At 40.3% G+C, this 71607-nt stretch overlaps 6 protein-coding genes and 1 non-coding gene across 7 annotated transcripts; 2 read left to right on the top strand and 5 right to left on the bottom strand.

Annotated features, from left to right (window-relative positions):
* Nucleotides 1-138: 138 nt before the first annotated feature.
* On the bottom strand, nt 139-2326 carry LOC144714839 (uncharacterized). Its single transcript, XM_078589630.1, has 4 exons — nt 1458-2326; nt 1218-1286; nt 831-981; nt 139-762 (listed from the first exon to the last, which is right to left on the bottom strand). The coding sequence occupies exons 1-4, from the start codon at nt 2324-2326 to the stop codon at nt 139-141; spliced, it is 1713 nt and encodes a 570-aa protein (XP_078445756.1).
* Nucleotides 2327-21483: 19157 nt separating this feature from the next.
* LOC144714929 (chlorophyll a-b binding protein 40, chloroplastic-like) lies at nt 21484-22486 on the top strand. The gene has a single exon (XM_078589741.1). It carries the CDS (start codon nt 21564-21566, stop codon nt 22362-22364), a length of 801 nt encoding a protein of 266 aa, XP_078445867.1. The 5' UTR covers nt 21484-21563; the 3' UTR covers nt 22365-22486.
* A 17347-nt stretch (nt 22487-39833) lies between these two features.
* LOC144715385 (small nucleolar RNA R71) lies at nt 39834-39942 on the bottom strand. The gene has a single exon (XR_013584613.1). It is a non-coding gene; the product is annotated as a small nucleolar RNA R71 (small nucleolar RNA).
* A 7896-nt stretch (nt 39943-47838) lies between these two features.
* LOC144714838 (aureusidin synthase-like) lies at nt 47839-48420 on the bottom strand. Its single transcript, XM_078589628.1, has one exon. The coding sequence runs from the start codon at nt 48418-48420 to the stop codon at nt 47839-47841; it is 582 nt and encodes a 193-aa protein (XP_078445754.1).
* A 1358-nt stretch (nt 48421-49778) lies between these two features.
* LOC144714887 (chlorophyll a-b binding protein 40, chloroplastic-like) lies at nt 49779-50813 on the bottom strand. Its single transcript, XM_078589692.1, has one exon. It carries the CDS (start codon nt 50732-50734, stop codon nt 49934-49936), a length of 801 nt encoding a protein of 266 aa, XP_078445818.1. The 5' UTR covers nt 50735-50813; the 3' UTR covers nt 49779-49933.
* Nucleotides 50814-60570: 9757 nt separating this feature from the next.
* LOC144714837 (B3 domain-containing transcription factor ABI3-like) lies at nt 60571-62681 on the top strand. Its single transcript, XM_078589627.1, has 6 exons — nt 60571-60630; nt 61537-61629; nt 61750-61850; nt 61916-61962; nt 62043-62119; nt 62571-62681. Exons 1-6 carry the CDS (start codon nt 60571-60573, stop codon nt 62679-62681), a joined length of 489 nt encoding a protein of 162 aa, XP_078445753.1.
* Nucleotides 62682-63992: 1311 nt separating this feature from the next.
* LOC144714836 (uncharacterized) lies at nt 63993-66198 on the bottom strand. Its single transcript, XM_078589626.1, has 4 exons — nt 65990-66198; nt 65744-65914; nt 65155-65434; nt 63993-64917 (listed from the first exon to the last, which is right to left on the bottom strand). The coding sequence occupies exons 1-4, from the start codon at nt 66196-66198 to the stop codon at nt 64429-64431; spliced, it is 1149 nt and encodes a 382-aa protein (XP_078445752.1). The 3' UTR covers nt 63993-64428.
* Between the last annotated feature and the right edge of the window lie 5409 nt (nt 66199-71607).

Here is a 71607-nt window from a genome sequence, read left to right as displayed (position 1 = left end):
TGGTGGTGAAGTAGCGAATGGTCTCAAAGAAGGTGACGTCGGCCGATACAAGATATCTGCGCTGATCAGGAAGGTATACACGATAACCTTTCTGAGTACGAGAGTAGCCAACGAAGACGCCTTTGAGGGAGCGAGGAGCTAGTTTGGACAGATTTGGGGATGGTCATGGACGAAGGCCACGCACCCAAACATCCGAGGAGGCAGTGTAAAAAGCTCACGATCGAGGTGTAGGCGATGGAGAGGGACTTCACCACCTAGAGGAGAGGAAGGTAAGCGGTTAAGAAGATAGGCAGAGGTGAGGAGGGCATCCGCCCAGAGATAGTGTGGGACGCCCATCTCGATGAGGAGGGTGCGGGTCATATCCAGAAGATGACGGTGTTTCCGCTCGGCGACACCGTTCTGCTGGGAGGTGTAGGGGCAAGTGGTCTGGTGGATAATGCCGCGAGAGGAGCAAAGGTCCTGGAGGGCGGACTGAACAAACTCCAAGGCATTATCTGTGCGAAGAATTTTGGGGGTAGAGGAGTATTGAGTGGAGATCTCTTGGAGGAACTGACGAACGGAGGACAGAACGTCAGTGCGGTCATGGAGAAGGTACACCCATGATAGACGAGAAAAATCATCGACGAAGACGATGTAGTAGCGAAAGTGGGAAGGGGAGGAGACACGAGACGGTCCCCAAACATCACAATGTACGAGATCAAATGGTTTCGTACACGGAATAGAGTCACGGCGGGAATAAGAAGAACGAAAATGCTTGCCTAACTGGCAAGACTCACACTCAAAAGGAGATAATGTTAGCCACAGAAGGGCCTGTCGAAGTTTGGTACTACCAGGATGGCCCAAACGACGATGCCATTGTAGAGAAGTGTCCAACTGGGAGAGAAGGCAACAAAAACCAGTCGGAGGGAGATCAGGGACAAGCTCGTAGATACCCCGGCCGGTCTCACGTCCCAAACCAATCCTCTTTCCCGTCCGCAAGTCCTGAAAGGTACAGTGGTAAGGGAAAAAAGATACGGAGCAAAATAGGGATTTTGTGATAGCAGAGATAGAGAGGAGGTTAACGAGAAAATTGGGTACGTATAGAACATCTGAAAGGGGAAGGGAGGGGGTCGGTAGGGAACGGCCTTTGCCCCGAACGGGACAAACACGACCATCCGCAATGGTGACCGTCTCAGGGTGAGGAAGGCTGGCAATTTGAGAGAGGAGAGAGGAGGTACCTGACATGTGTGCAGAGGCTCCCGGGTCGATAATCCAGGGACCCGAAGAAGATGCAAGTAGAGCGGTACCTGAAGTGGAGGTCGACGCAAGGTGAGAAGTATGAGAGCCCGAGGTGCTCGAGGTATCCGTCGGAGCGTGGGTGGCAAGCATGCGGGCTAATTCCTCCCGGGAGATAGTGAGGAGGTTCGAGGTCGAGGCGGAGTCCGTCATGCTGGAGTGGGCAACCTGGTCTGGCTTACCAAACTTTTGCCAGCATTTGTCGGAGCGATGGCCAAACTTCTGGCAATGAACGCAGGGGGGGTAGAGTTTGCCATCGCGCGCGTCGCCCTTTTCGACCGCGACCATCGTTATCAGAGACGCGCCTGCGAGGGCGAGTCTCCGAGGAAAGGGCGGTGGAGTCGGTCAAGAGAGGGGTGGGGACGGGCCCCAGAGAGCTAACCCTCAGAGCGGTGGAGAAGGCCTCACCCAACGTCGGAAGAGTGATCGAACTCAGAATAGGGCCCCGAATCTGAGCGCCGAGGGTGGGGTCGATGCCCACCAAAAATAGTCCAACTGCTGTCTCCTCGCGATAGCGACGCTTTACGGTGAGATCTGGCGTGTAGGGCTGATAGATCTCAAGTTGGTTGAGGAGAGAGCGCAGTGTGGCATAGAACTCCTGAAGGGAGCGGGTACCCTGGCGGGCGCGAAACATCCCTTCAACGATCTCCACTGTCCGACCAATGTTGGAACGATACCCGTACATACGGGCCCATTCGTCCCAAATGGCCTTGGACGGAGAGAGGAGCTGCATCGGCTCGGCAATAGTTGGAATAGCCATCTTCAGAAGCCAGGAGGTGACCGCCTGATCCTGAGTGATCCAGGTGGCAAAGCGGGGATCCTCTAGAGAGGGCGGGTCGTCGGTGAGAAAGGAGAGCCGACCATGGATCTCAAGGAACCGACGGAACCCGGCGGACCACGTGACGTAGTTCGTGCCATCAAGCAGGGTCGTCGGGCCCAGGAGCCCTGTGATAAAAGTATGAGACGGGATCGGAAGATCCAGAGATGTACCCGGATACGAAGTCAGTGGCGGAAGCGATGAGGAAGCCGACGATCCCTCGCGACGCTCCATAACAGCACGTAAGTGAGGAGGAGAGCGTCGACGGGACAATAGCCCGGTCCCGAATGCAGAGCAGCGGCCGGATGCACGGCGGCGGCCGGATAGGGTCGGGAGGCCGGATTAGGTCGGCCGGAAGTAGGTCGGGCGGCCGGCTGGATGCGGCGGCCGGCGGCTGGACGCAGGGCAGCCGGCGGACAGGAGGGCGACCGGCGGCGGGCCGGACGGCGGCCGGTGGCTGGCCGGCTGGACGGAGGGCGGCCGGCGGTCAGGACGGCGGCCGGTGGCCGGCGGCTGGACAGAGGGCGACCGGCTGGACAGAGGGCAGCCGGCTGCTGGAGGGCGGCCGGCTGGACAGAGGGTGGCCGGCTGCTGGAGGGCGGCCGGCTGGACGGAGGGCGGCCGGCGGCTAGAGGGCTGGCCGGCGGCTGGAGGGCGGCCGGCAGCTTGGCCGGATGCAGGGCGGCCGGCGGCTGGATGTAGGGCGGCCGGTGGATAGATGACGCAAGGCGGCCGGATGCAAGGCGGCGGTCGGCGGGATGTAGAGTGACGCGAGCAGAGGGCGTCGGCGATGATCTCCGGCAAGCAGCGGGCCGGAGAGGAGGGGGGGGTGGTGGTGCTCCACCACCTAGGTCAAGAACCCTGGTGGCTCTGATACCATGTGGAAAGGGAGAATGGTATAATCTCAAGAGTATGAAAGAAGGAGTGGGGGGGTTCCTCCTTATGTAGAGGAGGAGAGAACCCTACAAGAGAGAGAGAGAGTATTACAGTAATACCCCTGAAGGGGGGTATATTCACTCACAAACTACAATTGCTCTCTTGGGCACCTTCCTTTATATAGGGTAGGGGGCATGCCCAATTGGGCCAAAAGGGGTAGGAACCATCTCGTGACGAGCGGCCTTCCCTTAACAAAAAGTTAAAGAAAAAAAACATATTGGATGAGGCTCAAACACGAAAGGGCCCACCCAAAATTCAAAAAGAAATTACAATCATGAAAATACAAAAAAAAAGAAATAAACAATCCGATGACCCATCATTAGGCCGTGTACTTGAATGTCATGTCGCGGACGTCAACTCGGGCTGCTCGAGGTGGCTGAGGGCATCCTTTGATGTCGTTGATGAGATGGTTCCCCATCACATTAACTCTCTTATAAATCCCTACATTCATGGGAATAGAAAATCTCTTGATTTGTCTTAGCAGGCGTCAAATCCTTGGACTTGAGAAACCATAAACACCTTATAGATGGACGGTTATGTTTTGGCTTGGAGTTACAAGTAACATTCCATTGGATACCAATCATTATTAACTGGTATACATAAATAAATCTAGGAAAGATAATGTGGTTAAGATGAAATTGTGTATGTAGTGTAACAGAAACATGACTTAAGGAAGAAGATATAGTTAAATCCCTCACAAAATACTGGAAATTTCTCAAAATGTTTTCTCCTATGATGTCAGCCATGTATCATTGCTAACTAAAATGAATGATTGGAGAAATGATGATGGTAAAGGTTCTATGACATAGTAAATTTGTGAATAAATGTTATCAAGCGGAGGGGGCTCATATTTAGATTTCCACAAAAGCCAAACTGATAAACTCAAAATTAGGGTAAAAATTATGTCGTTGAGAATTTGAGTTTAGCCAATAAAATTAATAACTGATAGTCATAAATAATTTAATTAGCTAGTGATGAGTACGGGTCATCTCCACAAGGAATGGCTATTAGGGAACATACAGTCTCTATTGGGTGAAGCGAAGTTGAGGGAATTATGTATACGGTAATGAATGCGTGATGAGAGTAGATAATAAGATAATAAATGTCTTATTAGGGTTTATTGATATGGGATTAGGTTTGATGAGAAAGGAGAGCGAGACGGGAATGTAACAACGGCTTGGTAAGTGGCGTAAATGCGAGTGGATACGGTGATAAAGATGGCGAGAATGAGGTAGACCGATGGGAGCAAAGGGGAGACGTAGTGATGTATGTTGGTTGAAATAGGAAGGAGAGAGATGTGTGAAGAGCTCATCACGGTGTAGAGAGCACATGAAATGAAGGTTCACGTGAGGCTGGGTTGGGGACGATGAGTGAGGGTGATAGATGGTGAAGATGGGTAAACTAACTAAGTGTGTTGGAAATGATTGTTAGGCAAAAGGCTAACCTTAGATTCCTATATTCCGCCGGGATCACGACGTCTTCCTGATGCAGATCAACCTCCCTACTTCTCTGTTGAACCTCCCCAAGCACTTGAGACACCAAGGAACACTTGATGGACCTTCAAAACTTCACTTTCTTTCAATTAGCCTCACTAGGACGGAGTAAGCTTAAACATATTTTTTACAAAGATTGGAATCTCAATTTATTGATTCAATCATGTGGATTAATAGAGGACAAAAAGACAAAGCTGCTCTTAAATTTCAGTTCGGTCCGAGTTCTGGATCGTTGGATATCAAGTTTGGAAGTTTGATGATTTCTAGCCGTCGATTTAATTCAAATATTTCTCTCTCCTTTCTCTCCACTTGGAATAGTCAACAATGACGGCTGGCGATGTGGCACCATCACAGAGCAACATGTGTACACCTGTAGTGTGACACATACATGTCACATTTCTATTGGGAAGGGGAAATCACTCACTTGGTATTCGCTGATGTGGTGCCACATCAACTATGACAAAAGCTATTAAATAATATATTAAAATAGTAAACTATCATTATTCCTTTTGTCTTTTTCCTAGGCAACACGTGGCACGATGAGAGCCGTCAATCACAAATGACGAGGATGAATCTCAGCTGATAATCACATTTAATACCCATAAGAGACAAAAACCTGACTGAATGACGTGAATTGATAGTAAGGCTAATAAGATCAATTAATTGCGTAATAGTATATAAGAAAGGATATACTGATATAAGGATTATATATTGGTAAAAATAGAAATAGGTACTTAGAATGAGATAGAAATTAAAATGACATATAATAGTAAAGAAGAATAATCAAACTTATGGAGAACTGGGTAAAGATAGAGGTAAGATTTTGATAATCATAAATATCATGCTATTTTTAGTAGAGATTTCCTGCATTTGATGTGATTATTTTCATTAAAATAATCCTTAATTCATATCTTTAATTCTTATTATGATTTATTAAGCCTTTAAACTGAGTTTCATATTTTTATTAATTTTAAAGTATTTTAGCATATTTTGTAAAATTTATTTTATGAATAACATAATTTGAAAAAGTCAGAAAATATTCATTTTCATTTATTAAAACATTTTCAGGGTTTAGAAGATTATTTTAAAGTGATATTCTGATTTTTTCTGTGTTTTTGGTATTTATGTGGAATTATCTATCCTTAAATTCATGAAGAAATAATTTTGTATTTTTTAAAATATAAATTTAGCTTTATTTAAATATTTTAAACAATCATTTTGGGTTTCTCTACTCTTAAAAGCGCATGCCATGCTTTCCATCTGCCAGGAAAATTCAGGAGAGAGAAAATTGGAGAATAGAGAAAAACAAATGGTGAGATTGCTCTAAATTGAAATGCAGATATATGATCATCCATAACTATTTCAGACTGAAATTATGAGGGTAGTTCCATCTTTCCCACCTCTATACATATTTCATCTTTGATCTATAAATATAACTCCTCATCCCTCATAGAAAAGCCCCCTTTGATTTTGTTCCAAATTTCGATTAACTGAGTTATTTTCTTAGTCAAAGTCTCTTTTGGGTGCATTCTTGTACTCCAAGAGCAGAGAGTTGAAGGAGTGATGTTAAGATCAAGATATATGAAAAAAAAACCAGCACTTAGCCCATTGGACATGTGACGACAAGGTTAGTGTGATCTTCGAGTTTTTTCAGCTCACATCTTTGTCCTTTTTCCTAGGTTATCATCACGGATATCATTGATTTCTGTTACCACACACCACCTCCAACTCCTACACTCGACGACATATATCTGACATCATCTACTTTGAAACCACCATAGACCCACTTTCATCCCTTCCACTCCACTCACATCCTTCACTGTCAACTGTAACATGATGCTCCAAATGTGTCGGCCTAGGTATTTTAATAACAATTAATTAGTATTATAAATTTAACTTTATGTAAAATTTTCTATAAGTTCAAACGATTTAGGTAAAATAAAATCAATGATTTATGACCTTTCTAAATTTTTTTTGAATAACTCCTGACTAGTTTGATTTCATTAAATTGAATGTAATTATTAATTAAATTGAAATCCAAAAAACATTTATTAAAGATAGAAGTCAATCATTAAATACTTGCTCCCTAAGGATTCTTCCCTTTCTCTTTATGCGAGTAAGGAAAATCATGAATATTCTGGCATACACGAGAATCCTTAAAGGTCATTTTTAACCCTAATTTGTGGTTCATCAGATTTCTATAAGATAACATATCTTTTACATTATTATTATGCATACATAATTTCTTATGGATATCAGAGGTAGTCAATAAGTCATGTGATGAAGTTTATTTATGGTATGAAAAGATATATTAATATTTGTAGTGGAAGAGATAAAGAGACTACTATAGGATGTTGATGTATCCAAACTTATGCTTGAAATTCAATATTTTTTAAGGGTTTATGAACCTTATATTATGGAATTAATATACATATTTCATGATAAATTACATTTCATGCAATTGTTCACTCATAATGTAAAACTTCCTATTTTTAATAAACTTTTACATGACTAAAAATTATTATGTGACTCATTGATAGAGTATAAAAAATAAGAATAAAATATATAATTAATAAAAATATAAAAAAATAAACATTAAAAAAGATAATAGTAATAAAAAAGACTTCCTAAGGAGCGCATCCTAGGTCGCAGCCGGCCGCAGCCCCGCAAAGCGGCCCAAACGTGAACATCAAGGCCAGCGCTCAAGGTAAGTCTCTCTCTCTCTCTCTAAGTTATGTACTGTTGAAGTATTCTAAACCTTTCCATATGTGATTAACAAGTTGGAATTGTTTAGAAAATCACAGGCCGGCCCAGAACGAACAAAAGAATTATGAAGGCTCATGGGCCGCTGTAGTAGCGCTTAAGAGAGAAAGCCATCAACGGGCTTGGATTTAACCGAGCCCAAAGCCTGAGTTCGAAAGGGGCTCTCTTTAACCAAACGATATAATCCTGACCATTGATCTTCTCTAAGAAGATCTAACGCTCAGAATAAATCTGTGATTCTTTTAATATCTCTTTATTTTTGGTGATGACGTAGCAACGGCCGGTGACATGGACGAATCAAACATGAAGATGTGGAGGGTTCAAGCTGACATGCATGTTTAGGCTTACCTTGAGGAAGACTTCGACTAGGAATGGGGTGTGAAGCGGAGGGCGACTAGGAATGGGGTGTGAAGCGGAGGGCGACTAGGAATGGCTAATAATTCCTGAACCTCATTCTCTTTTCCTTCTCTCTTGATTCTCTCTGTCAACGGGTGTGACAGACCCGTGACCTGAAGAGAGAATGATGAGGGAGTGGTTGAAGAGAAGAGAAATCAAGAAATGTTTACGTGAAGGACGACGCGGCCGGAATGGGGTCTGGAGCCATCGGCGACCTTGAGCTGCTGCAGAAATGTGGTAAGTAATTCAATTTTTTAGTTAGAAGTTTACTTGATTTAGTAGAATATTACTCAAGGATTGAGGAATCATCCTCAATCCATTCCTCGAACTCAAAATAATTCAATTTTGAGCAAAAGCAAAAAAATCAAAAATTCATTATAAGGCATTTTGACAAACATGTGATGTACTTGACTTTGAAACGATTTTAAACACACTTTTCTTACTTTTCTTAAACCAATTAAAAATATTTAAAAAATATGAATAAACCATTGGATTATATACTTCCTATTCTACATGTTCCCTAGATAAAATACCTTAAAAATCATTCTCGTTCCTTATAAAAATACATGTAATTCCATTTTCTTCTTCTAGGCATTTTATTAAACACTTTTTTTTTAAAGGTTGGACTCTCAATTTTATGCTATAAATAGACTCCTAAAAATTGTATAAAAATTATCTAAAATTGTTAATCTACTCATAATACCTGCAAATAAAATTTCAGCTTCAAATAAAATCTCGGGGGGAGAATTCTGTTTATAAAAACATAAATAAACTTAATAATATTCATCATTCATAAATTACCTATTATTATTATCATCGTAATATCCCTTCTCTCTAGTCCCCAACTTATTAGTTAATTTCGACTCTAAGAGCCAATGCCTGTGGAGATGACCTTGCTCCCAACTATACATTTCTGAGTAAGATAACTAATTCATAATTTTATTTGACTGAAGTGAAAAGACTAACAACGACAATATTAACATTCCATTTTCACTTTGTCAGATGTCATTTTTATTATTCTTTATATTTCTTGATAGGTAGGTTTCATGTGGGATAGGAGATTTGGGTATAATAAATGAAGGAAGATTAATATGTAGTGCAATAGTGAATATGTACATTCATTTAAGAGAAATGATATAGAGGAATGTGAATAAGAATGAGACAGATTAGAAGAACTGATTAATTAATTATATAAATATTAATAGGGTGAATATAGACATAGGATAGGAGGTTAAAATGTATAAAGGTAAGGGATATCTTATTTTTATTTAGGAGGATCTAAGAAATGAGATAGAGAGAGAAATAGAAGGTAGTAGAGACTAATGAGAAATTAAGAGATAATTATAGGCATTAATATATGGTTAAGAAAGTAAATTATTTTAGTATACTTCAATTAATATGGATTTATACATTTAATAAATATTTTTTGGTATTTTGTAACATAAATTAAAAGGAAATAAGACAAAATTGGAGAAAATTTGATGGCCATGATAGGTGTTTATCAAAATGGCTCAAAGAGGCTGATCTATTAAAGATGATTCAAAATCTGATTTCAGAGCCAATTATCACTACTTCTATATTGTGTGTGATGTTTATAAGATATATATCGACAAGATTGAGTTCAGAAATCAAGTGTGAGTCCCCTGATTCAGACGAGCATGGTAGGGCGTCGATTGTCACTCTTAGCTCCATTGTGAACCCATGTTTCTTTCGTGTTGGTGCAGATCAAGGACATTCTGGAGCTCTTCTGTGGGATTCCTAGGCTCACGGATCTGTTGGAGAAATTTCATGCCTGTTCTTGAGCTCTTCCCACCGTCGGAAGGGTCTCCTGCCACTAATATCTCTCTCAGTTAGAAGATGATGAAATTGGGAGAAAGGACCATTTTGAAATGTCGAGGAAAAGCAGTTGGATTGCTTCTGGAGGTTGCCCTCGACCAAATCCTCCGATCAGAGGAGGATGATGCCAGGGTGGAGTTTGACAGCTCTGCCCCTAGATGCTAGATCTTCCTTTAGAGGGATCAATGGCTGAGATTAAATCATAGTAGTTGGGTGTCCCCCATGCCCCATCAGCCTCCATTCCTGCATTCTTCCCTTTCAATTAGTGCTCTCAATTTGGTGGCCCGAATAGTCCTCATCAACATCATAGCTTTTGATTCATCTCGTAAACTACTGAAAGAAATTTTAAAAATATAATAAATTTTTTGAAGGGTATTTGATTCTATCTTTGAAATTTCTACGAAAAGATTGAACAACTGGGATCATAAATTAGCAATTAAATAATCCCACTATGACATGGGATTTGGTGGGTTTTTTGGAATCCCTGGTATCCTTGCCTCTCAATTTCTAAGAGTTGCTGCCCACTAGGCAGTGTCCCCAGTTTCTTAACCTTGTTTGTTTGGCTCGCAATCAAATAAGTCAAAGTTAATGCCATATTGGCAAAATAAAATAATATAGTTTCTACATAAATTCCATTCATTATTGTCTATTGAATAAAATAAACCTCTTCCCTCCCCACCCCACTGGGCATGTGGACTATGCATTACTTTGTTTGTAGGCCTACTATGGGCTTTTTTGGCCCGTGCTGCTTCTTCTGCATGCCACAATGCCTTGTGTGCTAGCGCCTGCTACCCATTGCCTGGCCTGAACATTGCAGGGGGCGCAGGCCTATAGCTGGTTGAGTGCCAACTGCACTTAGGAGCTTGCTTGGCCAGCTGACTCCACTCCTATTATAACAATTACTTTTCTTCATGCTTCTACTCATTTCATTATAAACATTGTGAGAAATAAATAACTCAGAACATGATCAGGTGCATAATCACAATGTTAAAAAAATTATTTGAAGGAGAAAGTCATTATGCTTGTAAATTATCTGAAAGTCATATTAAAAGTGCAAATTTAACACATTGACCTAATGGATGCATAGAATGTCCATTAATGTTAAATATTTTTCTTTATTTCGTGATTCCTCTGATTCATAAAACTATATTGAGACACCATTCCTTCACAACACAATAGGGCATGATCACAATATTAAAACATATTTTAGAGGCAAAAAATTTATTAATAAGGCCAGTAAATTACCTGAAATTCTTACGAAATAATGAAATTTTATCAAAATGGACCAATTTGTGGAGATGTTGTACACTTCGTGAAGCTCCAAGATAATACCTGATGAGCCCGATCATAATACCTGCTCATACATTGCCAACTCTAGGGGACACAAATGAACGGTTAGAGCGTGAGGTCTCCATTGCGACATGCAGCGATATCACTACATTATCTTTTTCTTTTGTGTCATGGGAATGGGCAAGTGGGGTCCGTGTGTAATTGGGATATTTACACTCACTCTATGCCTATAAACTCTTCTAAACACTCAAACTTACATACATTGAACCTCCCCGGGTGACGTCTAGGGCATGTGTGGGTTGGTCTACGAGCACAACCCTTAGATTGGTTGTACCCAGCACTATGTTTATGCCAATGAAAATAATAATAAAAAACATAATGGAAAAATTAATGTGTGAAATGTATATTCATTTTAAAATGATAATTACATTTATATAATAATGCCAACATACCATGAAAAGATGTATGATTGAATCTATCAATATGGATTTATCATGTGGATAGGGTATGGCCCCCACCCAACATAAGATATAATACGTTATTCAAACCGTGCTCATCCATTCCAACCCTTAAGTGGAGATTCATCTTCTTGGTAAACCATAGTGGCTCAACACTAATTATATCACTACATTATGATTCTTTCACAATAAAACTGTATATATCACCTAACCTTAAAGCTGATCTCCGATACATCTTGAAGTAGCTTACAAGTGATAGACACTCACAGAAACAATAGGCACCAAAAATATGTAATAGATTTTTATGTGAAGTCTCCTAACAATTTAACTATAAATCATGTATTTGAATATTTTATATTGTCCCACAACATTGTCATATAAGGTATCCCTATCTCAGGGTCCTATAACTTCAAATTACTTCAATAATAACTAGATTTGACTGAAATTTGACCCTTAATTTTATACATTCAAAAATAATATATGATTTAAGTGAATATGTTTATTCTATATCAAAAAATAATCTCTTTGTTATAATGTGAGGCCTTCCATTGAGGAGATAATGAGCACTATCAATAAATAAAACACTAATTATTAGATAAGACTCATGAATTCTATATTTTATGTCTCATGAAGTGCTTGTACATGTATTTTTATCAAAATTCATGACCATGTTTAGTGATATAACAAAAATTTTGAATAATGTCTTTGTACTACTATGGATTTCTGGGACCTCATATTTATAAAGAAGACAATTTGGAAATCTGAATATATTATTGTTGAATTTTGGGCTTTTACTTTTATATAGATATTGCTTTTTAAAAATCATAATACATTCATTTTTAATGATTCATTTATTCTATTTATTTGAAATGAATTTTCAACTATAATTACGTGAGGCCATGTATTACCATCTGGCTTATTTGTGTGGTACCAATCATTGAGTTCTGCAAATTATTTGAGCAATTAAAGATTGTGAAAAAGATCCATAATGTCTTTGCAAATTTGTACTTGCATAATGTACATGTGTTGATCTAATATTTTGTTTATTTTAATGAGTGTGGGCACCTAACATGAAGAAAAGAATCTACCATTGAAATCACAGTTAATGTGATTTGTAATAAAAACATATGAGGACAAAATAAAAATAGGTGATTAAATTTCCCGTTAATCATTTCGTCTCTTACAAAATGGTTTGAGACATTGTGCCTAATTTTTATCATGCATAGGCTAATATGTGCAAAAAGACATTAGCAGTTTTATCTATCAGTGATGTATATTGTCTCAGGATTACCCAGGAGTAAGAGGATTAGACCTAGGTCCTTGTGGATACCCTCATTCATGTGGAAGAAACTTTTGATGTCATGGATAAACCAACATGCATGAAGGTTACATACAATCAACCGTTGTATGGTATCTTTCAACTGATTTTAAAGCTTTAATCTTATTCATGAGCTAGTTCTCAACTTCAGTTCTATATTTCAAATGTCTAGTGATTCCGGTTTCTCATAGATGAGATAATTTTTTGTATTGACTATGATCACATATGTGGTTAAGTAATGTTTCATTTTCTATGTTGTTATACGAAGCTGACCCAAAATCGTTATAACATAAATTGAGCATATTATGATTGCAATTTTTTTCTCTTCAAGTTTGTTTCTTCTCCCTGGATTATATTGTCACATGAATCATTAGTATCAAAAATTTCATCATGATAAACCATAAGTTTGGGTATATATATATTTATATTTTTTAGGATTTTTATTCATAGAAATTTAATCATTTGAAGACATTGAGGTTTGACTGGCATGCTCATTGGGAAGAGAAGTTGAGGAGAAAGTGGGTAGAGCTAGGTCCTGATATGCACCCTCTTATTGCTTTTTTGAAACTCAAATGAAAATTTCTCCTTTTTTTGCAAAACCCAAACTCCCCTAAAGTTATTCAGCCCATAGTTAATTCTCCCTTTTTTTGGCAAAAGCACAGAGCCATTATGACCAACCAAAAGGTTGTGCCCGTAGACCGATCCAGTCATGACCTGGACACCACCCAAGAGGGTTTTAAATATTATGTGAAGTGTTTTTAAGCATTTATAAGTGTGGAACGAGCATACATGTCAGAATTACATACAAATCCTACTTGCCCACACCCATGATGCAAAAGAAAAAAGATACAAGAGTGATACTGATGCAGCTCATAGAGAAGGTTTGGGGTGCCTATATCATGCTTGTCCCTCGGAGATGATGATTCATGGAGTATAAGTGGTCCTCACACCATCAAAAATCATTTTTTGGGTGTGTGGAGGGTACAATAGTTAGGCGAGAGGTCACACACTCTCGCTTCTAGTGCTCTATGCAATCTGCCACTCGTGAGGGCCAACATTGGACAGGATGCGACGCGTGCGGAGAGTGGGCAAGCTGAGGCTCTCAACGCGATGGCTGCCGCGAGCACCCTGAGGAATGTCCTGCCAAGTGATTTAAAGGGATGGGTTGTGAGAGCATACCACATAGTTGGCAAGAGCATCCGCTGTCTTGTTCCCCTTGTGCAATTTATGATGAATGATGGTCAAGCATGGGAGACACTACATGATGTCTTGTCATACTCTCTAGAGATGCCACTATTAGCATGAACATGGAAAAAGCATGTTGACCCACAACTATGAGTCTGATTCTAAGATGATATTATGCAGGTTTCATTGCGTTGTAGAGCAGTAATCCATCACGTATTACCATAGCTTTGGTTGTTTTATTGGCATGTTCTCCATAGAAAGATTAGAAAGTAAAAATGATACTCCCTATGTTGTCTCACAAGATACCACCTCCAACTATTAGGCATTGGTTCCTTTGGCCCCACCATCCACATTCAGCTTTAGAAAGCCTAATGGCTGTGGGGGCCAATGGACAATATGTAGTCGAGTGGTGATGGGGGTCAAAGCTACCAGGATTCTCTAGGTGCGAAGTATATCACACGTAGGTGTGGAACTTCGGGCCATGCGCAGTATAAGGTTGTGTGTTCTCCATAACCATTGCTTGACGCGTAGCATGACATCTAGTGGTCTCATTGTAGACCATGCAAAATGATAAAGAACTTCCCCGTTTCTATAGCTCCCATAGCAAGTATGCTATGGTGATGTGTAGATAAGTGCTTGGTTTAGAACGTGTTGATGAGATAAGTACTTGGTTTATTCGGTGTTGTAATATAGCTGTGTAAGAGTGACACCAATAATGAGTATAATGGTGCCAGCAATCTATAGCACTCTCACTATGGAAGAAAAGGTGTTCCATAGTCTCAACCTGAGGAGAGATTGGGCAACAATAACAACACGAATTGAGTGAGTGACCAAACGGGTCACACGATCATCATTTGGGAGGCCAAGGTGAATGAATCTCCAAAGGAAGAATGAGTCATGAGTAATAATTGCCAGATGCTAGACTCCAGATGTGTGGACCCCAAGTTTGTGCGAGGAACCTCTCTCAAAAGTGACCCCAAGAGGATCGACATTAGAAATTCCCATCAAGCATGAGTATCCAAATAGGGCAATCTAGGGAGGTCCCTTTTGTAGTAGCCGTAGCCAATAGTAAGCAATTTGATGGAAGAACATGTTGCTCCCATAGGATTCGCACATTCCCCATTAGCATGCCATGGTCAACCATAGGCGATGGTGGACAAAGTTAGGGTGATGAGCTAAGGTTATGTCTCCGATCCAAGTATCATACCAAGCACTAATTGTATGTTGGCTGATGTGCCAACGTGTCACATTGGATATCTCTAGCCAATGACACTGCCAAGTACGCCACCTTTTGTGCCCCTAGATATCAGACTCCCTACGAGCCCAGTCGCTGCACTTGATCGATATGAAGCAACCCAACGCGGAGGTCATGGTACGCTTATGCCACACAAGCTTCTTCGAATGCATGTCTAGGACGCTTTGAGTATACTGGATCCCTAGATAGTATCGGGTGCATTGGTTGACATACTTTGTGCCAAGAGATCCAATGGTGTCTATGGCCTCCCTTGAGGTGACCTGCCATAGGAAATGCATGCAAAGGCTCTCCACATAGTAAAAAATGGTGACTGATAATGAGTATACCATTAGGGTATGCAACGAGATGCTCATGAGGATGTAACACGTAAGTTGGATGCGCCCTAATGGGATAGAAAGCAAAGTTTTCATCCATCTAGTTTTTTTTCTTAGCTTGGCCAACAAGGCATGAAAATAATAATTTTGCGCGGGGCCGAGAAAGATGGCACATCCAAGATAGTTGAACGGGAGACATCCTCATGAGTACTATGTGGAATGATAGAAAATATGTGAGTGTTTTATAATGGTGCAAAGGCCTACTATAAAGCTACTCTTTGCAGCATTGAAGAGCTGGCCAGAGGCTCACTCAACGCAGTAAGTACACTCATAAGTCCTTTAATGGATTTTTTAGAGCCATTGAGGAAAATGATAGCAACATCTACGAATAAAGAATGTGAGATGATCAGTCAACACCTTTTCAAAAACTAGGGTCGTATGAATCCTTTAGTGATCGCTTATGTGAGTGATCAGCTAAAGACCTCCTCCATCAATATGAAAAGGGTGGGTGAGATATGGTCACTTTGCCTAAAACCTCATGTGGCAGTAAAGAAACAAGTGGAGTTTTCATCCATCAAGAGAGAGAAATGATTATATATAATACAAGCATCAACTTGATCAATGAATGCATTAGTGAAATCAAAGCGTCGTAACATTATGAGAAGTCCACTCGCCTCTATCAAAGGCCTTCTCCATATCGAGTTAGATGATGATGTTTGAACCCAAAATATGAGTGTTCACTGATTGTGTTAACTCGTGAACTAGCATGATATTTTCATGGATCTATCAACCCTTGACAAAACCACATTGCTCAGGAGAGATGAACCTATCAAGGAGGGTCCCTAGTCTGTTTGTAATGCTTTTGGATGTAACCGTGTAGCATACATTACAAAGACTAATAGGTCGAAAGTCTAAAAAAGAAACTGAATTATCCACTTTTGGGATAAGCGCAAGAAAAGTGGATTTCCAACTTCTAACGAAGACTTTATGTATAAAGATCTCCTTGATAGCTTGCACTAAATCTTTGCCTATTATATCTCACCAAGCGATGTAGAGTTCAGCTGAAAACCCATCTAGCCTCAGGGCATTGTTCCTACTAAAGGAGAAGACCACCTCCTTGATTTCTGCGCACGTAGGAAGGGCCATAAGTATGGCATTTTCCTGGTGGGTCACCAAGTGTAGTATGGAGGATAGTGCGATCAAATCACTCGGATGTGAGGTAAGAAGGAAACTAAAGTATGTGACACCAGCTGTTGCTAACTTTTCTAGATCCTAGTGATATGCTCCTAATAGGAAAAAATTATAGTAATTTTCCTTTTTAATTCCAGTAATACTCCTGCTATGAGACAAAAAATTATTGAGTAGCATTAAAAAACCTTGAAATATATGAAGTCAAGCATGGTGAGTTAGAAACCTCCATATAGTGCCAACAATGATATTCATCAGAAATCTTGGAACATCGATGAAATTCCATTTATAGCTTGATATTTTTATTACTTGGATGAATAACATCATATGGAATACATATAGCCATTAGTACATTTCATATGAAAGCCTTAATTTAGTATGTAAGCATCTCAGCACTTTTAGTAGGTTATCAAACTCCAAAGTTCATTATTATCCCTTACAAAATTTTAAATTACCTCTTGTGTGAGTGTCTCATCTTTTTCCTTGAGGTATGAACATGATATATCAAAGAGTAAGTCTAGGTCCTCATATTACATTATGTACATGAATATCCTTATAATGCATAAACACAATTCAAGTTCTCATAAAGGAATGAACACAATCAATCATCTCATGAATTCAAAACCTAATTTAAATTTGAAAAAGGTTTCATAATATCTGAATATATATTTTCATTATCAATTATAGCTTAAAATTGAATCAGTCTTGGTTACACCATCCTTTCTAAATCTAGTACTCAGTTACTAGAATGGCGTATATGAAAATTCTCAAAAACTTTTGGCCCTAGAAGGTCAAGTTTCAATTTCAGAGAGAACAAAGGAAGCACATACGTGGATAAAGGCAGAAGAAGAAAGGGGTAATAGAGCGAACGATCACATCCAACTGCCATTTTAGCTATTTTTTATTTTTATCCTCATATTTTTTAAAAAGACATTGATGTTTTTCCATAATTTATTCTGGATATGTCTAATTTAATCATTATGTGTGTGGGGATTTAAAATATAAAAAAACATACATGAGACTTTTTGAACTTGAAGTATAATGAGTAAAGAAGACAGATATATGCAAGGTAAGAGTGGAAATCCATAATCATGTTCCTTTGGATATAACTCTATTTTAATCCATTTGATGGGTCCTTCATGAGAGGAATCCGTAGATGTCATTAGTACTCTTGATTTGGATATATGAATGGCATAGATAGGATCATGATTACCTAGTTGCATTTAGCAGCATACACTCTTTGATCTTACATTGAACCTCACATAAACTAAGATTCCTAACAATCATGCTCTAAACCTCGCTTATGTCCATTTGGTGTTCACACAAATATGTTTTCTGCCATGAAAGGGCATGTGATATGCCACACATAAATAATCAAAATATACTCCAGCTTTTGATGGAAATAAACTCGAGGTAGGGCTTTAATGGATGAGATGTATGTATGTTTCAAATATCAGGCAGAGGGAAAAATCATTTAATAGAAGATGTGTCGTATATGCATCCATTATGGAATGCTATAATTGCATTTTTATTCACCCTTAACCCAAACCACTGCGACCATACACATAAGAACTTTTCATATTTGTTAATCTACTCCAGTTTAGGGATTTTTATGAAAATTTCATGGAGATAATAAAAAGGAGAGGGCACCCATTTTTGAAATTGATGGATGCCAAACCTTAGTGACCTCCCCTCTCTCTTCAGTTTTTCTCAACACCATGGCTTCTATTGAGACCCGATGGTAAAGAGATCCTCTAAGAATTCAAGAGATGCTGCTTGACAGTGTAGTGCAAATATCTAATATCTGAAGATCATGTGGATATGTCTAGAGACCCGAAATTTGAACGACTTAAAAGTACTTGTCTGAGAAACCCACTAATAGTAGAATATATCAGGTGCAAGGTGATATGATCATATCATAATTTAGTTTTAAAATATTTTGATTCGTCTCATTTCTACTCCACGAACCGATTCCCATTCAGTGTTATATAAACATGGTAGGACTAGATCTTGAAAATATGCATTCTTATGACCTTGACTAAATATAATGTGAACAAAAATCTTGCTTTTTATATGCACTTATGAATATATTTATGTTTATGTTGACCTGTTTTTTGTCTTCAAGCTATTTCTCCAGGTTTAGCAAGTTATAGATTCCTGGTGAATAAATTCTATTTTAATTTAGAAATTGGAATTAAGTATTGGTTTGAAAAAAATGTAATGGGAATAAAATGGAGCATTCTAGTGGACATGTATAAAGACATATTATACGGTCGTCACTGGTTTCTTTGAGCTTTTTATCTGAAAGGTTGAAATGGAATGTGGAAACAAAGGTGAATGCGCCTTATGCATGATGAAGAGAATAGACATGGATGTAAAACTAAAGGCAGCCTAGGATTGGACAAATAAGCCACAAATGCACACAATCAATTCAAACTGTTATTTAGGGAGAAATAATGATGGTGTGACAGCTTACCTTTGTCAAGGGCAGGCATATTATTTTACAATTAGCGTAGTCAAACAATGTTCAAAATTTAAAGTCCCTCGAAAGATAATGTGAACATGCCAGCTTATTCCCCTAACCCAAGTTATTTTCTAAGATGACTACTCACTAGAAGATTTATATTAACCATCGAATATCAAAGCACATACTGGAATTATAGGGTATCAACTATGAGTTACCCTTAATGTATTGATGATGGATTTCATATATTCAATGGATTAACCCAATGGTTATTTCTCACCAATTATCTAACTTCTAAATGCAACAAGCATGACTTTTGAGCATCTACACTGTGTTGTATCAATCCATTTCTATGATCTCTTGTGTGTCCTAAACAGTGTTATATAATGTTATATCATTAGTTGAGGCATGGGGTTGCGATTTAATATTATTTGAAATTACATGACATTTTAATCAGCATAATGTCTTTGTCATTGCTTGTTTTTTGACTAGTAGTGACCTAAAACGGGCATGAGAGTTAGGCCCTTAATTTATCATTATAATTTCTTATAATATTCTATTTCTACTTTACCCTTTTTTGCTCTTGTTCATTTAAATCATTTTTTGACCGCTCCTATTTTCTGTTCTGATGTATAAAAAGTAAGGTTTCAGTATTTTTAAAATTAATTAATAAACTTATATCAAGCTGTTCTTGACTTCCTATATCTTAAATATGTAAGATTATTCCTCACATCTCTTGTTTTTTTAATCTGATGAAATAGTCAACAGTTTTTCCTGCTGACACTACTTCATGCAAGATCAATAGTAACCGTCCATTTCCTCTAGCTCAAAGCCTATGGCAGATAGAAAATGATGAACCCATGCAAGGAGATCGCCAGTCATGGTAATGAGAAGGCGAGGGAATGGAAGTCATAATCTCTCTCATTTCAGCTTGACTCTCCACATCCAGCATTTTAATTAATAGTTTATTGACAGACATTTCTCGAGGCTTGCTGCGCGATTCAAATCTTGAGCGCAAAATTGGTCAGGACGGAATTTTGACGGCGAAAATGATTTTGAGAGCAAACAAAAAAATTCACTCTTTTGTATATCACCAATCCATAAACGATGTCCCTCATGCCGTGACTGGCGAGCAGTCCGGACGCATACCCGCTTTCAAAAACCAATAGATCATCGAATGGTCAATTGCATCCATAACGTTAAAAGTGTCTTCAACGTGAGTTTGGGTCTCCGTGTTGAGGAAGGAGTCGAAGACAGAGTCTCAAACTCGGCGACTTCCAGTTAGGACCTAAGAAAGATTAGTTAGTAATAATCATAACTATCGTATACTCGTTAGAGGCTTAGATGTTTAGGATCAAATATAAGTTCAAACGTAGATCAGGATTAAACTTAGATGGTTAGGATTAAATCATAGATAGGGTTATAACGGCTAGGATCGCGATGGGTCCACGGCACCGATCAACGCCTGTGATCGGTGCACCCATCTAGTTATAACGGTCACGATTTAATCTGGCTAACCATTGTAAAAGGGGCACACCGCACCGATCAAACGGTTATGATCGGTGCACCCCGACTTGTTATAACGGCTCAGATTACATCGTAGTTTAAATGAAATATATCCGTTGTAATCTGTTACAACGGATATATCTTAACAACGGATACTTTCTATTATTATCCTATTATACGTATTATAAAAACCAACTAAATGTAATCACCTAAGTGTGGGGAATAATAACGATATTTCCTCTTCTCGTGTCTTCTTCTTCTTTCTTCTCACTTCTTCCACTTCTTCTCTCCTCTTGCATACTCAAATTCTCAACACTCCGCAAGGACCTGGGTCTTATCCTCATACTCCTGGGCAATCCTGGGACAATATACATCGTTGTTAGTTAAAATCCCGGATGTCTTTTCGCAGATCTTAGCCTTATGCACGATAAAAATAAGTTAAAGAACCCAGTTCATCCGCCATTTATTTTGACAACTATCTAAAGAGTCAAAAACTATGAGAAAGATAATCCATTTCGTAACAGGCAATTATAGCAATAGTACCTATCCTAAAATGACGATAGGTACTCCTACGTAAGAACGCATCGTGCCCAAGAGTAGTGACAGATATTATATTTTACAATAGTATCAGAACATTTGATTTCTTACAGCATTACTCCGAAGCTAACGCTAGATGATTAATATACTTTTGGGATGCTTAGACTCAGATAAACAAAGTCAACATGATGGAGTTTAGGCAAAAAATTCGCAGGCCGTGTCCGACGGTAAAATACACCCGTGGGCCATTGATATTTTAGAAATCCAAACGACAAAGTTTCCGGTGTAGGGAGAGGATCTGATCTTGTGGCTAAGCGGAGTGCTATCAAAACGATACTGAGCATGCTAACCCAATCGGGTGCCCGCACAGGATTCGGAAGGGCAGAAATCCAGATCGCCCCGGGGCCCAAGCCTACTCCCGGCGATATTATAACGGAGACTCGTCGCCTGTAATCTTCTCAAGTCCAATTTCAGCAGTCCAGTCTCCTGCCAACGTCTAAGAAGAACTCGACTTCCTCCCCCCCCGAAGACGATGGCAGCCTCCATGGCCCTCTCCTCCCCCTCCATGGCCGGTAAGGCGGTGAAGGTCTCCCCCGCCGGCTCCGAGGTCCTCGGCGAGGGCCGGATCTCCATGAGGAAGACGGCAGCCAAGCCCAAGCCCGTCTCCTCCGGCAGCCCCTGGTACGGCCCCGACAGGGTCAAGTACCTCGGCCCCTTCTCCGGCGAGGCCCCCTCGTACCTCACCGGCGAGTTCCCCGGCGACTACGGCTGGGACACGGCCGGGCTCTCGGCCGACCCCGAGACCTTCGCCAAGAACCGCGAGCTGGAGGTGATCCACGCCCGCTGGGCCATGCTCGGCGCGCTGGGCTGCGTCTTCCCCGAGCTGCTCGCCCGCAACGGCGTCAAGTTCGGCGAGGCGGTCTGGTTCAAGGCCGGGTCGCAGATCTTCAGCGAGGGCGGGCTGGACTACCTCGGCAACCCCAGCCTGGTGCACGCGCAGAGCATCCTCGCCATCTGGGCCACGCAGGTCGTCCTCATGGGCGCCGTCGAGGGCTATCGCGTCGCCGGCGGGCCGCTCGGCGAGGTGGTCGACCCGCTGTACCCCGGAGGCAGCTTCGATCCGCTGAACCTGGCCGAGGACCCAGAGGCCTTCGCGGAGCTGAAGGTGAAGGAGATCAAGAACGGCCGCCTGGCCATGTTCTCCATGTTTGGCTTCTTCGTGCAGGCCATCGTCACCGGCAAGGGTCCCCTGGAGAACCTGGCTGACCACCTTGCCGACCCCGTCAACAACAACGCCTGGGCCTACGCAACCAACTTTGCACCGGGGAACTAAGTTTTCCGGCCATCTGGACACATGGCGTTCCCTAGTGTTCTAAGATTTCTTTTCGGACCATTTGCGTTCCGATACTGTAAATTATGAACTCGAAGATTTAAGTTCATATGTTCCCCGTGCAATTCTCTTTGTCAATGTTGGGAGGGCGAAGGTCCGGGACTTGAGGTGGAAAATTAAAGACGTATTGAAAAATAATTATTATTGTTACTAAATCATGCGGGTCCAAATTATTTTCAGCATGAGCAAAACTTTTGCCCATTTTTGAGCTTACTTATCGTTTGCCCATTTTTTGAGCTTAACTCAAAGAAAGGTGTTCAAGGAACAAATCTGACACCTTTCTCAATTATTTAATATGGAAATTTGATCAAAACTTTAAAGGTTGCTTAAACATCTTCACTGGTTGATTTACGTTGTTTTGGGGGTGAAATGATCGATACACAGATTTTCAAGATTCCATCGATCTGAGATTTCATTGTTGTCGCAATGAACAAGGCCATTGAAAGATTAAGGCCTTCAGTTATCAGAATATTACAGATGTGCTTATCCCCAGAAAGTTTATTATCCCTTTCGTTATAAATATATGAATATCACAACGTTAATGGCTTTGTAAGATAGCCCTGAATAGCCAAACAAAGTGGTAGTCATGAAAAGCTTCACAAGTGGAGGGCTTATCGACCATTAAGTGTGTGTGATTATGGTTTTCGGGGGAACTATGATATGAGGTATTATGAATTGACGACACAAAACTAGGATCTACTAGAAGTGAACTTTGAATTATTACCATCTGCAGAAAAAAATTGAGGATTTCTAGGGTTCTTTGACTTATGGTCAGAGCAACACCCTAGGTTTTTTGTGATTGCAGCAATAGAGGTAGATATAAAACCAGTTTATTTATTTTTTAATGTTGGGATGTGTAGGAGTCATGTTGCTCGGATATACGTTGTTAAAATAAGTAAATAGCCATGATGGCACCATGAAGAGAGGAGAGTCCTCTAAAAGGATATGCTCTAGAGTCCAGACATGCCAAAAAACATTTTGTTGAGGATGAATTCCGAAACAAGGTAAAAAGTGCACGGGCAATGGTCAAATAATTATGACAAGAAGAGAAGAAACTATATCTATCAGCCCTTGAACGACGTTTCACAAAACGGTTGGTTGATGAAAGGAGTAACTAGTAGAATAGTGGCTACTAAAAAAGGCCCAAATGGAGAGGATTAGGAGAACAAGGATGAACAAATGATAAAAGGAGTCCTTATGTAGGGAGGAGAAACTAACCTCTCCATTTGCGTGGGAGTTACCCTAATACGGTAGAGTAACGCCCACTGAATTAAAGAAAATTTACTCTCGCAACTCATTTTGAACTGAACCCCTCGTGTCCTGCTGAATGAGTGAACCCACAACTGGAGCTTTCATGGCCTGAATTGGGGGGCTAGGCTCAGGGCTCAGTAGATAGTCACCCGTTCGTGGAGAAGCTGGTCGAGGTACTCCGAAGGACACAAAATTGGCAATTAAATTGGAACGAAAATGTAATGCGCATCAACGCAAGTTCATGATTCCTTTAAAATTCCTTTAATCCGCTTCATCGTATACTGTTGTGATAATCTGATATCGAACCCTTCACGAAATAGTTAAGTACATACCATGTATATCCATTGTCGACATAGTTATTAGTTAAAATAAAGTAAAGCGTTTTTGTCATTACTGTGTGCAACACGTCTTTTATATTTTCTTCAAGTATCCCACCACCATGATTCTTCAAAATTATATTTTCATCTTATTGGAGTCGTACATTGATGAAAATATTCAAGATTGCAGAAGAAATATCGTTTTTCTTGACATATGCTCATACTTAAAATCTATTTCCCAATGTCCTAAATGGACCGATCAAACTTTGCTCCATGCACAATTAACCATCTCAAGTCATGATCGACCGTGTTTATATATGCACAACACCAGAGGGAAATCATCTAACGAGTAAACAAATATCTTGGTAATCGCAAATTTTAAGCTGGTACAAAATACGTTCGTATCTTTGAAGATAACTCACCTTTGATAGAAATGGCAGTATGTTAAATATGTAACTTCTGACCTTAAAGCCATGGCATTGAAGCTCAGTGCAATTTATTGTTTGAACAATATAGTCCACCAAAATTTATGTGTACTAACGAAATATTATTTGATTCCAGATGCCTAAGTTAAAGTTGTCACAAAATTTTAAAAAATGCCTACAATCATAATGGTCTGGTCAACCACTATTCTGTGGAATTTCAAGTTGGGAAACTCAAAGAAATCACTGCAAAAAATGATCAGGTTATCTCATTATTTACAAAATTCAGTAAAAAAAATCATCTGAATTAACTTAGGCAGATGCATACTCAGTATTTTCATTTTCATACAATCTCATCCCTTGAAGTTTGAACCTATAACTTTAGGAAGTCAAGATGGTTCGCTGGATATTAAGTGATTAAAATTTTAATTTAATTGACCTTCAATTGAACAAGATTACAATAATTATGTTTTATTTTAAGAATATTTACCATATGATTACAATATTTTCATTCCCAAAAAGGTTTGTGTGAAATTTGAATTTATTTTGTCCTAGAAAAAATAAAATCATTGATAGATTATAGGTACATATTGTATTATGTTTTATTTTAAGTGATGTTACTTCACAATTTCAGGTCAATCTGACGTCGGATCTCGAGATATCAAGGTTACAATTTTCTTGAATCATAGCCATCTGAATTCTTCAATTTCTCTCTCCTCCAGTTGTTCCCAGCTCATCTTCCCTTCCACGTGAAGGAAGGAATCTCTCTGCAAATCTGGTGTTGAAAAATGTGAGAAAATGTGGAATTTTTTTTTTAAATGAGGAAAGACCATTAGTAATTATAAATAAGTAGTCTTTGTCTTCTAAAATTAGTTGCTTCATGAATCTAAAGTCAAATAAATATGTACAAATTCTATAAAATCTTGAAAAATCACAAATTCAGGCTAAAGGAAATTTTAATCAGTTTAAAGCATCATAACGTGCAAATATGGACATTTAGATGCAGATATTTATGATTATGCATGATATTTCTACAATAGTTTACATGTTATCACAAACTGATTCTCAACACTAAATATCTAACCCTACTTATGTCAGAAACTATGCAATGATGATAAATATCTCCTAAAAACACCATGAGTATTTATAATCCATTTTTAAATGTGTGAATACATGTATTAAGATGTTTGATTCAATTTGGTTGTGACTCCCTTAAATAGTGAGCAAATTGTTGCCCTTTCGTTTTTATCATGTTCAATTATTTGCATCCACAAGTTTTTCCATTATCTCTTTAACATATTCTAGCCATTGAATATAATCTATGTTTTACTTAGTATTTTCCTATCTGTCTAATCCACCAATTAGACTAAAACTTTTTAAATTAATCTATGTAAAATAAGTATGAGGAAAAAGTTTATTTGATATTTAATGAGAGGTAAAATATGGTATATTCCTACTTATAATATTTTTGGAAGTAAACATACTATGTTATAAAAAGATTTCTTAATGATTTCTACAATTTTTTAATGTACTTGTTTCTTCTTGAATTTTGATCTGAAATACAAAAAAAATTGTGAGTAGATTTTTTGAGCTCAATATTAGTACTGAATTGTTATAACCTAGTATTGGATTTTGTGAAATTTTGATATTTATATGAAAGGATCATAAGTAACATTACTTAGGGTCCTGAATATTTTAATTTACATGACGGGTAGTGAATCGATTGAGAAATATGAAAATAATGTGAAACAAGAAGTGATAAAACTTGGGCCACATGTCAGAATATCTTGGGTTCTCTAGAGCCTTGACATGGCGAGAAAACTAAATGATTCACAGCAGAATGTGGTTACGAAATTATAATGACATCAATAAAAACATGAAATGAATCATGCCTGCACATACTGTATCCATGATTCCTTTGACCCGTGAGTGACTCATGTTGAGATGCTCATGTGCGCAACCTCTACATGTATCTATGCAGTCCATGACACGTTGAATTTCCTCTTTTGCCTTGACGAGTTCTATTCACCCTCTATTGTCGTCATTATGCCATCCGGATCGCATCAAGAATGGAGTGGAGTTCAAGGGAGAAGGGAGAAGAAGGGAAAGGCCCCTGAACAATTCTGGCTTGGGTGAATTTGGTGTAGGGCAGTCCATTATTTTTACTAAGTGGGTATTTTTCATAAAACCCAAAACTTTAACATCTTCCAATGTCCAAAAGACCATTTACATGTGACCCTCTAGGCCCATGTATCAATCTAGTTAACGACTCCATTGGCCCAATAACCTTTCTTGACCTTACAAAATATTTAAATAGTATCAAATCAATTTAACTCAATCGATAGGATGAGTCTCCATCTCATGGGGTGCCAAGATACGCCTCATGCTCTAGAATTTACAAATCATTGTGTATCGACTCCCTCATGGAACCTGCTCATCATTGGTTACCATTTACGTATTATCCCTCATCCACTTGACACTCTTAGGATGACTTAGGGTATGGCCCACTAGCAAACCCTAATCAGACATTCAATTCAGTAATGATGCATTTGGAAATCTTGCCAGAACTCTTCTCCGATATTTCATTGCCTTGGCCAAGTACCTCATCACATAATATTCCTTGAGTTATGTTCTCTTACATCAAGGGTGGACGATTCCATCTTGGTAACTCAATTGTATTTGTGAACTTTTTGGTGCACCCCAATTAAGAGTGTTTGGAATCCCATGATTAGACACTCCCATATCATAATCATAGTACAATGGTCCATCGACAAGACGTCTTTGGTGTCTCAGGTCTAAAAACCACTTACCATTCAGCTTGATTTACAATTTGGTATAACACCATTGAGGGAGTCATGCGGATTAATTAAGTGAACTCTTTCCACTAGAAACACGCACTATCTAGTTGTAGTGTCTTATAACACCCTAAATTCATTTTTATTTCAAGTAATTAGCACAATTTTATCCATTTAAAAATTTTAAAATAGGGTTGTTATCGTATATTTACATGTTAAATTCTATTCCAAGTGAATTAGGATTTTTCCCTAAGTTTTTATTAATTTATGAATTTTATGCAATTTATTTAATATTTAAAAAACTCTATTTAAACAAAAATGGCAGGTTTAAAAACTAAATTTAATGTTAAAAAAATGTGGGATGAATTATGGAATTTTCTAGAATTTTCCTGCCTTTTATTGAAATTTTAGGAATTTATTCAAGGAAGAAACAAATTTTTACATAGAAAAATGATATACTCTTGAGAAAAATAGGATTTAAAAATAATATCTAAAGTCGGAGGGAGTTTTATTATAATTTGGTTGCAAATATACCCTTAGAACACTTGTCAGTTGCGCATTGCAGGCGCAAAAATCCAATTAGAAGTAGTTTTAGAGTATTATCGAATTAATATGGATTTTTCTATATTTATTTAGGGAAATATGAAGGAGAGGGAGGAGGGGCATAGGTCCAATTACTTTTGGGCAGCTTCGGTTTGCTCACTTAAATAAAAGCAGGGACTTTTCTGCACAACATCACGAAACAGAGTTAGTGGCGCCATGTGGCAAAATCTCAACTGTGAAAAGGGAATTTGATGGCTTTAATATTGTTGACAGCAACTTCTCTTAAGGGCGGTAAGTGCACCGTCTGTGCTGTGCATACAAAGATGAATGCGCAAGAGGTTACGTGACCATGCCTGAGTAGGTATCGTGGGTAAAAATGCATAGATCAGTGCAAATTGAAATGTATTTTTATTTATTTTGTTCTTTTATTTTCACCTCGGGGGTGTGTGACACCGATAGAAGACCCACCAAATTGACTATAAATTTTTCCAGAAAATCAGAAATCGACACGAATTGAGGGTGTAGCAAAATTTAAATTAAACAAATGAAATATTGATCCAACCACTAGGATTGATCAATATTAATGTATAAATTACTCTTAATCATGAAGTCAGATTGTGCTCAAATTTTATGGGCTTGCTTGTATTGACCTTCTCTTTCTATCTATATTGTTGGATCAATCAGATAAGTCTTGCATTCAGAGATAAAAATTAATTATTGGGGGTAAAATGGTAATTTTTACCATTTAAGCTAAGTATAGAAACCGAAATTTGAGCTGTGGAGGTCATTTTGGAGGAGGATCTTTTGCAACTACAAGACAGAGAGGAGCACCAGCCTGGATGAAATGCATTTGGTACTTTTACTTCATTGTATTTCAATTTTAGTGTATTTGGAATTATTTTTAGTGAAATTCTTGATTTCTCTTCCTCATATTAGTCTCAACTTCTAAATCGTTTTGCTCGAGCGGCATGCACAAGTTATTACTAAGATTAAGAGGAGCATTATGGAATTCAGCTAACTGTTCCACATGCACATTAAGAACAAAAAAAATTACAAAATAATAGAGAGATAGCTTAATTTGTAATTAGTAATAGATTTAACTATTGAGATATTAGTGAGCTATTTTGGATACTCAGTTCTCCGAAAAATAAATTAACGCTAAATTTTATTATTAACCCCTCTATTTGACTACTTTGATCTTTTTTTTTGGATCAAAGAAGTCATTTTAGAGAATACCTTATTCTTCTATTCTTCCCATCTCCTCTACCCTCCTTTCCAAATTCTTTGTATAACTAGGGTAATTTGATCTTCATTGAAAACAATGGCGATTCTTTATACCTGGGTTGCCCGACACTTCTTCGCTCCTACATGCTATGCGCCATCCACTCGTAAACTCGCACCTCAGACCTGATGGGAGACCATCCTGGAGACGCCTTGACGGGACGACGTCAACCTCACCGAGCTGCACGCGCCGATGCTCGCCACCTGGATAAGCATCTTTATCTTACTCGCTTTTATTTCTGTTTGTTTGTATTCCTGGATTTCATGAACTGGGCCGGTGTTGGGCCTTGTCCTCGTCTTTTCCTTTTATTTTTCAGTTGTATTTTCAAATTGTAAGGAGAGGCAGCCACGTCTCGCGACGGTTCGTCCTCCCCTCCCACGTTCACTTGGCACCTATCCTCACTATATAAGGGGATAGCATGCCCAAGGAACGTTTGAGTCATTTGTTGAAAAGAAATCCAACTTGTGTCTCCACTATCGTAGAGAGTAGAGAGTAGAGAGGTCCGGCTAGCCTCGCCCACGTCGAGACCACTTCGTGGTTAGAGCCCTCGTCGTCACGTCGAGATCACTCCGTGACGATGTGTCCAAGCGTTACGTCGAGATTACTCTGGGACGAGTAAAGAATTGAAGAAGTTGTCGCCGCCTGGAGCTGAATAAGCTTTCGTTGTTGTTCTTCTTCTTCTCTCTTCTTCTATTTCTTCTTCTCTCTTCTTCTATTTCTTCTTCTTCTTCTTCTTCTTCTTCTTCTTCTTCTTCTTCTTCTTCTTCCTCTTCCTCTTCCTCTTCCTCTTCCTCTTCCTCTTCTTCCTCTTCTTCTTCTTCTTCCTCTTCTTCTTCTTCTTCCTCTTCTTCTTCTTCTTCTTCTTCTTCTTCTTCTTCTTCTTCTTCTTCTTCTTCTTCTTCTTCTTCTTCTTCTTCTTCTTCTTCTTCTTCTTCTTCTTCTTCTTCTTCTCTTCTTCTTCTTCTTCTTCTTCTTCCTCTTCTCCTTCTTCTCCTTCTTCTTCTTTTTCTTCTTCTCTCTTCTTCTCTCTTCTTCTATTTCTTCTTCTTCTCTCTTCTTCTATTTCTTCTTCTTCTTCTTCTTCTTCTTCTTCTTCTTCTTCTTCTCTCTTCTTCTCTCTTCTTCTATTTCTTCTTCTTCTCTCTTCTTCTATTTCTTCTTCTTCTTCTTCTTCGCCAAGCTCTGCACGTCCATCTTCTAATTTTCCTTCTTCCTCGCCTTCTCCACCTTCAGCTGCTTCCCCATTAACACGGCGCCTGCGACCATTAACCAAGTGAGATTAAAGAGAAGAGAAGCGAGGGTCGTAAGAGAAGAGAAGACAAGAGTAAAAGAGAAGAGAAGTGAAGTTCGTAAGAGAAGAGAAGACGACAATAAAAGAGAAGTCAAGAGAAGCGCGTAAGAGAAAAGAAGCCGAGAATAAAAGAGAAAAAAAGCTCGTAAGAAGAGAGGATAGAATAGAGCAAAAGAATAGAGAAGAGAAGACGAAATGTCTTGCTCAGATCTTGTTCGTAAGAGGAAACGTTTCATGTCTTGCTCAGATCAACGAACACGCGCATGCGGCGTGGCGTCGACGACGGCAGACGGGCGGCGTTGACGTGAATGCCGGCGGCGTCGCCGGCGGCGGCCGGATGCGCGGCGGCGGCGCCGACGCATCGCCGCGGCGGCGGAGAAGGAGACGGGCGGCGGCGGACGGACTCCACGGCGTCGTCCGCGTCACGCGTGACGCGGATGCCACTGTGGAGTCCACCTGGGCGCCACGGTGGCCGCCGCGTCACCCTTTGACCGGAGGTAGGGAAAAAAATTCGACGCCAAATGGCGACATCTCATTCGTCGGGGCTATTTTTTTTACAAAGTTGAAAGTTCGGGCTACAATCTTTACAAAACTGAAAGTTGGGGCTCTTTCATAGTATTATCCCTTAATGTTTTGACACGTATATTAATATTTCAAGAACTATTCAAGTCCATACGAAACAAAAATATAGTAGGAGTCTACAATATGGTCTGTTTGTATTGGCAGCCAAAAGTGAAAAAGAGAGTGAGAGCAAGAGAGAGAGAGATAGAGACAGAGACACAGAGAGACATAGAGAGAGAGAGAGAGGATGGGGAAGAGAGCAAAACCAAGAGAGAAAATGAGAGCAGCCGAGGAAGAGAGTTAGACAGACAGTGTGCAATAACGAAAGAGACGGAGAGAGAGTGCGAAGGAGAGAAAGAGATTGAAAGAGAGGTAGAAAAAAAGAGGACGAGAGACGGAGAGAGAGAGACACAGAGAGAGAAAGTGCGAGGGAGAAAAATAGAGAGAGAGACAGAGATTGAGGACAGTGAGAGAGAGCGAGAGTGTGTAAGAGAGAATCAGAGTGAGAGTGCTACAAAGAGAGTGAGAGAGAGTGGGATAATGAGAGTGAGAGAAAATGGGACGAAGAAGGTGAGAGAGAGAGAGACAGAGAGAGAGCGAGATAGAGAAAGTGAGTGAGAAGATGGGTCAAGGAAAGTGAGAAATAGAGAGTCCGGGCGAGAGAGACTGAGACAGAGAAAGTGAGAGAGAAAATGGGACAAAGAAAGAGAGGGACAGAGAAACCCGGAGAGAGAGAGAGAGAGTGACACAGAAAGTGAGAGAGAAATTGGGACAAAGAAAGTGAGAGAGACAGAGAGAGTGCAACAAGGGGAGTGAGAGAGTCCCAGAGAGGGAGAGCGAGATAGAGAAAGTGAAAGAGAAAATGGGACAAAGAAAGTGAGTAAGAGAGAGAGAGAGCGAGGCAGAGAAAGTGAGAGAGAAAATGGGAGAAAGAAAGTGAGAGAGAGAGTGCAACAAGGGAAGTGAGAGAGAATAAGAGAGAGAGAGAGTGCTACAGAGAGAGTGAGAGAAAATGGGACAAAGAAATAGAGCTGTAGGAAGGATGATGTTTCGTCATCTGTCTGTTCAAAAAACGTCCTCCGTCATCGTCTGGAGCGACGGACTGATGACTGAACAGAGAGCTTTTAGCTATCCGTCATTCGTGACGGATGATGGATGGCGAAAATGACGAATGGATGGCTAAAACAGACTGATGACGTCTTGGTGATGGAAATATTTCTTCCTCTCCCTGTTGTTAAAGATAATATCGTGTCATTGACAACATCTTCTCTCTCTGCAGGAAAATCTCCAAATCTTCACACATCTGCATCGCAGCCTGAAGTGGTGGCGCCTCGTTCCTCAGCACCACTCACAGCTCCACCAAAGGACACGTCTTCATCATGATTAAGTGGTGCCTCGTTCCTCGGCCTCGCATCGTCCCAACACCTCATCACCATATCAGGGTTAGGTTAGCATTAAAGCTAACCTAACGTCTGTCGCTCAATGCCTATAAACAGGCCTCCTTGTATCGTTGATTATCATTCTCTTATCATCTCAATCTTGCCTCAACTCTCTTGTTACTCTTTTACTATTCAGTTTTAGTTGTTATCGCTTAGCTCATTGTGAGCCACTCTCTTCCTCGAGTCCTCAGTCAAGCTTCCAACTCAACACTTGTCTCTCTCTCAATCGCTCCCTTGATAACATGCATTTTTAGTGCCTTATATTATTATATTTATGCGTCTTTATGCATTAAATTACTCATATTTGCATGTTATCAAGCTTAAAATGATTAAATCTATTTTTAGAACAAATTTCTGAATTTTCTATATTTTTAGGATTTTCTAATAGTATATTCTAAAAGAATATAATTCTTTGAGAAAGAATATGATTTTTTTGGAATTTTTGGATATTAAATTTGGAAAGATATGATTTTTCTGATTCAAAATATATATTTATACGTATTTTTTGGGATTTTATTTGATTTAATATGAAATTTTAAGTATTTTGGTTTTTTTTATGGCATAGTGTGATGTGGCGTGCGGATGCGCCGCCACATCAGCGTTGAGAAAGAGATTTTTTCTTTATTTTTTGTCCTTTTGACATGTACATGTGGCACGAAATATGAAAAGTCGCGGAATACGAAAAGCCACGGAATACGAAAAGCTATGGAATATGAAAAGCCACGGAATACAAAAAGGCATGGAATATGAAAAGCCACGGAATACGAAAAGCCACAGAATACCAAGTGCTTTGACTTCTTAACAGGCACAAACTGATGACATTGATGAGGAGAGAGAAGAAATTAAAGGCTAGGATTGCTTCAACTTCCAACGGCCATAACTTTTCATCTTCCCCTCCTCTTTCTATCCATACCCTCTAATCTATAAATAGAGGCCTGGATCATTGTAAAAACCATCTTGAACTTGCTTCCCACTTTTGTGGGCTGATTGAAAGAGAGTGAGTTTTGAGATCCATCAAGAGACAAAACTCACAAATCGCCGTGATCGTGGTGGAACATAAGGATATAAGGTAAGTGTCTTCGCCTTACGTTGTTTCTCTCCCAACATCATCGTTATCATAGTTATAGTTTTTTTTATCAACGTTTCATTTATCACTTCACTTACTTACGTCCCCACTCTCTCATCTCTCCATCCTTGCCATCATATCACTCCATATCCCACCACTATCCTCGTCTATTCCATCGTTCATCCTCATATCCATCACAATCACTTACTCTTTACTTAAAGTTAAATTAGCTTATAATTACGTTTCTTTTATCTATATCACTAGCTCACGTCCTCAAATCTTGCTTTCGTCGATCCTCTTGTCCATCATCACTAGTATAAGAAAGTAAATCCTTAATCATTGTTCCCTTGTCCATCATCACTAGTTTCGTCGATCCGTACTCATCACTAAGTATTTTTAAGTACGGTTAAATATATTTTTATTGAATAATCTCAATCACCAACGACAAATTTTAACCCTAAAATTGAGATTATCATCCATCTTCCTCTCTCTCTCTCTCACGATCACTCCCTCTTCCTATCTCTCGATCACTCCATCTCTATCTCCCTATCTCTCTTTCTCAATCGCTCCCTCTTCCTCTCTCTCCCACTCTCTCGATCACTCCCTCTTCCTCTTTCTCTCGATCGTTCCCTCTCCTTCTCCCTCTCTCTTGATCTCTCCCTCTCCCTATCTCTCTCTCTTGATCACTCCTTCCTCTCTCTCTCGATCATTCCCTCTCTTTCTCCCTCTCTCTCAATCTCTCCCTCTCCCTCTCTCTCTCTCCCATTCCCTGTCCTTCTCCCTCGTCAATAGTTTGCATACTGCATTGAATGTTGTGCAGCTTGTTCGTCAGCTTCATGACTCTTGATTCTAAACTAGAGGAAAGTTCAGTATTGAGGGTTCTCCAAGCTTTAAGAGCAGTCATACTTTATTGTACGATTGGAAGAACTTCGTCACTCATAGACGACATCATAGTGGCCATAACCTCCATGTCCTTCTTCTATCATGGATGCTCAGGATCTGTGAACATTGAACCAGAAGCGGGTCGTTCGTGAACGAGGTGCTTACCTAACCATTCTGCCACCTTGGTGGCTTGTACACAATGCATCCACGACAAGTAGTTGGTGCGTGTAAGCTTGATTCCAACCGAAGGAACATCTGTGGTTCTTTCAGGCAATTTTGTTCGTCGCCTTTGGCATTAGATTACGCCTTCATCAGAGGATCCTCCAGATCTCGACAGAGCATGCTCTGATGCCATGTAAGAAAATAGTAATGACAACGGAGAGAAAACGATGAAAATAAAGGAAACTTCAGAAATTTTTTTTGTACATCAAGCAGAAGGTATACAAGGGTATATATCGGAATGGATGTTCCTGCACTATAAACTTAACGGAAGAAGTTCAAATGAATTCCAACAGCGCACTCATCATTATCACACTTGATGGAAGGTTATGATGTGCGACGCTTGGGGTCCTGTGGCGGCGGATCAGATACGGTCCTGTTCTTCTGACTATGACACATCTCTTTAATACTTTCTCTTGATTGCTCCCGCTCCTTCTCCCTCATTTTTTGTCTCTATCTCTCGATCACTTCCCCCCTTCTCCCTTCCTCTCTCTCTCTCTCGATCACTCCCTCTTCCTCTCTCTCTCTTGATCGTTCCCTCTCCTTCTCCCCCTCTCTCTCTAGATTACTCCCTCTTCCTCTCCCTCTCTCACTTTCTCTTGATCACTCCTCCTTCTCCCTTCCTCCCTCTCTCTCTCTCTATATATATATATCACTCCCTCTCCTTCTCCCTTCGTCCTCTCTCTGTCGATCATTCCTTCTCCTTCTCCCTTCCTCCCTCTCTCTCTCTCTCTCTCTATATCTATCTCTCTCCCTCCCCCTCCCCCTTCCTCCTCTCTCTGTCGATCATTCCTTCTCCTTCTCCCTTCCTCCCTCTCTCTCTCTCTCTCTATATATATATATCACTCCCTCTCCTTCTCCCTTCGTCCTCTCTCTGTCGATCACTCCTTCTCCTTCTCCCTTCCTCCCTCTCTCTCTCTATATATATCACTCCCTCTCCTTCTCCCTTCCTCCTCTCTCTCTCGATCACTCCCTCTCCTTCTCCCTTCCTCCCTCTCTCTCTCTTTCTATCACTTCCTCTTCCTCTCTCTCTCTCTCTCTTTCCATCGCTCCCCTCCCTCCTCTCTCTCTATCTACTTCGCCATCCCTTCGTCTGTTATCTGTTCCGTTTTCTGTAACGGACGAAGAACGGGATGGATAATGATGATGGACTTGTGAAGATGATGAAACAGTGACGAGTGATGAAATGGATGAAACAAACTTCCATGGACGGATAACAGAACGGAAGTCCATTCAGCCCCGTTCCATCCGTTGAAAAACCACATCCGTTTTCGTCCAACTTTCTTTGAAAGAAAGTGCGTGAGAGAAAGAGAGTGCCAGTCTGGAAGAGAGAGAGCGAGACAAAGAGAGAAATAGATAGAGAGAGAGAGAGAGAGAGAGAGAGAGAGAGAGAGAGAGAGAGAGAGAGAGAGAGAGAGAGAGAGAGAGAGAGAGAGAGAGAGAGAGAGAGAGAGAGAGAGAGAGAGAGAGAGAGAGAGAGAGAGAGAGAGAGAGAGAGAGAGAGAGAGAGAGAGAGAGAGAGAGACAGAGAGAGACAGAGAGAGACAGAGAGACAGAGAGAGACAGAGAGACAGAGAGAGACAGAGAGAGAGACAGAGAGTCTCAGATAGATATTACAATTCCCGTGTTCGCCATCCCGAACACCGATATCAAATGAACGATATCGGGATAGGCGCTGAGCCGGATATCGGAGATGGGCTAATCACAATGCAGTATTTAGAGATATGTTGCTACGGTACTGATGAATATCGATATTCTGTATCGATGTTGATATCCAAATTCCGGATTTCAATATCAGATATCTGGATAGCAACAGAGATAATACGAGAGAGAAAGAGAGTGAGGAAATGAAAGCCAGAGAGAGAAATTGAGAGTGTGACAGATATTGAGATAGAGCAGAAAACAAGAGCAAGAAAACAAGAGCTACAGTGCAAGTAAACAAGAGTGAGAGTGGGAGAGAGAGAGAGAGAAAATAAGACCAAGAGTGGGAGGGAGGGAGAGAGAAAACTAGAGTGAGCCTGAGAGAGAGAGAGCGAGAAAACAAGACTGAGTGTGGAAGAGAGAGAGAGCGAGAAAACAAGATCAAGAGTGGGAGAGCAAGAAAACAAGAGCGAGATGCGAGTAAACAAGAGTGAGAGTGGGAGAGAGAGAGAGAGAGAAAACAAGACAGAGTGGGAGGGAGGGAGAGAGAAAACTAGAGTGAGTATGGGAGAGAGAGCGAGAAAACAAGACTGAGAGTGGAAGAGAGAGAGAGAGAGAGCTAGTGTTCACCCAACCGATATCCGTCCGTCATCCGGTATCAGACAACCGATATCCGATATCCGGAAAAAATAGGACGGTGTCGGATATCGGATATCGGATATTGGTCGATATCTGTCTATAAGGGGTTAGACTGATATCGGTATCGGATACCGAAGGTGGAGGGACGAAGCGGATACTGGATGTCGAATATCGAAAACCGATATCCGGATTTGTTTTCGATTCCAAAACAATCCCATACGGGAGATTCCTTAATTTTTTTATGGTATAAACTTGCCTGAGCCAAGATATATGTAAAATTAAATTTGCGCTTGCACAAAATCTCTATCTCGCAAAGTTAATATATGGTTGAAGGTAATGAAAGGGAAATTTTTTTACAAAATTATATGTAAAATTGAAAGGAAGTCAACTGTACGTAGTGGTGGCGCTTGGCAACAAATTATCACCAACCAATTTATTTGCTCTCTCTCATTTTCCATCTCGCTTTGGTGCACACTCATTTATTCTCTGCCGTAAGTTCTTTGAAACAAGCCATGCGTAACTCTCTGTAAAAGTTTATACTGGAATCAATGTATTGTATTTTTTTTGAACTCGGGAAAATATTAAATAAAAAAAAGTATGAATGTATTTCACCACGCAGTGAAATCCAGTACGTCATCTCAGAAACTCAATATGCACGCCATAAACCGTAATGAACACTCTAGAACCGCCTCTGCCAAAGAAACCCAAATAATCTCATCTTCATCAGCTCCGAGATCTTCCAAAAGCTCCAAAATCCCAAGCTTCAACGTCGTCCCCTTCCTCCCCATCTTCCCTTCAGTCTCTCCTATTCTCCTCGCACGGTGCGGAGTGTTAACAAACGACCCAGCAAACTCCCTCGCCAGAGGCCCGGCTATCTTCTCCTCCTCGGCACCCAAGTTAATGAACACGTCAAACTTAGCGTGCATGTCGCGCTTCACACGTATCCCTGATGACTCTCAAATATGTCATCAAATAATTAAACTTTTTAGTTTTCATTCATCAAAATTATAATGTTAATTCATGCTAATATCATGCATATGCATCATTTTATAAAATCACTGACCCCACTTGATCCTTTGAATCAAGTGGAATATATTTAACATTTTATGGTTAGTAAACATTCAGAGACAGGTTAAGAAGATCAAGGAAAGAGACGAGGATCAAGAGGAGCGGGCAAAAATTCAAAGAAGCAGAAATTACGAAAATGCCCCTGGGCATGACTTAAGAGAAACCTATAAATACTCTCTTGAGAGTTGATTTTAGGTTGTCCAGAATTTCTCTCAAGGAAGCTAGGGCTTGGAGAGAAAGGATTTCTGCAGACCCTCCAAGGCTGATGAGCATTGGAGCTGGGAGAGAAGCAAGCCGAGGAGTAGCTGGAGCACGACGATCGTCGCCTTGCCCGGAAGGAGTGACACAAGGAGGCGTGAGCGTTTCGGTTTTGGTACAATCTTCTTCTCCCTTCTAAGACAATCAGGGTTGGGCTGAAGATCACAAGCTGTGTCTTCAGCATTTCCAATTTCTGTTGTTCCTTTGGTTACGCTTTGATTTGAATCCCATAGTTGATTGAATCGCTTTCCATTCTGTCTAGCAAAATTTCAGTGTTCTCGCATCCGATCGTGAACTCCTTCCCCGCAGAACTTCCAACTGCTAGCAACCCAGGCCTCAGCCTAGGTTGCCAGCATCCAAGCAGCGAGCAAGCTCGCCACGCAATCAGCACCGCGAGCAGGCTCGCCAGCAGCGCCGCGCAGCAGCTCACTGCGCGCCAACGCCGCGCGCCAACGCTCGCAGCAGCGCGCCACAAGACAGCTCGCCGCGCAGCAGCGCCACAGACAGGCTCGCCGCGCGCAGCAGCGCCAGCAGCGCCAGAGCAGCGCCGCGCAGCAGCGCCGCGCCGCGTGCAAGTTAGCCCGCGCGCAGCAGCGCCGCGTGCAGGTTAGCCCGCGCGCAGCAGCGCCACGTGCAGTTTAGCCCGCGCGCAGCAGCGCCGCGAGCAGGCTCACTCGCGCGCAGGCGTTCGCGCGTGCACAAACACCCGCAGGGTGTTTGCTCAATTTCCTCACAGGGCATAAGTGAACCGTCAACAAAGAAAATTTCTCTGCTGACGGTTCTGCTCAATTGAGTTTGCCAAGATATCTCCGTAAAACTTAACTGAAGATAATTTGACTGAAGAATTAGGGGAATCCATACTTTTATGGAATTCTCTGCAACTTATTCTGAAGAAAATTTCTACAGAGATTAACACTTGGAATTAGAGAACTGAATAGACTGATTTAATAGAAAAGAATTTTCCGCGGTTTTCTTTGCTTCCTGTGGATCAACCCTTGCTTGCCAAAGGCTGTGAGGTTATAAATTTCGTTTCATATGCTCAATCCTCACACGAATTCAACTGATAAATAACCAGTAAAAAACACCCTAAAATTGAGTTTATCAACTGGCGCCGCTGCTGGGGAGCACGGTAGTACAGTAGGAATTTTTGTTTTTTTGAATCTACAGTCATTCTTTATTATCCTCTTAAGCTGAAGGACTTTAAAATCCTCAGCTCATCGTCTGCTAACATTTTGCTGAAGATTTATGGTAGTAACACGCTCAGGAGCTGGTGAGAAGTCTGCAGAAAAAATTAGTAGAGACGCCATCCCGGATTCTACAGTCACAGAACCAGAAATTCAGGAGAGAAATATGGCTGAAGAGATACATCAGCAGAATGAGAGGAGAAGAACTATGTTGGATAGGTCTACACCATCCGGAAGCTTACGACAAACCGATGTAAATCTGAACATCGGTGAAGGTATCTTGTTTCGATACGATAATGCATTGATCAATTCTCTACCTGAATTTAACGGATTACCTGCACAGAATCCGTTAGAATTCCTTGATGATTTTCATATTAGATGCTCTTCTCAAAATGTTCCTGGAATATCTACGGAGATGTTAAAAATGAAATATTTTCCTCTAACTCTTAAAGATAAAGCGTTTGCATGGTATCGTAATCTAGGAATCACTTATAATTCTTGGGAAGAGATGCAAGGAAAATTTCTGCAGAAATTTTACCCTCTCTCCAAAACGAATTTTTATAGAAGAGAAATTCACAATTTCCATCCTCATGACAGAGAAGCCTTTAGTGAGTCATGGGAGAGATTCAATGATTTGTTGAGGAAATGTCCTCACCATGGCATTGAGCAATGTCAACTAGCCCAAATATTTTATGAATCTCTCTCTGATTTTATGAAAAACAAAGTAAATCTCGCTACGGGTGGAACGTTTTACACCGCATACGAGGATGAGGTTTTCGATATTTTGGAGAGAGTTGCAGAAACTGACTTGCAGGAGATTGGAGCCAATCAGAATGGGAGAAACCTGCAGCCAAAAAGAGCAGGAGTTCTGCAGGTTAACGCCAAGGAGGGAGAGCTACAAGCGGGCCTAAGGGAGACTAACCAGAAATTGGAGGAGCTCACCTCCACCTTGAAGAATGTCTTTTTAGGTAACTCTCCTATCATTAAAGCTAAGATCTGCTCTCTCTGCTTCAGTAAGGAACATGAAGATGGGGCCTGCCAAGCCATGGAAGAAGAGGTGAAGGCCTTCAACCAGCCGCAACAACCGTGGGCAGGTCAAAAGAGGCCAAATTTCCAAAACGGAGAGAGCTTCACCCAAGGGAACAAAGCTCCTTTTCAACACCAATTTCAGCAGAAGCAGCAGTTTCAATCAAGACACCAACAGCAGTATCAGGCTCCCTCTCAAACTCAACTTGATTTCTCTACACTAACCCCGGTTATTTCAGATATGATCGAGAAGCAAAATCAGAAGTTGAGAGCGGAGATGGAGATGCGCATGCAAGTCATGATGGAGTTTCAAACAAAGCAGATGTTGGAGTCCCAAGAACAGATGAGGAAGCTATTGGAGAGCTTCAGACCTGCACCACCTGAACACCAAGGTATAACTCTAGAGCCCCATTGCACATCATATAAACTTCCCACGAAACCGGTAATAAATCCATGCAACCTACATCATGTGCAACACTCCATTCATGATGATACGAATGGAGAAGATCCTGAAGTTCTAGCAATCTCAAAATTGAGAAACGGAAAGGAACTTCAGGATCCTTATCAGAATTCTATAGAGAATTCTAAGAAGGGGAATGAATCAAGAGAGGAGGAAGGAGAGGATTCTCCCTACGTGGAGGAACCTCTACCTTCTACGAGTGGCCAACATGTTCCTTACCCTTCAGCTTTAAATAGGAAAAAACCGACACTTGATTATGAAAATAGATTACTTGAGAACTTTAAAAGAGCCACCATGACTGTTATTGTAGAGGACATGCTTAGGTGTGCACCCTCCCTAAAGAAATACCTTAAGGATTCTTGCACTATTAGGAAGCCTAGGGAAGTAGTTAAATTATCTGAAAATGCCTCTAGCATCCTTAATGCCATCCCTATCAAAATGAGAGACCCCGGAGCCCCTTTTATCACATGTGACATTGGAGTAAACACATTCTCTAAAGTTTTATTAGATACGGGAGCAAGCATAAGCATCATCCCAACGGCATTATATAAGGAGTGTGGGTTTGGAGAATTAGAGGAAATACATATGTATTTACTCCTAGCTGATGGAACTGTTAGGCAACCCGAGGGAAGGTTAACCGATGTCATGATCACTGTAGAGAATTGTGAAATACCCGTAGATTTTATAGTGACTGATGTGAAAATATCGGGAAACATTAGCTTAGCTCCTATTATCTTAGGAAGACCATTTCTAGTTACGGCAAAAACGATAATGGATTGGGAAAAGGGGACGGTGGAGTTTAAAATTGGAAAGGAGAGAGTTCAACTTGATATATCAAAAATGATGAAATGTCCCTTAGGAAGCAATGAGGAGTTAAAATTGTGTGCAGGGGGTGACGGAGAGGATGTGATTAAGGAATACTTGTCACAAGTAGAGGGCAGAGAGCTAGAGGAAGAAATCATAGACTCCCCTTCGGTAGAGGTAGGACCAGAATTGAAACCCTTACCCTCATCCCTCAAATATGCATATCTAGATGAGAAGAAAATCTTACCGGTAATCATTTCCTCATCACTCACTCCTGAACAAGAAAGTGACTTGCTCGATGTACTTAGGGAGCATAAAAATGCCACAGGTTGGACATTTGATGATATTAGGGAAATTCCATCTTCGATCTGTGAACATAGGATATTTTTAGAAGAGGAAGCAAGACCTTGTAGAGAGCATCAAAGGAGACTCAACCCTTACATGAGAGAAGTTCTTGAGAAAGAAATTATAAAGTGGTTGAATGCAGGAATTATTTATGCCATATCCGACAGTAGATGGGTGAGTCCCGTACACATGGTACCAAAGAAATCTGGAATTACAGTAGAAGTGAATGAAAAAGGGGAAGAGGTGCAGAAGAGATTGACCACTGGATGGAGAGTATGTATTGATTATAGGAAGCTAAACAAGGCAACCAAGAAAGACCACTACCCTCTACCCTTTATGGATCAAATATTAGAAAAGTTGTCAGGGCAACAATATTTTTATTTTCTTGACGGTTATTCAGGGTACAACCAAGTAAACATCCATCCTGATGATCAAGAGAAGACAACATTTACGAGTCCCGTAGGGACATATGCCTTAAGGCGTATGCCCTTCGGGCTATGCAATGCCCCCGCCACATTTCAGCGATGTATGAATGCCCTCTTTTCTGATTTAGTAGGAGAATGTCTAGAAATCTTTATGGATGATTTTTCAGTTTTTGGATCTACCTTTGAAAACTGCTTACTAAGCCTCACCAAAGTATTGAAGAGGTGCATTGAGTCCAACCTTGTCCTAAGCTGGGAAAAATCCCATTTCATGGTGCAGGAGGGAGTAGTGCTGGGACACATGGTCAGCAACCGTGGATTGGAAGTGGACAAGGCCAAGATTGAAATCATCCAGGGCCTTCCACCTCCAACCAACCTAAAAACCCTTAGGGGTTTCCTCGGCCACGCGGGTTTCTATAGACGTTTCATTCTTGACTTTGCTAAAATTTCCAAACCTCTTACAAATCTTTTATCGTCTAAGAACAATGAGTTTGAACTAACACTAGAAGCTAAAGATGCATTTTATAAATTGAAGGAAGCCTTAGTTAATGCGCCTATCTTGCAAGGGCCCGATTGGACCCTTCCTTTTGAACTAATGTGTGATGCTTCTGATTTTGCAGTAGGTGCAGTGTTAGGTCAGCGAATCGACAAGAAACCCGTGGTTATCTACTACGCCAGCAGAACCTTAGTGGACGCGCAGCTAAATTATACTACTACCGAGAAGGAACTGCTGGCCATTATTTTTGCTTTAGAAAAGTTTAGATCTTACTTGTTAGGTAGTAAAATTACTGTTTTTTCTGACCATGCAGCTATTAGATACTTGTTAACAAAGAAGGAGGCCAAACCTAGGTTGATTAGATGGGTGCTTTTATTGCAGGAATTCGATTTAGAGATCAAAGATAAGAAAGGGTGTGAAAATGTAGTAGCAGATCATCTCTCTCGAATCATGAGCACCCAACCTGAGATTATAAATGATGCATTTCCTGATGAATATGTCCTAACCGCACAAGGAACATCGCTTCCTTGGTACGCGCACATTGTCAATTTTTTGGTTTCAGGAAAAATTCCCACAGGATGGACGTCTCATGAGAGGAAGAAGCTGCTTAAGGATGCACAATTTTACTTTTGGGAAGATCCATAGCTATTCCATCAAGGCCAAGATCAAATTTTGAGGCGGTGTGTCCCCGAGAGCGAGCAAAGAAGCATTTTGGAATTCTGTCATTCCAAACCCGGAGGGGGACACTACTCGGCCAAGGTAACAGCTCATAAAGTTGTTGAATCGGGTTTCTTTTGGCCTACATTATTTCATGACGCCTAGAAATTTTATAATACTTGTTTAGCATGCCAAGCATCCGTCAACATGAATAGGAAAGATAGAATGCCCCTACAACCCATCCTAGAAGTAGAAATATTTGATTTATGGGGAATCAATTTTATGGGACCCTTCCCTAGTTCTAATGGTTATGAATATATTTTGATGGCTGTCGATTATGTCTCCAAATGGGTAGAAGCCATTCCCTCCAAAACCAATGACAGTAAGGTAGTGACTAATTTTATTGAGAAAAACATCTTTTATAGATATGGATTCCCACGAGCCATCATTAGTGATGGAGGTTCCCACTTTACAAACTACAACTTTAGGAACCTCCTCAAGAAGTTTGGTGTCCATCATCGAGTCACTACTCCTTATCACCCACAAGCCAATGGCCAAGTTGAATTGTGCAATCGGGAGGTTAAGAAAATTTTGAGGAAAATAGTGCGTCCGGATGGGAAAGATTGGTCTAGGAAGCTAGACGAGGCATTATGGGCCTATAGGACCGCTTACAAAAGTCCTCTCGGCATGTCTCCCTTTCGACTTATCTTTGGGAAGGCTTGTCACCTACCACTTGAGTTAGAACACAAGGCCTTGTGGGCTATTAGGAAACTCAACCTAGATTTGGATAGAGCCGGCAAGCATAGACTTCTTCAATTGAATGAGTTGGAAGAGTTAAGAAATGAGGCTTATGAGAATTCGAAGATTTATAAAGCCAAGATGAAGATGTTTCATGATAAGAGCTTGAAGAGACGAATTTTTGTAGAGAATCAAAAAGTATGGCTTTACAACTCTAGATTAAAACTCTTTCCAGGAAAATTGAAAACGCGATGGGATGGCCCCTTCCTTGTTCAGCAGGTTTTTGAGAATGGAGCGGTTACCATTTTTGATCCTACATCTCAAAGACAATTCACTGTGAATGGGCAACGGCTCAAACCCTACTTAGAAGAAGAAGATCTTAATAGCCCCATGAATATTACTTTAGAAAAGCCACCGCACGAGAGCTCATGATCTGACTAGTTTTTGCTTCCATTTCCTATTTTCTCTATTTTGTTATTTTGCTGTGTTTTGTTTTTGTTTTCTTCATTTTTTTTTCTGCCTTCGTGTGCAGCTACTCCTATCCAAGCTAGGTACACCGTCACTGGACAACACGAATGCTGATCGCCGCCTTTCCTTCCATGGTTTGATCTCTCTTTCTCCTTTCTCGTAATTATGATTTGTCATGTAGGAACATGCCTTTTTACTGGGGGGAGGGGAGTACAGTTGCATGCATCATCCATTAAAATTTTTCGTTTTGCATTCACAAACCATGGATATTTGATGATCCTAGGAGATGCTTGTCCAATGATATGCATGATAATTCGATTCTTTTCAAAAGGGTAGAGGTGCAAGAGTGGCCAGCTAGGAAATCCTAGGTGAAGTAAGCCAAGCTAGGTGCACTATGATACGTACTATTCCATCCACATCTCTTACCATTATATTTCTCTCACCTCACCACCGACTTCGGGTTGAGTTAGCACTTACATGCACGAAATTTTTAGCTTTAGTGGAGAGTAGGGTTAGTGCTAGCTCATTGGCAATATTATTATGATGTGAGTGAAGCTCCCTGAACCAAGAAGCATACAAAACTTCGTCGGGGGAATAAGCTGCCGGTCTACTAAGGACGGCACATGGGTAGTGGATAAGCGCCACCAAATTATAAAGTGAAAGCTGCATTGCGCAAAAACAAGCAAAAGCTTGCATCATAGTTACTAAAGTTGATTGTCATCAAAAATGACCAACAAGCAGCAAATGCCAAAGAAAATAAAGGTGGAAAAGCTGTCTCCCATGTGTTTGAGCCGATGCTACTATAGCCATAGTATTGAGCTACCATTAGCACCGCTCTCCACGCCTTGTCCAGTAGTGCGCTTGGGGTGTTAACTCGACCTTACTCCATATACTATGTACTTACTATATGTACTCCGTAGATCAAGTGCACTTAGTTGAGGTAGAAGGCTGAGATAGATCCTAAATTTCTCCTATGCTGGTCAAGTTCAATTGCTGAAAATACTCCTTGAAAAGAGCATGAATCAAAGCTATCGGAAGTCGAGGGTCAACTTGAGATCATCTTTTATTCTCACCTGCATGTCATTACTAAGGGACTAGTAATGATCTAAGTTGGGGGGTGTTTGATGACTCTCAAATATGTCATCAAATAATTAAACTTTTTAGTTTTCATTCATCAAAATTATAATGTTAATTCATGCTAATATCATGCATATGCATCATTTTATAAAATCACTGACCCCACTTGATCCTTTGAATCAAGTGGAATATATTTAACATTTTATGGTTAGTAAACATTCAGAGACAGGTTAAGAAGATCAAGGAAAGAGACGAGGATCAAGAGGAGCGGGCAAAAATTCAAAGAAGCAGAAATTACGAAAATGCCCCTGGGCATGACTTAAGAGAAACCTATAAATACTCTCTTGAGAGTTGATTTTAGGTTGTCCAGAATTTCTCTCAAGGAAGCTAGGGCTTGGAGAGAAAGGATTTCTGCAGACCCTCCAAGGCTGATGAGCATTGGAGCTGGGAGAGAAGCAAGCCGAGGAGTAGCTGGAGCACGACGATCGCCGCCTTGCCCGGAAGGAGTGACACAAGGAGGCGTGAGCGTTTCGGTTTTGGTACAATCTTCTTCTCCCTTCTAAGACAATCAGGGTTGGGCTGAAGATCACAAGCTGTGTCTTCAGCATTTCCAATTTCTGTTGTTCCTTTGGTTACGTTTGATTTCGAATCCCATAGTTGATTGAATCGTTTTCCATTCTGTCTAGCAAAAATTTCATTGTTCTCGCATCCGATCGTGAACTCCTTCCCTGCAGAACTTCCAACTGCTAGCAACCCAGGCCTCAGCCTAGGTTGCCAGCAATCCAAGCAGCGAGCAAGCTCGCCTGCGCGAATCAGCACCGCGAGCAGGCTCGCCGCGCAGCAGCGCCACAGGCAGGGCGGCGCCACACGCGCTGCGCCAGCGCAGCAGCGCCGCCACAGCGCAAAGCAGCGCCAAGACAGGCTCGCCGCGCAGCAGCAGCGCCGCGAGCAGGCTCGCCGCGCCGCAGCAGCGCCACAGTTAGCCAGCCCGCGCAGCAGCCGCCAGGTTAGCCCGCGCGCAGCAGCGCCACGTGCAGTTTAGCCCGCGTGCAGCAGCGCCGCGAGCAGGCTCACTCGCGCGCAGGTGTTCGCGCGTGCACAAACACCCGCAGGGTGTTTGCTCAATTTCCTCACAGGGCATAAGTGAACCGTCAACAAAGAAAATTTCTCTGCTGACGGTTCTGCTCAATTGAGTTTGCCAAGATATCTCCGTAAAACTTAACTGAAGATAATTTGACTGAAGAATTAGCGGAATCCATACTTTTATGGAATTCTCTGCAACTTATTCTGAAGAAAATTTCTACAGAGATTAACACTTGGAATTAGAGAACTGAATAGACTGATTTAATAGAAAAGAATTTTCCGCGGTGTTCTTTGCTTCCTGTGGATCGACCCTTGCTTGCCAAAGGCTGTGAGGTTATAAATTTCGTTGCATATGCTCAATCCTCACACGAATTCAACTGATAAATAACCAGTAAAAAACACCGTAAAATTGAGTTTATCAATCCCCTCCACGACGATAATCTCTTCTTTCTCTCACCTTCTCTTCCTTCGACTGCCCATGCTTTGGACGATGAACTTCAAAAGTCACACTCAAGATGATAGCTTGCTCTTTCTCCATCGCTGCTCTTCGCGATAGCAGAGAAACACTCTTTCTCTTCATTATAGAGGCTGCCGAAGACCCCGTCGGCTTCGGCTTGGCATTGAACCTAGGCAAGGGGATCTCCTCGTACTCGTAGCCGAGCTTGTAGCTATCGAGCAAGTCCCAGACTTTGATTCTCACGAAGCGGAAATTCTCGTCGTAGAAGGTGAAGGCGCTGTCGAGCCACGCGTGTTCTTCAAATTCCGCATCTTTCCCTTCTCTGAGCTCCTTCCATACTTCCCACAGCCTGTCGATGTTGGAGTGATGAGCGTAGAAGATCAGATCCTTCGCTGCAGAGTAAAACATGCCCATGTCCTCTCTCTCCAGGTTAACCCCGCTGTCTACCCAGGAATGGAGGGTGTTATGCGGGGCCCCTTCCACTGTACCAGGCCCGTCGCAGAATCGTTCTTCACCCGCGGTTAACTTACAACCCAGGAACAGCTCCCTCTTCTTTGCCCCAGAGACCATCTGCTTGTTCGTTGGAGGGTCTGACGCTCTCCTCGTTGTTGTAGTTCAAATTGGCGATCGTCGGGGGAAGATGGGCTTTGCCTCTCTCGCCGTCGCAAAGTACTCCTTTGGTGAGGATTTCCGGGATCTGCATTCCCTCCGGCGTGTCCCAGCTCCAGTAGGGTAAGGCAAAGGTCTCGTCTCTAATAAGTTTTCTGAGAATTCTTTCATGGAAGAAGAGGAAGGCTCTGTGCCAAGGGAAGAAGAGCCATGAGTAGTGGATCTTGAACAGGGAGGAGGAACTCACTTTGTCGTAGGAGCCGGTGCAGTAGAGACAGTGGTTGTTCGCTTGGCGGAAGAAGCTGTGGGGGTGATCCGAGGGCAGAGATTTCATAATGGCCACTGCCTTCCCGTACTTGGCGATGAAACCTGCGTCGAGATGGTGGATGGCTCGGCAAACGCGTTTCTGGGTCTGGGACAGCTTGGAGAGATCGAACTGGACGAGTCTCTGGTCAATGTCTCTTCTTGGGGGGGCAGCAGTAGGTGGGCCGGTTGGCATCGCCGAAGGAATGGTGGCAAGCGAATAATTTTGCCAAGAGAGGGCCGCCAAGAAGAGCGTTTGAACTGAGTTCAGGCTTGGCCTGAGAGAAGCATAGCGCAGAGAGGAAGAAGGAATCTACGAGCGGAGCTGGCGCCTCGTGGCACTCCTGAATTCGCCCCATGGCCTTGGCAGTAAGTAAGTTACTGCCTAGAAAGTACGTGGGCTCTTCATATAGAGACTCAGCATTAGGGCTTTGTTGGGTGAAGCTAAGTACAGAGCAGAGGAGATGCCACACGGTGCAATCGAATGCCGTTCCTTGGAAGTGCGTGGTTGAAGCTAACTACGATTTACTTAAATTCATTTGAAGTGAAAGATGAGAAGACATACCGCTGTAGCCGCCGCCGTTCACCATGAGCCCTGCGCTGCCGTCGTCCGCCATCGCCTGCCTCGTCTGAGGTCTGACCGTGTATTTTCGATTCAAAAGTTTGAATCTAAAATACACGATGGACCTATCAAAATTCAAAATAGGTTAAATCTGATGTGGATATCGGTTTCCGATACCCACATCTGATATCCGGTACCGCCATCTGTCCCTTTGCCACGGAGACGGATGCCGACATCCGGATGGATATCGGTATCAGATGCCGACATCGGGACGAAAAAAAATGGATACCGGAAATTGCCTTTCCGGTATCCGACACAGCATCCGTCCCGATACCGGCATCCGGTACCGGTATCAGGATGGGCGAACTCTCAGAGAGCATGAAAACAAGATCAAGAGAGGGAGAGAGAGAGTGCGACAAAGAGAGTTAGTGAGAGAGAGAGTGCGACGAAGAGAGTTAGCGAGAGAGAGAGTGCGACAAAGAGAGCAAGTGAGAGAGAGAGTGCGACAATGAGAGTTAGTGAGAGAGAGTGCGACAAAGAGAGTTAGTGAGAGAGAGAATGCGACAAAGAGACTGATGGAGAGAGAAATATTGTGCGGAAGAGAGGGAGAAGAGACGACAGAAAGAGAGATATAGAGAAACGGGGAGTACGAGAGAGGGCGAGAGAGAGATAGAGAAAATGATTGTACGAGAGAGGGAGAGAGAGAGATAGAGACACAGAGTATGAGACAGATAGATTATGATTTCGAAAGAGCGAGAGAGGGCGAGAGAGACACGGGGAGAGAGAGGGAGAGAAAGGGAGAGAGAGAAACAGAGCGACACACAGAGAGAAAGAGATTGAGAGAGGGAGGGATGGAGAGCCAGAGAGAGAATGCGAGAGCGCGAGAAGTACGAGAGATCAAACAGAAGTTCGATCGGACTGAAATTCGGAAGTGTCCTAATTCTAATGGAGAAAAAAGTGGAAGTTACTATGGTCCCTATTGTAAGGATACGTGATTGCAAATTTGAGATTCATTAAAATCTTCACAGCAATAATTTACAAAATCGGAACACAGATGCCGCGAAGCCAGCGGCCCCAACACCCACTAGAATTCGTGCGTATGATTGGAGAAGGAATCCGGCATGGGTTTACAGGCACCGGCGAAACCTTAGTTTCCGGGGGCGAAGTTGGTGGCGTAGGCCCAGGCGTTGTTGTTGACGGGGTCGGCGAGGTGGTCGGCCAGGTTCTCCAGGGGACCCTTGCCGGTGACGATGGCCTGCACGAAGAAGCCAAACATGGAGAACATGGCCAGGCGGCCGTTCTTGATCTCCTTCACCTTCAGCTCCGCGAAGGCCTCTGGGTCCTCGGCCAGGTTCAGCGGGTCGAAGCTGCCGCCGGGGTACAGCGGGTCGACAACCTCGCCGAGCGGCCCGCCGGCGACGCGGTAGCCCTCGACGGCGCCCATGAGGACGACCTGCGTGGCCCAGATGGCGAGGATGCTCTGCGCGTGCACCAGGCTGGGGTTGCCGAGGTAGTCCAGCCCGCCCTCGCTGAAGATCTGCGACCCGGCCTTGAACCAGACCGCCTCGCCGAACTTGACGCCGTTGCGGGCGAGCAGCTCGGGGAAGACGCAGCCCAGCGCGCCGAGCATGGCCCAGCGGGCGTGGATCACCTCCAGCTCGCGGTTCTTGGCGAAGGTCTCGGGGTCGGCCGAGAGCCCGGCCGTGTCCCAGCCGTAGTCGCCGGGGAACTCGCCGGTGAGGTAGGAGGGGGCCTCGCCGGAGAAGGGGCCGAGGTACTTGACCCTGTCGGGGCCGTACCAGGGGCTGCCGGAGGAGACGGGCTTGGGCTTGGCTGCCGTCTTCCTCATGGAGATCCTGCCCTCTCCGAATACCTCGGAGCCGGCGGGGGAGACCTTGACCGCCTTACCGGCCATGGAAGGGGAGGAGAGGGCCATGGTGGCTGCCATCGTCTTCTGGCGGGACGACGTCGATTACTTCTTAGACGTTGGCAGGACGCTGGACTTGACCTGAGATTATGGAAGGCTATCACTGAATGTTTTAATAGCATCCGGGGTCGCCTTGCGGCGATCTGGAGTTCCTCCAGTTCAGCGTATCCGGTATCCTGTGCATTCGCCCTATTGGCCTAGCCCTGATACCGTCTGATAGCATCGTGCCCAGCCACAAGTTCAGATATTCATCGTACCTCCAGCGTGAGAGAAAGTTCGTCACGACTCATGAGTCCAGGCCCACGGGCATGGATAATTGGATTTCTTCATATTCCTACGCGGGCTACAATTGATCTCAATTGGGAGCTGTCGGTTTGGATTCTTCATGCAACGACTGGTCTTACAGTAAATCATTTGCGGACAGATTTCCAGGTTACTCATTGGATGCTATCAGATTATCTGAGGATATAATCTATATATTTTGTTGGATCTTCTTGAAAGGTTCAGAGATCTCCGTCCACTTATAATGTGGATATGGGACCCATTTTTAGCTTTAATCGCGTTGTCGTTGTAGTGTATTTGCGTTGGCGTGCAGCCCCTCGTCGAGTCCCCAGTTGTCTGTTTTGCATGATCTCTTATTTCACTTTGAAGCAGTACGTGTCTATGACCGAAGTTCTTACCCTCCGTTGATGCCAGCAGAGTGGAAGGGCATGATTCAAGGTCCAGGATATGAGAGGAAGCGATGAAGAGGAAAAGGTAGGCTTGACAAAAATCACGGTACATTGAAACAATTTACGTCTGGGGCTTTTTACAGGAGCATCAGGCTCCTAATCGTACAAAACTCGACATTTTACCCTCATGGTCAAATAATATTGAGATAATCTCAACCCCTCAATACTCATACTTAATGAAGCCTGGGCTAAAACCTATTCAAGCGAATTGCTGGTATCTTTACGGTTACTCATCAGTTTGTGATACTTACTAAAACACTCGAATTTGAAGAAAAAACACGCGTTACAATATAGGATTTTTTTTAATGTAATAACAATGGTTCCATCGACCAATATTTGTAATCTCCACGATAGAGAATATTAAATGAAGTTCTTCTTAATGATTGAGTCAAAAACTTTGCATCAAGTTTTCTTTCCAGTTTTTAAATGACGATGTGGTGTCGATCTGTTTGAAAAAAAAAGTAGGAGCAGTCTTTAAACATTAACTAGTATCTTGCTGTTTATTTTCACCATCTACGATCTATGAGCTCTTGAATTAAAATCAGTTTTTGTTTGCTTTTCATATTGCGCTAACGTTTCATATGTCATGGCCCGCGTTTCAACACGTTTAATTCTGTCAGTAGTCATGAATCAAAATTATTTTTTTACTAATGCCATTGTCTTGCACAATAGTATTTCTGCTATCCATTTCATCTAAATACTAATTGACATATCTTTGGATGGTCATTAGACGACGGGATCCAAAATGTTAAATAACTTCATGCCGTTTGAAAAGGAAATTCTTGATGAAAGCAATTTTCTTTTGCATGGTCATGATAGATTTATGTCTTAATAATTTTTCGATTAGCTTACTTTCGTCTCGCTTGTTTGATTGAAACATGTCAAATTACACTAAGATGATGTGATAATCTAAAACTGAATCCTTTTGGCTTCTTAAAGATATCCCCAATGAAATCATTTGCCTAAAAATAAAATAAATTATTGGTATAGATGATATATGATTATTTAAATGCATAAATATTTTTAAATGCCACAAACCTAAAGGTTAACACCCATCAAAATGTCACAATTTCATTCCCGATACTTTATTATCAAATATTTACTTTTTTCACATAAAATCAATAATTTTTAGAATATGTTAAAAAAATTAAGGGTTGATAACAACATTTTTTAGGTTTTCATAAACATATTTTTTATAGATAAACATATGCTTTATATGTCAAGATTAGGGTTTGCCTGTCCCGATACCGGTATGCGATTACAGTATCCGGATGGATGTTGTTCCGGATATGGGAAATCAATTTTTTTTGTATCTGTTTTTTTTCGATATCCGGATATTGGATACTGATATCGGATATCGATTGCTACAGTATTTATATCCAATATCTATATCCGTCTTGATGTCGTCATCCGCCTCTGTCGCTCGGGGAGGATGACGATATCAGATATCGGGCGTGGATATCGGATTTCGATATCCAAGTTAGAGAGGCTATTTAAAAATATAATTAGCCCATAATTATTCAGCTGTTGGAATGGATCAACGTAATTGGGAGCTTTTTATTGATTAAGTTACTTGTTTAATATATACAGCAGAATCCTTTCAATTTCTTCCACATGGGATAACAGAATCCGGAGTTAACATCAAACTCTGCATCCTTTTATCTCATATGGAAGAAAATAGAAATTTTTAGCTCTATTTATTGGACAATATGTTAATATATTGAATAAATAATATATATAAGGAGCTTTAAATATAGTGACTATAGGTTAAAATGTTATTTTATCATTTAATGTATAGTCAGACTCATTTAATATATAAAGAGCAAAATTTCTAGTTTCCTTCATGTGGGATAACAGTATTCAGAATTTACATTAAACTTTGAATCCTGTTATCCCATATGAAAGAAATAAAAATCTTGCACTATATATATTAACTGAGGATGAAAATACACCAAAAGCATACGATCGATGTACATTAGTCATTGAAAGTGTTGACAAAAGTTAGTTTTCCTGTCGATATCAGATATCGATATCCGAATACCAGTTTCGATATCCGGATATCAAAATCCAATATCCGGTATCCGATACCCATTTCGTCCCTCCCCCCCCCCCCCCATATCCGTCATCAATATCTGTCTAGACCTAAAGGACGAATATCAACCGATATCCGAGATCCGATATCAGACACCGTCTCGGTTTTTTTCCGAATATCGGATATCGGTTGGACAATCTCTAGTCAAGATAGCTAGCCATGAAAAGAGGTCTATATTTTGTGTCGAATTTACAATGTTCAACTGTGAATATATCGCTTGAGCCAATAGTGTGTACGATTCGAAGTCTTATTTGGAATTGTTGAGAGCTAGGAAACCTTCCCCTCAGTCACACCTCATCTCACTTATCAATAAGCACAAACTACAAATGGTGAGACTTATTGATCCTATGATTACCTTAGATAATATTCATTCCAGCACAAGGAAACTTAGAATGGTAACACCTATTGTCACTTCTTGAATAAGATCTCACTATTCTGAATCAGAGATTATTTTTTGGAGTACATTTGCTGTAGGGAATTATGTTGGGAGCTGAGGATTAGGTTAAGTGAACAGCTTGATGAGGCCCTGCGGCGAAAAGAGATTTACTATCGCCAGAAATCACATGTCCAATGGCTTTAGGAGGTCACGAGAAATATATTTTTCTTTCACACCTCGTTCCACCATAGATATCTAGCTTATTACATGTCCCTACTAGAGACATAAAATCATGACCCTAAATGATTAGAAGAGATTGGTGTTGCTTATTTCAATACCCTTCTTACCTCCCGCGACAATGATGATTGAGAGTATACTCTCCTCTATTCCACAACAAGTGAGAGACTATGAAAATAACAGCCACCCGGTCATTCCTACATGAGTGGAAATCAAGGATGTAGTCTTCTTAGTAGAAAGAAGGGCCTAGGGTGTGATGACTTCTTATAATAGTTTTATACAGAATTTTGGGTTGTTATATGTACCAAATTAATGCATTCCATCAATGAGATATTCATCTGAAAAGTTTTCCCAAGAAGCTATAATTCTACTTCTCTTCCACATATCCCAAAAGTAGATAACCTAGCTTATTTTCAAGACTGTCAACCCATTATTATTTTTTGCAATGTATGATATAAAGTTAGATACAACCATCAAAAACGAAATAGGGACTTTAAATAATAGACTCATTTTTATTGAGAAGTGTGGATTTGGCAACGGTTGATAGATCCATGGCAATATCATGTTAGTTCTTGAGCTACCCCAGTAACTATACTACCATTATCCTCTGATGGAGCCAACTGAACTTTTCTAATCATAGTGTTGTGATGCTTTGGTTTCACCAGTCCGTTCACGCACCTTGTCAATGCTTTTATCATATAGAATAATTTCTCTCTTTTGGTGGACTGAAACTCCACTCGCTTCATTACCACATTTGGTCTGCGTCATGGTAAACAGATCTCGCCCACCCTTTTCATCTTGATGGAAGAGTTCATCAACCAATCCATCATACAAGCATGCACCTAGGGTCTGATCCAACCATACTACTCAGAAATATGTTGCTTAATTATCTCACACTCTATTCACATATGATGTAGTCATTTTTCCCCAATGGACCTTAAAAATCCATGCAGGGACTTATGATATATTAACTATATATAAGGACTCGTCAACACCCAAAGAGAAGCCTTACGGTAGGCCCATCCACTACTTTAAAATGCTCTCACATTATCTAGCACTATACATCATACTCATAAGGATGCCTGCCTTTTGACTATCTTGTGTGTACTATATTTCAAGGCTTTGGACTACATCATTATCTTGAGGTTCTTGTGGACAAGTTCAAAAAGAATCTAAGAGGATGGAAACTTCATCTTATATCTCCCAAGGGATGCATCCAACTAATTTTTGACGTCCTCATGAGTAACCACTTGGGTTCTAGAGGTTTAGATCTGGATGAAGAACTCAAAGCAATTTAAAACAAAAGCCTTCAACGTATTGTAACAATATCAACAAAATTTTGAAATGAAAAAACTGTGCATTGATTACATCCATGATTCCTTCAATCTTCAAATTATTCTCATAAATGTACTATTATGCACCGCATCTAGATTTATCCATGCGGTCCTCAGCATATTGAATCTCCTCCTTCACATTGAAGAGCCCCATTCAGCCTTTCTCACATAGTTACATCATCCCACTCGCATCAAGAATGAAAAAGAGCCATAGGGAGAAGGGTTGTACAAGGAGAAGGCCCCTGAACCATTCTGGCTTGGGTGAATTTTGTTCAAGGTGTTCCTCTATTTATACTATATGGATATTTTTATTAAAACCCCCAAAATTAGGTATACATTTTGACATCTGAAAGCTCATTTGCGTGTGACCTTTTAGGGCAATCTATTAGGTCTAGTTAAGAACTCTAACATCACAATAACCTTTGTTGGCCTTCCAAATTAATTTTCTATATCATCTTATAGATTAATTAATGCTGCATCAGTTTAACCCGATCAGTAGGTCGAGTCTCCAACACGTGGGGTACCAAGCTACAACTCGCACTCTTGAAGGTACAAAGGAGTGTGTATCAACTCACTCATGCGACATGTTCGTCATTCGTTACTATGTACGTATAGTCGTTCATCCACTTAACGCTCCAAAGATGACTTAGGGTATGGTCAACTATCAAACCCTAATTGATCATCTAAGTTAAACCCTAATCGAAAATCATCGGACAACTCTTCTCTGATATTTCATTGCTTTGGCCAAGGACTTCATCACTTTGTCTTTTTTGAGCTATCACCTGTTTGAATGAGGGTGGAGAATCCCATATTGACCACTCAATCATCTTTGTGAACTTCTTGATGCACCTGAACTAAGACTATTTAGAATCCCATGATTAAGGACTCGTTGGTGATAGTCAAAGTACAACTATTTGTGTGCAACACGTCTTTGGTGTTTCAGGTCTAAGGACCACTAACACAACAATGACATCAATCAACCTGATTGACATTTTGGTATAATATCATTTAGGGATTTGTACGAATCAATTCGGTGAATTCTTTTCACTAAAGAGCACCCACTATCTATCCTTAGTGTATCCACACTAATTATTGCAAGGACAACCATACTCATCGTATGAGTGAGGCTGGATAGTGTTATTTTATCAAGATATTCTGTTGTCATTCTTGATTATCTTCAAATAGGAATAATTAGAACACATGCTTAAAGACTAGTAATCTCAATATTAAAATCTTATCATAATTCACTAAGTCAGATCATATATTCATGGGACTTCATCATAAGCGTCACACGTCCACTATAATGAATATGTTGTATTAATGAAGATGAAATGAGACATCAAATGTGTGACTGGCTCGTCACCCACATATATGTCCATCACAACTAGTGATCCTTTGTTGGCTGAAAACTGTTGTCCAGCCAATGGTATCAAGGGCCAAGGGTAAAGATGGACAAAACTGCCCTTGATCGGCTGATCTCATTCATATGGGGTCTGATGGTTGCCATTCGATTGCAATCATGGACAACTTTAATTTTGGTATACCCCCAGCCATATCTGCATCCTTGTTCGCCTGGCCCGCCAACATTCGTTCACATGATGCATCTGCCAAGGGGTCTCATCTTCCTCATTAGTCATCGTGGCCAATCAAAGGCCTCTATAAAAAAAAGAAAAATATTTAAAAATGATAATAAATCTCATTGTGTGATCTTCCAAAAGAAGATTAGATGATTGAGATTATATTTGAGTACTTATACAAACCCATTATAATGCAGGCTTTGGGCCAGGTTGGCTCAAAGCCCAGTGAAGGTGTCTACCTATTTATTTTAAGATAGCAGCCCATTGGGCCGCGATCTATCTCATTACTTGTCCACCAGGCATAGTGCGGAGATAAAAGAGTCAATCAGATATAATCCCATATCAAAAGATGTTAAAAAACATGACAAACAAAATGAAATGACATCTCCCTTGCGTGTGCATGGGTTACCTCTACTATTGGGCACCCTATTGGGCTTACTTAAGCTTAGTTTGTGTTTTTGTGTGCAGCTAATTGGCCGTCAGCAGTTTGCAAGCTGCATGCAGTCTTGGGCCCTATTTTCTGGCTTGCTAGTGGGTGGCTTGAGCAGCTCAAGAATGCTCAGCGCAGATGCCTCTAATGCTTCATAAAATGCAATTTTTATTTTTTCTTCTTCTTCTTCTTTTTAAGAAAAATTTTACTTTATCCATGAAACTAACATATTAGTGAGAAGGATAAAATTAATTAACTGTAATAATATTTTAAGCATATTTTTAATAAGAATTAGGGGGCCTGTAAATTAAGGGGAGAGTATCATAAAAGGTATGGTTTCAACAAAATGTACAATTTAATACAAGAAATAATGACCGTATAAAGATGGAAATAATATCAACAAAATTATTTTAAAATGGCCTTAAAAATGTGTCTGATTGCTTGGCTCATTTTGGGTTTGTCAATAAATATTATAAATGGCCTTAAAGATGGAAATAATAGAATCAGTGATTCTAGTTAGTAGCTATGGCTCAGGGAAATCAGTGGAAAACACTTGCTCTAACATTTTCACTACCCAAACCAGTCATTTAACGATATCTTTTTCCTCAAGAAATAACCTCTTACGTGGAAGGCAAGTAATCCCACCTGGAACTCATAATCAATATGAATCATAAATAGAGAAATACACACATCATAGTAAAACACAACTGTTGAACTAGTGTATCTTTGGTGTCTCATGTATAATAATTGCTTTTATAACTATAATATGAATAATTCTGATTGACACTTAGGTATAATTCAATTCAGAAATTCATATAGTATAAATTCAACGGTCTTTCCCAAAAGACCACACACTCCCTTTTTTAGTGTCTCCATGCTAATGGATATAGGATCTAACATACTCATCATGTGAGTAGTATTGGATAATTATCCTATTCCCAGGTATTTTGATTTTATCTAAAGTATCCTTAAAATAGGAATCATTGTAATCCAAAGACTCATGATTTTTCATTTGATCACTTCTTAAATATAACTACTTCATTAGAGACATCAAATTAAATAAAATTTATAAATAAATACTAATTTCAATGAATATAAATAACACATATATGTCAGAATGTATTTCAACCACAACATTATGATTTATGTTGTGCGCTATTTATGGTGAACTCTTTGTATTTGTGAAATAACATTGTGAATTATGATAAAATCACAATATAATGATCACAATTATATAATTATATATTTGAAATATTCCTATTCAATGATATGACAAGGAAGAGATCAAACTATCTCATTTGGATTATACCATATGATCCTACTTTTAAGTATGATCTAGGACATAAGGTTGGTGCTCTTTAGAGAAAGCATTCACTGAATTGATCTGTATGAATCCATGAATTCTTGTGGTAGGCTACTGATAAGCCTAAAAATGTACTTAAAATATGTCGTTGTTTGGGCTTTTAGACTTATGCAATAAAATTTATAATTTGCCTTAATCACTCAATATGAATATAGAGCAAGTAAGGGGTCGAACCACAGGGAGGCAACAAATGAGAATTTTTATCCAATTTTAATAAATTAATTCAAGAATGAATTAATTTTGCAATTAATAAATCTTAATTATCCTTAATAATATTCTTTAATTAATCAAAATTAAGTAAAACTTAATTTTGATTTTTAATATTTCGGTCAGAAAATTCAAGATAGGAATTCTATAATTTTAAGCTCAGATTAATTCAGATTATTAATTTCCCAATTATTATAAATAATAAAACAATTTTATGAATTAAAATTGGGAATTAAATAATCAAGAAAGAGATCTTTAAATTGGAGTTCAAGATAGACGAATTTTCGATTAAAATTTTATTTTAGGTTTTTTTATATATTAAATTAAACTCCTAAAAAATAAAAATCGAAATCTAGAGAGAGAAACTAAACAAATTAACCTAGAGAGAGAAAGTGAAGAAATTGGGGAAAAGATGAAATCCGACCCTAAATCAAAAATCTAATGAAACAGAAATGTTTTAAATTTATCTAGAATTAAGGATAAAAAATCGGATCTTGGATCAGAATAAAAAAAAAGTGCTAATTTCATTCAAAACACACTTCTAGGGCATGTACATTCCGCCCATGCCTCGGCGTTTTAGAATCGTTCAAGAAGATTGTTGAAATACAAATCAGAAACTTAAAGTTTTGAGTGCAAAAGCAAGATCTGTCGACTTCAAGAACCCCTCCTGTGCTCTTTGTGGCCAATTGCTTGGGGGAGAGCATCCAAAAAGTGATTTTCGCCCTTTTCCAGACCTCCATTTAAAGATCCAACCGTCTGGATTGTAGAGGGGGAAAAGACGAACGTACCCTCCAATATCAAGGTTTTAGTGACAAAAAATCTGAGCCGTTGGATTTATTTATCTCTCCTCCAATAAGATTGGAAATGGCGCATTTTGATTGGCTAGCATGATTATTTCTCATTTTCTGCTTTCTCGGATCACGCCCTGACACATGGTTGTGCGCGTCGTCAGCCTGCAATCATTGGCAAGTGATTTTGTCATTTGAACGGCTAGGAATGCTCCACGTCACCCTGAAATAATAAAAACAAAAGAAAAGGACAAAAGGTCTTTTTTTTAAAAAAAAAAAAAATATATTTTTATTCTCTTAGCCGTAATCTTTGACCATTCTTCTCTCTCTTCTCTCTTTTATTTTAAATCGGGATAATAGCGCGGTATATTCCAAACTTTCAAAAAAGTCTGAGAGATATCCTAAACTTTTTTTTTCGCACCGTATATCCCCAACTCTTGAAATTGAAAAGAGGCTATCCTGGTGATGACGTGGATCTCCACGTCGCCTGCCAGGTGGAATCCTGGCCAGACGGAATCCACCTGGCTGCCACGTGGATATCCACGTCATCATCGGGATAGCCTAAGAGATTAATTAAAGGGAAGGGGGAGAGAGAGAGAGACGCGCTATAGAGAGAGAAGATAAGGAGATAGAGAGAAGGAGAGAAAAGGGCGCCTCTTCGACCTCCTCTCCAACGTAGAAGCAGGCGCAGGAAGAAGGTGCCAGAAGATTCCGACCGCCTAATGCCGCTTGAGGGAGCTCGTCGTCTTCCTATACTCCCCCATGGAACCTTCCCCGTCAAGGTACCGTATGATTTTTTTGGTTATCATTCTAAATTTTTTTGTTTTTTTTTTTTGTTTCGATTCCTCTCTATTTTTTTTCGATTCCTCTCAGTTTTTTTTTTCCGATTCCTCTCAGTTTTTATATTTCAATTCATCTCAATCGAAATTTTATTTTTCTTTCTGGTTTCTCTGTTCTACGGGCGTTCATTCTCTGTTCTACAGGCGTTCATTCTCTGTTCTGTTTTACGCAACAAACAAGCCTGGGTTTCCCCATGTTTGTGGTGATATCATCTGTCCTCCAGCTCTAGACGCATCATTTGCGCCGGTCGGAGTGGAGCGAAGACGCGAGGAGGCGACGCAGCCAATCTATCAGACGGCGGAGACGGCAGGGCGATCTCTCTGCGATTTTGGTAATTGTTCACGTCGACAGGCCCTTTTCCAGAATGATGACTATTCATAACTATCATTACCTTGACAACAAATAAGAGTTCGACCCAAGATTTTCTACAATTACTCCCATTCATTGACAAAACCTTTAGATCAATCCAAAGTAGTCCACCCTTTCTCTGGGTTCGAATAATGACTATTCATAACTCTTATTACCTTGACAACAAATACAAGTTCGACCCAAGATTTTCTATAATTAGTCCCATTCATTGACAAAACCTTTAGATCCATCCAAAGTAGTCTACCCTTTCTCTGGGTTCGAATGATGACCATTCATAACTCTTACCTTGGCAACAAATAATAGTTCATTGACAACTATTCATAACTACTATTACCTCGGCAACAAATAAGAGTTGGACCCAATGCTTTATTTCTTTCATAGTTGATCCTGATTCGAGTAAAGAAGCCTGCTTTGTTTATGCGTAGCTTGGGGCCGAGAAACTGACATGAATCTGGCATCTGCCGTCGGCAAACAACCAGGAATGGAAAGCCGAGAAGAATCTGAGATTCCTCCTCCAGAAAGTACTCAAACAGAGCGACGTTGGAAGCCTTGGGAGGATAGTATTACCCAAGGTGCTTCTTTTCTTACCCAAATCTCCTAATTTATTCATTCGTTTGTTATTTTTGAGAAAATAACCTAATGGGTTTTCTTCTAAGGTCTTATCTACTTTGTTATGATGAACTTCATCGCAGAAAGAGGCTGAAACCCACTTGCCAGAACTGCAGACTAGAGATGGAATGACCCTTGTTATGGAAGATATTGTTACTTCCCAGATTTGGAACATGCGATACAGGTAGATAATCTCTTGTTCTTGTGATTTTTTGGCTTAGTTTTTCATTTTTTTATATTTTTTTTCAGGTTTTGGCCCAACAATAAGAGCAAGATGTATCTACTTGAAAACACTGGTAAGAAGCAGTTAATGACCATAGTTTTTTCTTAAAAAAAATCGTCTGTATAAATTCAATATCTACATTTGATGTTGTAGGAGAGTTTCTTCGATTGAATGGGCTGCAAGAAGGAGATTTCATCATCATCTACTCCGATATTAAGTGCGGAAAATACGTACGGCCCTTCTACTTTGTTGATTTTAAGTTCTCGTCTTTTTCTCAATCATGCAAGTTGGTCGCTGAAATTTTTCTCCAATCCAACTGAAAATAGGTTTAAATTTTGTGGGAATATAATCAGCGTGGACTTCTAAAGAGGGAAATTGAAAATGAATAGGTATACTTCTAAATCAATGCAATGAAAAACTTTTAGAAAGTTTCCAAGTTGTTTATTTCTTCTTATCGCTCTACTTCTTTATTTTGCTCTTATCTTTCAAAAACAAACTTCTTCGTTTTACTCTCTCATAGTTCTAAAAATGAAACTTTACAAAGAAAGAGATGGTTTCTTAAGAACATAACCTTCCTCATAGACGTTTTACTTCCTGATCACAATTTCGTTATGGTCATTTTATAAGTAGCTTGAAATCTTATTTGTTCCAATAATTTACAAGAAATTTCTTGTGGAACAGATGATCAGAGGAGTGAAAGTAAGACAGACGACTGACTGCATCCAAAGTGGAAACAACTCATTCAAGCTCAACCCCATGGATGCCGAGGTGAAAAGGGATGGAGGCCATTGAACATGTTGGAATCAACGGTGAAGAATAGCTCAATTCCATGGCCCTGTGATCCAACGGTGTATGATCCCATCACTGCAGACCATCTAAATCTCTATCTTTAGAGATAAATGTATGAAAATGACCTTGTTCTTCTGAGAGAGAGAGAGAGAGAGAGAGAGAGAGAGAGAGAGAGAGAGAGAGAGAGAGACTTTTGAAGTATATAAAGCGCCCTTGTGTAAATGGAATAGTATAGACAAACCCTTCTAAATTCGTAGAACTATTACATTAGGGCAAGAAACACAGTAGAAAAGAGGAGAGAGAAGATGTGAAGGTTTAAAACTGTAGCATTTTCCTTTGAAATTTTCCTTCATTTTTTCACTTGTTTCTGTAATATATTACACAATTAGAACAGCAACAAGGAAAATTTGTGTGTGACTTCTCTGAAATCCACCGGCTCCACCAGAAACAAACTCCACCGGCTCCAAAAGGATAAACTCAAATTTCAAATCTCCCAAGTATGCAGAATAAGACAATTCAAATTATATCAAAGGATGTCACCTGTCAACAAAAAACAAAAAAGCAATAAACTATTAATTCAGGAAAATGGGAAAAAAAGATATTTCTCTGGATTAAGAATATCGAAAGCATAGTGCAAACTAAACTGGATTTTCTTGGTCAAGTTTGATATCTTTTAATATATTATTGGACAAAAAGCACCAGTTAAACAACCTCTTGAAAAATTTCAAACAAACTCTTGATTGTCAAATTATCCAATGCAAAACTTAGGCCACATTTCCTAATCAAAGTGATTGACATTTCAGCCCTAGGTTTTGTGTGTCCTCTCTGGATCACATTAAGTCCATGAAACCTGTTTCAACCATAGAAATCCAACATGGATCAAACAACTGATATTAATATTTGAACTTCCCAATGAATCTTTCTATACTTCATTGAATTCCCAATGAATCTTTGATTTCTACTAACTCCTTTTAACTCCACTAACTCAAAATCAGATGGACTAAAGAACATACTTTCCTTCTTCTACAGTCTGTGAATAAACCACAGATAGAAACAAAGATAAGGAATTAGAGAGATAGAAACAAAGACAAGTGGGCATCTTCCCAGGCTCCAAAAAAAAAACAAAAATTGCCTAATAAGGAAGCAAAAGAAGGGAATAATGTGCCAAGAAAAATACCTTTTGTTCTGTAGATTCTTCCTCGTCTTTAGATTCTTCCATAACATTCATTACATCTCTTTCACAAAAATTTTCAAAGGCTGAAATTTCTATGATATCTCTCTCTCTCTCTCTCTCTCTCTCTCTCTCACTGAGGCCTGAAAAAAGGAAACAGAGAAAGATGAAATTCCAGAGATCAACAAAGAGATGTGAAATTTGAAAAAATTAAAGAAAAAAGTAGTAAATACCAGCGTAGCCCTTCAACAATGTATCCCTTCAACTTGGTGCATGTCTTCCGATTAGGGCCATGCATGTCTTCCGATTATGGCCAACTTGGTGGCAAAGAGAGCACCTCATCTGCACGCCTTTCTTGGATAATCGTTGACCATTAAGTTCTTTCTCACTAGAGTCGATTCTTCTCTTTTGCTTGGGCCTTCCAGGTTGTTTCTTCACGAGAGGAGGGAATACATAGTTCCCTTCAACTTTGGTCGATAAGTTCCTTCCATTTAATGGTCGAATACCATTTCGATATGCTAGCTTGTAGACATCTTTCATCAACCAGTCAGTGACAAAACTGACAGGGTCCTGCTTCATCTAGTGAATGCAAGTAATAGCATGGGAGCATGGAATACCCCTTATATTCCAATATCTACAACTACAGGATCTTGTACGTAAATCAACCACAAATCTATTTCCCAAGTCCGTAACTTCAAATTGATACTCTCCCGCATGTCTAAGGGTACATGTCCTAGACTTCAATTTGTTACCTTCCAGCAACTCTCTTATCCGAGGGCATAATTGATCAGTTATATCAGAAACTAACTCCCTTTTCTTAACTATCCTCTGCATGATAGTACTTCTAATATCTTCAAGCATGTCTATGATATATTTTGACCTATACTGTAAGATATAACTATTGAAGCACTCACAAACATTATTATCAATCACCTCGCATTTTGGCATCTCACTAATGTAAGCCCTACAAAACTTCTTTACACCTATATTACCAAAGTCATGCGCGGCTTGTGGTTTCAATGTGGTCATCTGTTGCATGATCCTATTGAAATCTTGATGAGTCATGCACTTCACAGCGTTCCAAAATAACATCTTCAATGTCCCAGTTGAATGTCCCTTCTTCTTCCAATTTGCATAAATATGTCTAGCGCAATTCCTATGCTCCGCATGTGGTAACAGATACGCCACTGCATTTTCGAGCCCCTACACAATGCAAAAGACCATCAAGATATTAGTTCTACATTACGCAATGAGACTTTCAAAGAATTATAATATTATAATATTATGCACGAGTTATGTAAATACCTTCTGTTGATCGCTCATAATTGTCCAACCATTACCGCCGTAAATTCCTAAATCTCCCATTAGCAGTTGAATAAACCAAGTCCAAGAAGCTTGATTCTCCCCTTCAACCACTGCCCAGGCAATAGGGTACATTTGATTATTCCCATCCTTGCCCACAGCACACAACAATTGACCTCTCATTTTGGTCTTCAAAAAACAACCATCCAAACCAATGACTCTTCTACAACCTTCAAGAAAACCTCTTGCTAGTGAATCGAAGCATATATAGAGTCTCTTAAACCTAACCAAAGAATCAGAACTCTCTCTCTCAAGCACCAAGTCTAAGGTACTACCACTATAAACCTTCTTTAACTCAACAATATAAGAAGGAAGCAAGTGATAATGGTCAATCAAAGAACCTTGAAGCTTCTTGCGCGCCGCAGATCTAGCTCTATAACAAGTATGCTTCGAAACTGTGATTCCAAACTGTTTGTTTATTTCTCGCATTATATCTACCACCTTCCAATTCATATTCATTCGAAACTTCTCTAAGAAGTGGTTTGCAATCCAATGGTAATCGGCTTGTCTATTCCTCGGATCCCTACTGCACGTATGAATATCATTTAGTGTCTTGACAACAAAGTGCTCCTTCCTACCATCCCAACTAGCATATATCCTCCATGGGCAATCTTTTTTACAAATCACTTCAACTTTTTGCTCACTAGACTTCAAAAATCTAATGTTGAACCCATTCCATATAGCATGGTTCTTCACAGCTGTCCTAAATTGAGAAGGCGATTCAAATTTCACGCCTACTTGAAATTTAATATTCTCAATGGGGCATCTGTGATCATACGTTATGCCCTTGTCTACGTTCCTTCTATTTTCTCCATCATCATCAGTATCATTGAGAGTTAAGATGTCCTCATCCGAATCAGCATACTCACCATGATATCCATACACAGATAATTCTTGCTGAACTTGTTCTTTTCTATTTCTCTGGCCATTAGTAAATCCATCATTCCATTCTTCACTTGAGTATCCATTGAGATCACTTGAATACATGTCACATTCTTCATATTCTCCACATGGATTATATTCAGAATCAGCATCACTATCATAAACAGCCCTTTTAAGAAACAAATGGACAATAGTAAGGTGTAATAATTTTCCAGAAGCATCCAGAAGTTATATACACAAATACAAATAATAAATTTGACATAGTCATCGTCCTCTTAGCAGCCTACAGCGACAGGCACAATGAAAAATGACAAATTTTTCTTGGGACGATGAACCAAACGGAGTATGACATGGGGCATGGAGTTGGAGATGAATGGACTATTCTGATAGGATACAGAATATCCAAGCAGAAAATTTTTGGTGGTTAAACACAGAATAGAAACATAGATCCTAAACTCAGCTAACAAAAGTCATTTGAAATTGAAAGTAGGATTGAATCAACTTTTAAGAACAAGAGGAATGGCGAAGCAAATGAAAAAATCCGAAAAAATGAGGAATTTTGAACAGAGCTGATGAAAGGAAATTCTTAGGGGAAGCATTGTGAGGGAAATTTGAACGATATTCAGAGGTAACAGCGCCTATATTAAAGAAATAAAATAAACACTTCGCAATCAGTCTACAGAGGTTTCTGAAAAAGCAAGGGAAAGGATAACAGGGAGGTAGTGATTCCCATGATTCCTATGTTGAAAAGCCAGATCAATTTAATGAAAAGTATAACATCACCACAAACATGGGGAAACCCAAGCTTGTTTTTTGGATCGCGGAGGAAGGTATATACAAGGTATGACATTTCAAGAATCCATACCGCTTTGGAAAAATCAGAGATTGTCATTACGATTGACTCCATAGTTATCAAAAAGGACATCTATTATTTGACATGGCGATACACAAGAAGATCGAATCAGAGAAACAGCAGCATAGCCTTTCAGATATTCCCTCAATTTAGAGTATTTTCATCGTGAAATTTTGAATTACTCAACGCCTTTCTTACAAGGGATCCTCTCATCATTGTCGAGGTTGGAGGGAGCAGACCAGAGAATTGGGAGAAATAAACAAGAAGAAATCCAATCATGGAACACTGATAAAAGGATCTCCGATTCAAAATTTTACCAGATCCAAAAGTATCCTCCAATTCTAGAAAAATTAACTCGTCGAATTATAGAGAGGTACCTGCCCTTACACCCGATGCACCGACCTTCTTACATCTCTCTCTGAGCTCCTTCAATTTCAGGATACTGAATTGCTGACAATTAAGAAAAACAATTATTTAATTACAAATACAAGGATAAACGAGATTCTTCCCATGAGAAAAGTTAAAAGGATTTAATTAAACAGAAAATTAAAGAACACACGAGCTGAGCACTTTCACAGGTCAGCAGACTCTAAAAAAAATGAGGAATTTCGAACAGAGCTCATGAAAGGAAATTCTTAGGGGAAGCGTTGTGAGGGAAATTCGAACGATATTCAGAAATTTGAACGATATTCAAAGAAATTCATATAATCATTGTCAAGCTCATTGACCATTATGATCATACTCACAAAGTTGCATGCAATGACAGACTCATCTACTAGCTTCCAAAAAATTCACCAAAACTCACCTATTCTCTGGGTTGAGAAATCAGATGGATAATTTTCATCAGTAAAGCCATTGTTTCATTCAATAGAATGGGAGGGGGGATTAAGGAGGAATATGCAGTGCTTTTTCACTCCATATTTCTTCAATGGCGTGATTTTAAATACATGTGTTTACCCTTTTCCCAAATTCACCTCAAGTTGCTCCTAATTACTACCATACTATTCATCTAGGCGTTCAATTGTATAGGGTCACTTTAATCCTCATAAGTCAAGCAGGTTGAAGGTTGTCCTTGTTAACACTCTCGTCGCCTGGCCTTGGATGATTTATCTGATTAGTAACATAAACATTACTAACTATTAATACAACATGCCAGATAGAATGTTCGATAAAGTGACTATTCTCTAACACCCTGGGGTAATGTCCAAAATCACCATACGACACATTGCATATCATATAATCGCTGGCAAGCTCATTGACCATTATGATCATAACCCCAAAGTTGCATGCAATGATCAATTTCAAAGACAAGACTCATCTACTAGCTTCCAAAAAATTCACCAAAACTCACAAGGTCATTGACCTAATCACTGTTGAGTATATATATAAGTATATTATACTCCTGCTGGTGCCAGGCATTGAAAAGAAAGATACGGAAACTTTTTATACCAAGGTGAGGTGAAATGGAAGCCATATGAGTCAAGAAATAATCAAACTCATGCTTTGATTTAACTGGTACACAATGTGTTCCCAAAGAATAAGATAGCAGAGTCAAGACTCGGTCTAGTGCATAATGATAGTCAAAATTACAGCTACGTGGTGACCTGGGGCCTGCCATTCTCAACCAACAAAAAACACACAAGAGCAAGAAGGTTGAAGAAAGTCAGCAAGCGTATCCTGTAGGCCGTCAAGTTCTTATGAATAAGGCGTCGATTGATGGCAGAGGAAAGCGGAAGAGAATCGTGATTTCTGAGGTGTCCTCCTCTCCCATGAAGCGTAAATCACCGATAGAGGTCGATCATCCTTCGAGGTGGAGAAATGGAGGAGAATGATCTCCTGTTTCCAGGGGGGGCGACAGCAGCGGCAATTCAGATCGTCGGGAATTCTAGCAAAGGGCCCGTCGACATGAACAATTACCAAAATCGCAGAGAGATCGCCCTGTCGTCTCCGCCGTGTGATAGATTGGCAGCGTCGCCTCCTCGAGTCTTCGCTCCACTCCGACCGGTGCAAATGATGCGTCTAAAGCTGTAGGACGGATGATATCACCACAAACATGGGGAAACCCAGGCTTGTTTTTTGCGTAAAACAGAACAGAGAATGAACGCCCGTAGAACAGAGAATGAACACCTGTAGAACAGAGAATGAACGCCCATAGAACAGAGAATGAACGCCTGTAGAACAGAGAATGAACGCCCGTAGAACAGAGAAACCAGAAAGAAAAATAAAATTTCGATTGAGATGAATTGAAATATAAAAACTGAGAGGAATCGGAAAAAAAAAACTGAGAGGAATCGAAACAAAATAGAGAGGAATCGAAACAAAAAAAAAAACCAAAAAAATTTAGAATGATAACCAAAAAAATCATACGGTACCTTGACGGGGAAGGTTCCATGGGGGAGTATAGTAAGACGACGAGCTCCCTCAAGCGGCATTAGGCGGTCGGAATCTTCTGGCACCTTCTTCCTGCGCCTGCTTCTACGTTGGAGAGGAGGTCGAAGAGGCGCCCTTTTCTCTCCTTCTCTCTATCTCCTTATCTTCTCTCTCTATAGCGCGTCTCTCTCTCTCTCCCCCTTCCCTTTAATTAATCTCTTAGGCTATCCCGATGATGACGTGGATATCCACGTGGCAGCCAGGTGGATTCCGTCTGGCCAGGATTCCACCTGGCAGGCGACGTGGAGATCCACGTCATCACCAGGATAGCCTCTTTTCAATTTCAAGAGTTGGGGATATACGGTGCGAAAAAAAAAGTTTAGGATATCTCTCAGACTTTTTTGAAAGTTTGGGATATACCGCGCTATTATCCCATTTTAAATCATAAGCCGCTATTCTTCTCTCTCTTCTCTCTTTAAATATTTTAAATCATAGCCACTTATGTTGACTTTCTCTCTCTCTTCTCTCTTTTATATATTTTAAATCATAGCCGCTTATGTTGACTATTCTTCTCTCTCTCTTCTCTCTATTTATTATATAATAATAACCACTCATTCTCTCTCTCTCTTTATTCTTATTTAAATAAATATATCCACTTATTCGCCCGAATTTCAGGCGAATGACGTGGATACTCCTTAGTAAATATTTAAATATATTATAAATGCCAAATAAATAATATATGTGTTATTTAAATATGTAAAAATCATTTCTTGGCTATATAATTGTCAAAAAATTATATAAAAATATGGAAAAATTCCATAAAAACCATGGAAACACTTACCAACCTTTAGCCAAGTATTTAAACCCTGTAAAAAATATTTCTTCACTGAAATGAAGTTAAATTCCATAAAAAATGATAAAAAATCAGAATTAATAATAAAATGAAAGGTTAAATGATCTATCTTTATTTTAATATGATAACATGCAAATATAGTCATTAAAACACATAAACATAATATAATATTCATTAATTAATCATGTTAATTTGCAAGTTATCAGCTACGATGATGGAACATTGTAATGAGAAGAAGAGGATGAAAATAACGGCGTACATCTAACTAGAGGCCTGTAAGGAAAGAAAACAATGTAAGACAAGAGACTAACCTTAGATGTCTATGTTCCGCTGGGGTCAAGGCATTTTACTAATGTATATTAGTCTCTAAACTTCTCCTATTGATCTTCCCCAAGCATTCAGGACACCAAGAACACTCCTGATGGGCCTTCAAAATTTCAATTTCTTTCAATCTACCTCTCTTGGAGAGAGTGAGCTTAAAATATGGTTTTTACAAATATCGGGGGTTCAATAAATAGATCCAACCATATTGATGGATAGAGGACATACAGAGCTACCGTAAAACAATTCCACTCAGTTAGAGTTTTGGATCATCAGAAATCAAGCATTGAAGTTGGACAATTCATAATCATTGATTTAATCCAAAGATTTGTCTCTCCCATTCCTCATCTGCTTCGCCATGTCCTTTGTAGAGTTTTTTCTTGTCATATCATTCAATGTAAACAATGGTTCAGATTTCCACACGTCATCCTCGATCGACATATCTCATCACACCATGTGTCGCTTTTGGAAAAGACAAAAGTAAGGAATTAAAGTATAATAATATAATAATAATATCCATAAAATAAAGTCAACCGCGTGTGATATGGTGCACCATGTCAACGGGTGCCACATCAACATGTGTTTCAAAAAGAACCAATTAAAAAAGTCACGGACACACCAAGTGTACATGGGTGCCACTGATTTCGGAACATGTTGGATGACACCATTATTATTGACAACTCAAAGTATTATAAAATCAATATTCAAAAATTTTGAGCCTCGATCTCATTTATAGAGAAAAAAAGGGCTTCTTTTATTGGGCCATCTCACCCCTATGATTAAAAAAGTAGGAAAGAGAATCTGCTATAAATAGACGTCATAACAGTTTGCATTCAATGATTGGCTGACACCAATCATTAACAAGGTCTTAATGACTAGCTGTTGTCAATCATTAACCATAATTTTGGGTTGGTCACCATTTGACGAATCAAACGTTAACACGTGACATGACTAGGGAACGACAAGCGTCATCCATCACGTCACACGTCACCGTGACATCACCGTGATGGATGACGTGACGGTGACGGTTTTAGGAGTACGTGACGGTGACTGTGATGGATGACGGGATGCTCAGGATGCGTGACGTGATGGAACGGCTGTCACGAATGACGGCCTT

This window comes from Wolffia australiana, chromosome 18 (genome assembly GCF_029677425.1).
Source record: "Wolffia australiana isolate 7733 chromosome 18, ASM2967742v1".
Taxonomy (NCBI): domain Eukaryota; kingdom Viridiplantae; phylum Streptophyta; class Magnoliopsida; order Alismatales; family Araceae; genus Wolffia; species Wolffia australiana.
The sequence above is the reverse complement of the archived record's forward strand: the minus strand, read 5'-3'. Positions and strand labels throughout refer to the sequence as shown.

Bases quoted from the DNA above. Each gene is read 5' to 3' on its own strand.
- LOC144714929 (XM_078589741.1), top strand. From the start codon at position 21,564: ATGGCAGCCTCCATGGCCCTCTCCTCCCCCTCCATGGCCGGTAAGGCG.
- LOC144714887 (XM_078589692.1), bottom strand. From the start codon at position 50,734: ATGGCAGCCACCATGGCCCTCTCCTCCCCTTCCATGGCCGGTAAGGCG.
- LOC144714838 (XM_078589628.1), bottom strand. From the start codon at position 48,420: ATGCCAACCGGCCCACCTACTGCTGCCCCCCCAAGAAGAGACATTGAC.
- LOC144714836 (XM_078589626.1), bottom strand. From the start codon at position 66,198: ATGTATTCAAGTGATCTCAATGGATACTCAAGTGAAGAATGGAATGAT. The intron at 65,435-65,743 runs GTGCAGTAGGGA...TTCTTTGGTTAG, and splicing joins ACACTAAATGATATTCATAC to GTTTAAGAGACTCTATATAT. The intron at 64,918-65,154 runs GTATTTACATAA...AACGCTGTGAAG, and splicing joins TTATGAGCGATCAACAGAAG to TGCATGACTCATCAAGATTT.
- LOC144714837 (XM_078589627.1), top strand. From the start codon at position 60,571: ATGCCGCTTGAGGGAGCTCGTCGTCTTCCTATACTCCCCCATGGAACC. The intron at 60,631-61,536 runs GTACCGTATGAT...GCAAACAACCAG, and splicing joins ATGGAACCTTCCCCGTCAAG to GAATGGAAAGCCGAGAAGAA. The intron at 61,630-61,749 runs GTGCTTCTTTTC...ACTTCATCGCAG, and splicing joins GGAGGATAGTATTACCCAAG to AAAGAGGCTGAAACCCACTT.
- LOC144714839 (XM_078589630.1), bottom strand. From the start codon at position 2,326: ATGGAGCGTCGCGAGGGATCGTCGGCTTCCTCATCGCTTCCGCCACTG. The intron at 1,287-1,457 runs GTAAGCCAGACC...CCTCCACTTCAG, and splicing joins CAAATGCTGGCAAAAGTTTG to GTACCGCTCTACTTGCATCT. The intron at 763-830 runs GTAGTACCAAAC...GAGTCTTGCCAG, and splicing joins TCGTCGTTTGGGCCATCCTG to TTAGGCAAGCATTTTCGTTC.